This window comes from Triticum aestivum, chromosome 4B, assembly GCF_018294505.1.
Source record: "Triticum aestivum cultivar Chinese Spring chromosome 4B, IWGSC CS RefSeq v2.1, whole genome shotgun sequence".
Lineage (NCBI taxonomy): Eukaryota > Viridiplantae > Streptophyta > Magnoliopsida > Poales > Poaceae > Triticum > Triticum aestivum.
Genome location: NC_057804.1, coordinates 642,092,158 through 642,164,246, shown reverse-complemented (window position 1 = coordinate 642,164,246; position 72,089 = coordinate 642,092,158).

Genomic DNA, 72,089 nt, shown 5'->3' with positions numbered 1-72,089 from the left:
AGAATTGTCAACTTGGTGCTAGATGATGGGATAATTGCAGGTCAGGAAAATTTGAAAAAATACATTACAAATTTGTACGAAAACTTATTTAGTGAGCCAGAGATTAAATCTCTAGAGATGGAGTCTAGTGGAGTGGAAACACTCACTGAGGAAGAATGAAAGTTTATCACTAAAAATTTCACACTTGAGGAGTTGAAAAAGCTGTGTTTGGGATGGAGAAAAATAAAGTTGTTGGTCCTGATGGTTTTAATATTGAATTTTATCAGCATTTCCAGGAGCTTGTTAAAATGATTCTATTTGCATTGTTAGAGGATTTTTATGATCGTAGTTTAGACCTAGACATGTTAAAATATGGAGTAATATCCCTCTTGCCTAAACTAAGTGATCCTGACAGAATTTAAAAATACAGACCAATTTGCCTTTTGAATGTTATCTTTAAGATTTTTACTAAGATCCAAATCAATAGACTAATCCTAATAATTTCTAGAGTGATTAGGACCTGTCAGTCTGCTTTATAAAAGAGAGGTATATTTTGGAGGGTGTGTTGGTGTTGCATGAAACTTTGAACTCCATGCATAGAAAAAATAAATCAGGTGGGCCAGCGGCCCACGCTACTGCTAAGCTCCTTAGCAGTATAGTGTGTTCTCCTGGCCCGCGCTACTGCTATGGCCAGCCTGGGCCCGACTGCCCGTCCCCACTAAGTAGTGCATTGGGCCATGACACGCGCTACAGCTAATGTGGTTTGCATTAGCGTTGGACCATGACTTGCGCTACTGCTAAGTTAAACATTATCTGCCCGCCCGTACGTCACTCTCCTCTGTGCCACTCTCCGCCCGCGCCCAACCGTCCTCCTCCTCCTCCCTCGTCACCGCCATTGCCGCATTGCGCCGCTCTCTCCGTCCCGTCCTCAGTAAGCCTCGTCCTCCTCCCTCCTCCTCCTCCAGCCACCGCCCACCTTCCTCCACCACTGCCCCTCCAGTCGTTGCCCCTGCTCCCTCCTCCTCCTCCTGCAGTCGCCGCCCCACCTCCATCCGCCGCCCCTCCCCCATCCTCCTCCTTCCTCCTTGCTCCCCCGCCATCTGCCGCCATCTCGGTCTCCTCCCTCTCTCCTCCCTCCCTCCTGCCTCCCTCCCTCCCTTCCCTGCTCCTCCCTTCCTCCCTCCCCCATCTATGTTATTTTGAATAAAATAAAACATATAAGCTATATGAATAGAATGTAGGTATTTTGAATAGAATAAAATAGGAAATATAGGTAGAATGGAGGTTTTATGAATAGAATAGATATGTAGAATTTTGTTGTAGAATGTAGGTATGTACGTAGAATGGTCTTTTGAGTAGAATAGAAAACTAGTGAATAGGTTTTTTGGATATAAAAAAGTTTTAGTAATAGAAAATTTAGTAATATAAATTTTTAGGTATAGAAAATTTTCAATTATAGAACTGTATCGGAATGCTATATGAGAAATTTTTGGATGTAGCTAGTGCCTAGTGAATTTTGTTCATAGGTTTGGATGTAGATGATGCCTAGTGAATTTTGAGAGAGAGAGAAAGAGATACCTAATGAAATGAAGTGGTTTCACAAAAAAAAAGAAATGTTATGCTTGCTGTCAAAATTAAACGACGGAAATGCATGAGCATACCAAGTTTGAAATTTTCTATATAAATGCTCATGTGTTTATGCTCATGTGTGGCTCAGGGTATATCACCGACGAGCCGGTCGACGACAACCAAAATATCACAGACGACACCCGCATCCTCGACAGCCATCGTCTATAGTGAGTAATAAACATGTATATCTAGTGTCGTGTACTAGTGTTGCTCAAATATGATGAAGATTTAGACATGTCATATGTAGTGTTGTGTACTACTAGTGCTGCCACACATGAACATTTGGAAAATGAAGGATATCAACTTGCCCAAGTGGCCTATGTTTGCAGGGAACACCTCCGAGTGGCCTATGTTTTGTTGGAGTGTTGATTCATTTCCATTTTGGCAAATTTTAGGCGCTCAATATGTCCTATTTTAGCAAAGGTCATGCCCGATTTTTCCGTGAATTTTAGCATGGCTTGTGCTAGAATGTAGGAAATATCGAGTGCCTTGGATTTTCCGTAATTAAATGACATTTTGGGTTGAATTTAAGTCTATCGGGGCTCCATACATGACATTTGAAAAAACAGTGAGGGAGAGTGTCCACCATATATGAGAGAAGAAGAAACCTGACTATTGTCATGAGGGGAGCTTCTTCATTTGAAGGTGCTAGACAAGTTGGTGTAATGCACTTCCAAATGAACATATGATCTTCCATCACCGACGGTCGCAAATGTTAGAGAGGAAGAATCCCGAATGTTGTCATGGGGGTCGCTTCCTCTTCCTTCTGCTCGTGATATACCTTGCTAATGCAGGAGAGAAGGAGGGGAAGCGACCATCATCGACGGTCGAAATAAATGTGAGGGAGTGTCCACCATATACACTACATGAGATGAGATTTTTCAAGAAAAAGACTCGACAGATCGACAGTCAACCCATGATGAATAATAACGATCTAATTTAGTTTTTGTAGTACATATATTGAATTTCATAAGTTTAATGTTTGAATTATGAACATAGGAAATTTCTCACGATGATAGGACCCCTGAGTGCGACTACTTTGACGACGACCGGGGTTTGTGTGACATGCCTCACCTGCAAGACGGTCGACGCTTCAGTATTAAGCTCCACGAGACATTTGATGTCTCTATGGTACGCAACAACGACAAGTCTTTTTTCGTAATTAAGCATGACCCCCGCTTGTTCAACGTGTAATTTCTGCTTTCTATAATTCGACTAGTGCATCCCCTGCCATGCAAGACGTTATGTCTTGGAGAAGCTGCATTTCAAAGATCATGAGAATATGAAGATAAAGAGAGTTCACCTCAGGACCCATCATGGTTATGGTTTTGACGTAAATCTATACAGTGCGGGGACCTACTCTCTTTTGGTTGCTCGAATTGGGCAGCACTATGCAATGCGTATGGTTTTCAGGAGGGTATGCATGTCACCTTTGATCTTGGTGATCCTGAAGATGACATCGACGAAGATAATAATGACGATTATAATATCAAAATTTGGGTCAATGCTGATACGCTTCCACTTCTACCTCTATGTGAGTTTCTCAAACATATTTATTAAGTAATTTATATTGCTTAGTTAAAAAAAGTTGACAACTTATTTCCATTATTCAAAAAATGTACGGAAAGTAGTGGAGAAAACCTACTACACTGATGGCTCTGAACTAACTTTTGAGGAGAAAGATCATCTGGTCTCATTTATTATTGATGCTGAGACTTTCAAAGAATTATGAAATTCCTCGACATCATGGTCAATACGTGCCACAAGTCCACGTGTTGAACTACAACAACATCCATGGAGATGGCATGGTAAGATTTTTTACTATTATGACACCAGTGCATCTTTTACATACATTCTTATAATTAAAGTTAAACTACATTGCTTACTATGTCAACAGAAAATCCTGAAGGATTGTGTGCCTCGTCTGATGCATACAAAAGGTGACATTGATATGATGAGCTTACGACCAAGTCTGCCTACGGTTGTCCACTGTGCATACACTATTTATAAAGGAGATGATCACCTCACAATCAAAGGATGGAAAAAAGTTATGAATAATCGCAAGGAGCTACTTGGAGGCAACATGGTGCGAAGCCCATGAATTGGAGACATGATAATCTCCATTCTCCATAATGGGGAGTCAAGGGCTATGTTGTTTTATGCTATTTTACCTTAGAGAGGGTAGCAGGTCCTAGCTAATGCTCATGATCATGATCATGTGCTAAGAACAATTAACTAGGGTTGGTTAGATGACTATGATGATGATGAGTATGACTTGTTATTATGATAATTAGTAGAAGTTGTTAGATGACTATGATGATGATGAGTATGACTTGTTATTATGATAATGATGATGATTTATTATTATGATGATGATACTAAGTTGTTATATCATATGAGCATGATGAGTTATTATATGTATCAGTGCGTGAAATAAACGTGGATTAGATTCAAGTGGAGGCAACATGGTGCAGATCGAAAGTACTAATATGGATTAGTACTTTCGATCTGCACCATGTTGCCTCCACTTGAATCTAATCCATGTCCCTTTCACCCACTGATATTAGAACTCATCATGATCATAAAATCATATGATGAGACTACTGTATAAAACCTGTACAAATACAACGACAATATGCTGCAGAAAAAAGCAGGAAATATTAGTAGTACCGCCCACTATAAAAAAATACACTTCTGTGATGATATCTGTTTGTCACAGTAGGTCATGTTTTCTATCATGCATGTACATCCATGATGATTTTATGACAGAATCAAGATAGTCATACCTGTGTTGTCGTAGAAGTGTTCCATGACATTACCAAAATTATATCATGAAAGTGTCCACTTCCATGACGATAAATCGCGCATCATAGAAGTGCTTTCATCAAGGGTGACCGACATGTGGCATCCACCATAACGGCACGCCGTTAAGCTACCGGGTCTGGTTTTGGATCTGATAACCTGCTAACATCCACGACCAATGCCGATTTTCCGCGTGTAAAATTCTCCAACGGAATCACGTGTCAGCTATATGTTGGCACAAGTGTCACTCATCCAATGGTCGAGATGTGCCTATGATATGTTGACACATGGACTGGCCCAAAAGTGGCCCATAAAGTTTAAATGGGCTGGCTCAACCAAAGGCCCACATGATTTAGCGGACCATAATGGGCCGGTCTAGCTAAAGGCCCAACATTTTTAGTTAAGGCCCATATAGCTAGTGTCAAATTGGCCCGTCAATGGCCCGTCCTAAACTTGTCATCATCGTGGTCCATGGTCACTTCTGGCCCGTTAGTAGTCCGCTAAGTATTTGGGCTGAATTACGGCCCGGTGTATTTCTGGCCTGTTAAAGGTCCTGGTTCATTTTGGCCCATTTACAGGCCATTGAAACTTTCAGCCCATAAACGACCGTGAAGGATTTGGGTCATATTCGGCCATGTCTGACATTCGGCCTATTAGAGGCTCACTATAGATTTGGACCACTTTCAGCCTGTTGTGATTTTCGGCCTTTTAATGTCGGACGAAATCCATGGGCCATATGTGGCCCAACGTCACATCGGGCTCATTAATGTACCATATAAAAATGACACTAATCAAGCCCGACCGAACTTTCGGCCTGTTAAAGGCCCGTGTAGTAGGTCAGCGCATTTACAGCCCGTCCGAATTTCGGCCCGTGAACGATCCGCATTGTAAATGGGCCACCATTTTCGGCCTGCTAAGACCAGTGGGTTATTTGACACAATCAGGGCCCAATCTCACTTTCGTCCTATTAAAGGCCCATGTTTTTATGGGCTCGAGATATTTACACCTATAAACGGCCTATTATTACCGAGGGCCCAAATTATGTTTAGGCCTGTTAAATGCCCACTATGGGCAGAGGCCTACTAGAAAAATATAAAAGCTTATGCTAATTCAGGCCCAAATATTTTTAGTGGGCTACATGCAAATTTCGGCCCATAATTGTTTTTAGCCCAACTGGAATGGGCCCGACGAATATTGGCATGTTGGGCTCCTACAAAGCTTTCGGCCGAATACATTACTAAGATAAACCTACACTATACAAAAATAGCGTCATAATTACTGCAGCCTTTGGTAGCATCATAAATGTTGTATGACAACAAAATAAATTCCAACCATACAACAAAAGGCCTATTGGCATAAAGTTTACACTCCTTACAAATAAAAGCACAATCAGATGTATAAAAGCACAGATCATTTGACCTGAGTGCTAATGTTTCAGGCTGTAGAATCTGATGGAGCAGCATGATCCTCACCTTTTTTCCGCCATTGCTGTTGAACAACGAAGCGAATGTCTGATAGTCTGGTTTCAAAACCATTCATCTCTTGACGACATTTGTTAACCACTATTCTTGTTTCTAAAACAACGTCCATTAGGGATTGGACTTGTGTCTGGAGCACAGATATATCACTCTGTCTAGCCGGAAGATTTTGTTCAGTAGGCGATTTGGACGAGGTTACCTTGACAACCAAACCAGAATTACGTAGGAAGGTGCCTTTTGCACTGTTAGTGGAGAGATAATGACGCACTGCAACAAGAGGTGACGTTGTGCCTGTGGTAGCCTCGTCACCTTCAGGTGGTTGTGGCTGTTCAATCATTTGTTCCATAGCTTGCTGAAAGTTTGAACTTGTAGATTAGTGTACCAGATAAGTTACTAATGAGATAAAAATAAACAAAGTAGGTTACACATTTATACATAACTTATTTTTGTGAAGTACTGTAATACATTAGCATGTATTGTAGTGCCAACTACATAATAAAATCACTTTTAGAACATATGTCCATGTAGCATGCCTACTATATTGTCTATTTCCTCACATTCAATGACATCTAAGGATAAAGAGACATGGTTTAAAGTAGGATGAACATAGTATGACATCATTCATATCATGGGCAAATAGATATAAAACAAACATGCTATTTTATCATTGTGTGCGCACGTGAACATCACAACTAGATTACAGATCAAGACCAAAAGAATATCCCTCTATCTCTTTTAGACCATGTAAGGTGAAATGATACGTTAAGACAACTGTGTATAAAAGTGAACAGAGTAACTGACATTGGCTGTAAACCAAGCAGTTAAATGAACACATCACAGTACCAATTAGTTCAAAGGCAGGAGGAGTAAGGACTTACAACAACAGCTTGAACTGGTGTGCTCATGCCCTTCATCTTGCTGGTGTGGCAATCCTTGAAGATTTGCACTGCATTTGGTTCAGGTTCTTTTTGGTCCGCACGGGCTTTCCTCTTTATTTGGAACAAGTCAATATAGATATGATAATATGACATAGAAAAAAGAAGGAAGTAGCAGCTATTTACAAGAGCCACGCAGTGTGCAATATAGCTACGAGATCTTGTTTTCTGTTGGAATTTCACTTTAGAACGGGTGGTCTTGTTCTTCAAACAGTTAGCCTAGAAGAAGATACACTTGTAAGGCACATACATAAATACAAGTTCAATATGTGGTCTGATCAAATACATATAGCCTACCTGATACTTTGGATCAGACCAGTGTTTAACAAGGGATGTCCAGTCTTCATCTATAATATATTCCACTGCAGATGTTTGGGCACGGGATGCCGCCGCCGCTTGGGTCCCATGAAGGCCACCACGAAGGTGATGCCGGCGTACACAACAGGTGTCTTGCCGGATCCTTTTGTTGCGAGGACCTTCGTCGACCCCGCATGGGCTCCACGGAAGCGGAGAAGCCCCCTTCCACCATCATCTTGGGCATCAGCCAATGATATCAGTTGGGCAGTGGGGAAGCGAGCCATCCTTTGGCTGAAGCATATACCTCCGGGGCTCCCGACAGTCTGGTGATCGTGCTGCCGGACATGAGGAACACAAATGGATCATCAGGCGACCATTTAGGCAGGTATTATATACCTGTGCTGTCTAGAACTAGCACCGCGTAGTTCATTTGAATGTAATGAAATCCGTCATGTTTGTATGAAAATCCGGTATTTTATATGATTTCCGTCATTGTTTATATGAAATATCACCGTGTTTGAATGAATTTTGTTCGGTTGGTTGAGTTGTTGTCATAATGTGTGCGGCTACGGTTGGATGGCATAATTTACGGGTCGTCGGTCGGTCTGTGGCCGGCGTGGTGGGACAAAAAAAGCACAGTTCATGAGAGCTCGTCTCCAACGTATGCGCTAGAGGATGCATGAGCACTCGAGCCATTCCTCGTTCATCGGTGGCAAAGGCATCACTGGACAAAAGGGTCGCCAATATTTTGGCTACCCCGGGCAAGATCCAAACAACCCCTCCCAGTAGATTCAAATCCCTCGTCACCGTGAAATTTTGCCATGTGTTGTTTTCATGGACTAGCAAGATGCCCGTGCATTGCATGGAACATCAAGATGCATTTTTTACAAAACACCTGTTGTGATTGACCCATGCGAGAGTAATCCCATGTGTGAAAACTAATGATATCTCAATAATTTTATTGGAAAATTGGTATCTCAAGAATTTTATCAGACTCCATTTTTGTATACAAGGCCACAAACCCACATTACAGGTACGAAGGCAAAAATTAATGTCTTCTAAGTCAATGTTGCAAGCTACCTTGTTTCCTTTTTGCCGTGTAAATTAATGTGTATTCTTCTCTTTCATGCACATCAAGCCAATGCTCACAATCCCGCATGCATGCAAGGGACAATTAATGTCCTCCTTTGCTAGTACTACGAGGCAAACACCATTAATATTGCATCGATTAGTGTTAGTGTCCTTGTATATCTGCAAATTGTAATTTTTATAGTGGTCTTGTATATAAAAATGGAGGGAGAAAGATGAGAGATAAGGTGAGGAGGAGTGGGGCGTGGTGGTGAATGGTGGTCGGACTGTGCGGAGGCATGGGGATGGACGATGCATTATGTCTAGGTTTGTATCTCTCTCACACACACCCACGTAGGTGGGTGATGTGCACGAAGAGAAGTGGTGCATGCACGGCGCACGTACTCCCATATCTTTCCCAACCACACTCGCGCAAGTACACGGTGGAGCTAATTTCTGTACGAAAAGGCAGCCCATGTGGTAATTTGACACATGCACTGGTTGTCCACTTGATGGAGGGAGGATCGTCTACCACGGGTGAACAAATAAATTGCGACTTGACGTGTTATGTTAAAAAAGAGGCAAACCATGTGGGGCCTACCTTAGAGGCAAGGCTCTACATACTGGAGTAATTTTGATGTGTCCCGTCAACTCGCAGAACAAGGAGAAGCTTACTTAGTATGCCGTATCCCCCACCCACGCGTGTGGTGGCTCGCAGGATGAGGTGAAGCTTGCTTACTACTACGCCTTACGCCCGCTCCCTCTCCCACGCGCGCGGTGGCTCACAGGACGAGGAGAAAATTTTACTACTCCCTCCGTTTACTCCTCGTCCCTACCTTGGTTAGAGAGATTATCATATTGTTTGCAATGTATGTCCTTTAGTACTCCCTCCATTTACTTATACAAGGGCACTATAAAAATACATTTTGCATCTATACAAGGCCACAAATAGTAATCGAGATAAAAGTTACTACTCCATCCTTTCCAGTTTATGGCTCAATTTCAAAATCTCTCCAAGCAAGGTAGACGGTGAGTGGTGGAATTAATTTCATAGTTTGCACAAGTAATTAGTACACTCATTTTTCTCAAGAAGTTATGTTTACCAAGGCATTAATTAGAACGAATGCATGCATGACCACTAAATTTCCATGAACTTCTACATGCATTGGTGAGTTTTCTCTTGACACTGCTTGCATCGGGTGATTTAACGCACCTCGAAATCCAACATGTGATGGTACTACTACTACTAGTAGAACTGAGACTTATAAAACGGAAAAACGGATTTTTTTAGATGAGCCCTGATACGTCTCCATCGTATCTATATTTTTTGATTGTTCCATGCCAATATTCTTCAACTTTCATATACTTTTGGCAACTTTTTATACTATTTTTGGGACTAACATATTGATCCAGTGCCCAGTGCCAGTTCCTGTTTGTTGCATGTTTTATGTTTCGCAGAAACCCAATATCAAACGGAATCCAAACGGGATAAAAATAGATGGAGAATTATTTTGGAATATTTGGGATTTTCTGGAGGAAGAATCAACGCGAAACGGTGTCTGAGGTGGCCACGAGACAGGGGGGCACGCCCACTGTCGGTGTCAAAACTGGCGGATCTTGGGTAGGGGGTCCCGATCTGTGCGTCTTAGGCTGATGGTAATAGGAAGCAAGGGACACAATGTTTACCCAGGTTCGGGACCTCTCGATGGAGGTAAAACCCTACTTCCTGCTTGATTAATATTGAAGATATGAGTAGTACAAGAGTAGATCTACCACGAGATGGTAGAGGCTAAACCCTAAGAGCTAGCCTATGATGGTATGATTGTAATTGTGATCAGCCTTCTAAGGACCATCCTCTCCGGTTTATATAGACACCGGAGAGGGCTAGGGTTTACATGGAGTCGGTTACAAGGAAGGAAATATAATATCCGGATCGCCAAGCTTGTCTTCCACACAAAGGAGAGTCCCATCCAGACACGGGCCAGAGTCTTGTGTCTTGTATCTTCACGCTTCAATAGTTCGAATGATGTATATAGTCCGACTGTCCAGATACCCCCTAATCCAGGACTCCCTCAGTAGCCCCTGAACCAGGCTTCAATGACGATGAGTCCGGCGCGCAGTCTTGTCTTCGGCATTGCAAGGCGGGTTCCTCCTTCCGAATACTCCAAGGTTATTATCGAACACGTAGACCGTGTCCGGATCTGCAAAATGATCTTCACATACCACCGTAGAGAGAATGATACTTCAGCTGACAACTTCTTAGAGGACGCGATATGTCATTACGGTCGGGTCATTATCCGAACCGTTTTCCCACAACCAGCCACAACGTGTATTGCGAGGCGGTTTCCTTGGCGCGTCGTGTCGAAGCAAAGATCGTGTCCCCTAATCACGGGATTCTCATCAATACGGGTACGGGTAATCCAACTGCACCGCTAATCACGGCGAGTGGGAGGTGAGCGGGTTCCACCAGGCAAGTGGGGAGGCGCAAAAAGCTTTTACCACCTCTTATAAAGAGATAAGGTCCCTTCCTCTTTACCCACGCCTTCTCCTTCCGCTAACTCATTCCCCTCTGCTCGAGCCTTAACGCCCAAGCACTCTTCTCTTCCATCGAAGAGAGGTTTTCCAAAGATGTCCAGATCCGGAGCAGGAGGCAGATGGATGGCCTCTACCGTCCGGGAGAAGGATATCAAGAAGCTCCGGGAAGCCGGGTACCTGTCCAAGAAGATCGGCCACCGTCTCCCACCGGCGGGACATGTTGTCCCTACTCCAGAGCCTTACGAGAGAGTTGTGTTCCTTCCCCATTTTGTCCGCGGGCTCGGGTTTCCCCTCCACCCATTTGTTCGTGGAGTCATGTATTACTATGGGATTGATTTTCATGATCTTTCCCCCTACTCTTTTCTCAATATCTCGACGTTCATTGTCGTGTGCGAGGCCTTTCTTCGGATTCCGCCTCACTTCGGCCTGTGGCTGAAGATTTTCAATGTGAAGCCCAAGGTGGTGAGTGGCGAACACGCCGAGTGCGGCAGCGCCATGGTGAGCAAGATGCCCAAGGTCGTTTGGACGAAGGGCACTTTCAACGACTCCGTCAAGGAGTGGCAACAGTAGTGGTTTTATATCACCGAACCACGCGGCAAAAAGTGGGCTGCCGCTCCTGAGTTCAGATCCGGAGCTCCACTGCGGCTCACGTCTTGGCCCAAGAAGGGCCCGAACTGGTCCTTGTCTGATGAGCTGTCACTGCTCCGGACGCGCGTTCAGAGCGTGGTTGACAAGGACGTCAAACTCGTCAACGTAGTCCAGGTGATGCTAGTTCGCATGGTTCTCCCTTGCTAGCGTCGAGCCTGCACTTTGTGGGAGTTCGACCAAACCGAGCACCAAACCCTTCGGGAGCTCTATGATTCCCCCCACAAGGATATCTGGAAGGTGCTCTTCAAGTCCAGCAAATCGTGGCCGGACTCCGCCGAGGACCGGGGGTATCAATTATCCTATTCTGCATGCCCGGTAAGTTACAACCACGATCTGTCCATCCATGCTTCAGCTGGCATGTCATGAGGGATACATTCTAATCATGTTTCATCGTGACCTCAGGGATGGATAAAGAAGGTGGAGCATATGCATTGTCAGGTCCCGCTGCCGGAGGAGCCGGCCGGACCTCTTCTAACCAAGATGCTGGTCCCTGCGCCTTACGAGGCGCCAAAGAAGGAGGCCTCCAAGAAGGTCAAGAAGACCTGGAGTGGCCTCCGTTGCCGCGAAGCTTCGGACGCCAAATCCGAAGGCTCCAACGACGCTCCTTCTTCCGAAGACGAAGAGGAGGGAGCAGAGGAGGACGGGCCTCTATCTGAAGGGGGGAAGAAGCGTGCGGCTTCCCCGTCCCTGGAGGCCGAATCGCCCAAGAGGAGGAGAGGTTCCCATCCAGAGGCATCCACCCCGGCTGCCGATAACAGCCCGGAGTGGGATCCCAAGGCCCAGCCCCTGGAAAAATCGTAAGTAACCAAAATCCGAATGCGCCTATGCATCCAGGGTCGTCTGGGTACAGTAGTTTTAACTATTGCCACATATCGTACAGGCCAGCGAGGTCTCCTGCCGGACAGTCCTCATCGGAGGATTCCTTGAGCTTGGATGCTGTGGCGAGCGAGACGCCGCCGGAGGTTCCTTTTCCGAAGTCCAGGCGCGGCACCGAGGTGTCGTCTCAAAGAGACCCAGAGCAAGGGGGCATGTCGCTGGAGCCGGACACATGGGGGCAGTGGCCCCACGACATGTCGACAATGGGGGCAATCTCGGGTTCGGACAACAGCCGGATAAAGTCCTGGAGGCCTCTAAGGCTCCAGGATCAGGCGAGCGACCATCCTCAATGAAGGGAGGTTTGCCTACTCCGCCGGTAACCTCTGTCTATGCAGAGCTGCCAGGCGGTCTATCGACAGCGTTAAAGAACGCGTCTATCATCGGTGAACATCGGACCCTCATGGGTGCGGTGGTTGGAAAGATTCAGTCTGCCGAAAGCGGGCTGAATGAGTCCTGCCTTGGCCTTATAAAGGCTTTTGAGGTATGGTTTCTAAGAAACCTCATCATAATATGGTGTAGTAGCCCCTGATACACTGGCCGGCAAAAGAGAGCCGGGCAGGGGATCAAACCCTTTTTTTGCAGTGGGAACCTTTGTTAATGATGTATACCTCCTTGTTGGAAAACAGGCGTCTGCGGAGAAGACGACCGATCATGATGCGGAAGTGTCCGAACTGAAGCGAAGCCTGGAACGGGCAGAGGAAGAATTTGACCGTGTGAAGAAGCAATTAGAGGAGACGCAAGGTATGTTTAAACATTGTCTTGCATTGGGCACGAATGAATAATTGTGCCTATTGAAAAGCATTTGTGTTGTACGCCCTAGGAGCGAGTGCCAAATATAAGGCGCTGAAGAAGGCTGTGGCTGATGCCAACGAGAAGGCTGCCGCCGAACAGGCGCTTTGTGACAAATACGAGGCCAGGGTCATCACAACTGAATGGAAGCTCCAGGAGGCTGTGACAAAAAGCGAGAGCTCGGAGCAGAGTCTAGTAGGGAAAGAATCCGAGCTCACCCAAGCTCTCCAAGCCGCGGAAGATGCTCGGGAAGAAGCCCGAGGTGCTGTACGGGACATTCAGGAGGCCCAGAAAGTTGCGGCTGGTAAGGCCTATTGTATCTATGGCCATTATTACGTGATAGTGGGGAGAACTCTAAGCGACAAGCTGAATTCTTGATTTTACAGGGGCGTTTGCAGAACTGCCTCGCAGCATATCAGACGCCGCCCAATTTTACCGGACCGAGGAGAGGAAGTCTGCGGAGAGGAACTTCTGGTCGCAGTATTTGGCGCCGAACTATCCGGTGCCTTTTATCGATCAGCTGAAGCAGCTGGTCAAACTGCACCAGGCGGCCGAATTGGCCATGAAGGACTTGATTGTCCGGCTGTGGCCTGCGTAGCCAATTCCAAGCAGTTACTTCGGACTCGTGAAGAGGATTGTGGGTTCCTGTCCTCGGCTTGATGCTATCAAGCGATCAGTATGTATAGAAGGTGTGCGCATGGCGTTCGCCCGTGCGAAAGTACATTGGGGGAAGCTAGATGCGGAAAAGCTGATGACTGAGGGGCCACCGGAGGGTAAGGAGCACCGCAAGCCCGAACTGTACTATGAAGGTGTACTGAAGGGGGCCCGTCTGGTGGCGGATAAGTGCACCAAAGACATTATATTTCCCTGAGGGCATTCTTGCCAATATTTGTAATATGGGTAATGGCACTTTTATTATATATTGCCTGTTTTGTTTGAACATATGTTCTTCCTGTGCGGCTATTTATCATATGTAAATTCTGAGAGTTGGCCAGTCATCAGCTTCAGCCCGCACGTGAGAAATACGGGGGTGTTCGAGATATATCTGAACACTCTTTATCCCATGGTTGGGTCCTTGTGAGGAGGTGTTTCTCACCACGAACCAGGCAATCGGACTATAGGGCTTTACTACTCTCACTTAGCCATAGGAATTCGAGTATGGTCAGCGCAACCCCTAGTGTTTGGAAGGCCGAACTAGGGGCTCTATTGGCGCCTGAACGGAAGACCGACCCGTCACAGTCTGCATTTATGATGGCGTTATGCGGAATAAATCTTTAAGGACTTTACAACCTCTCGAACAGCTGACCAGCTCTCGCTGCATCATGACAGTCAGTTTTCGGCTTTCTCTACTGAGGTGCTCGTCCGGCAGAACCGGGACACAATCGCAGTAGTTCTCCCAGCGCTACCTTAGCCGACGGAACGGAACGTAAGGTACCAAAACATGGGAGCAGGGCAAACCCAACCAATGACCCAAGACATGATTCGGAGCTGATGCATATAGTGATATAAGTTCGGGGTGTCGAGCGACCAAAAAGGTGGTCAGACTTTGTTGTCGTACTGTGAAGCCCCTGGCATAACCGGGCGTAGCACGAAGGATGGATGCCGTTTAGTGGCAAAGAGGCGTCGATGATAAACGATCGCTGGTACATGTTATTGAAGTCTACGCATTGTAGCAGGATAATATGGCTATGCATATGAGTGTCATTTATGATTATGAAAAGAGATGGTTTTTGGCGAAACCTGTGATGGCCAGACTGTAGGGGGCTGTGAGTGGATCGAAAGCAAATCCAGACTGCCTTCCACCTGCATGGTCCTTTCTTTGTGTGTCTGAGCCAATTCCACACCACCAATCATGTTCTGCATAAAAGTTAGTTTGTGAAGGTAAATGCTCGGAGGCAGCCGAACGTCCTCATGTGGTTGGTCTAAAGGTTCCTGATCGGACCCTGGTGACCCCAGCTGCTATACCGTGAAGCGGCGCGGACTCCTCAGTTGGTGTCCGGATAGTTGGCTGTCATATCAAAATTTTGATAGGCATGCACGACTTGCTACTCCGGCAGCTGTATGATTTCCACTCTAGGGGCGGGGTTCGGGCTTGTACGTAGGCGTGAGTTTATCACCGGTGTTGGCCTAATGGTTTACCACGTGGAATCTAGTCAACGTGGTTCATCCCGTTAGCAGACGGTGGATTACCGTATGAGGGGAATGCGCTGATGACGTGGCATTTTTTGGTTATCTGAAAACAACCGTTAGAGCGGTGGGCCAATGAACTTGGCCCTTGCCCCTGATATCTTGTAGAAGGTGTTATTCGTGGTTTTATACCCGCGAGGGCTTTTCCCGGACTACTAGGTCTAGGGGTACGGCAATTGAATTGATGTGGTTTGTATGATAGGGGGCGATCGGCCGTACTGTTGTGCTCTAGGGGGGGGTCTCTTGACTAGACGCCTCCCTTCATTGTTTCTGGCACACGACCGATCGCTTTGTTTTGCAGATCCGACATTCTCTATTGGTATGCTTTGCCGTCCTTCTAGGAGTACCATGAATTTCACATGGTTGATCAAGTATGTGTGTCGATGTCAAAACCGGCGGATCTCGGGTAGGAGGTCCCGAACTGTGCGTCTAGGCGGATGGTAACAAGAGACAAGGGACACGATGTTTTTACCCAGGTTCGGGCCCTCTCAATGGAGGTAAAACCCTACTGCTACTTGATTGATATTGATGATATGGGTAGTACAAGAGTAGATCTACCACGAGATCAGAGAGGCTAAACCCTAGAAGCTAGCCTATGGTATGATTGTTGTTCGTCCTACGGACTAAAACCCTCCGGTTTATATAGACACCGGAGAGGGCTAGGGTTACATAGAGTTGGTTACAATGGGAGGATATCTACACATCCGTATCGCCAAGCTTGCCTTCCACGCCAAGGAAAGTCCCATCCGGACACGGGACGAAGTCTTCAATCTTGTATCTTCATAGTCTAGGAGTCCGGCCAAAGGTTATAGTCCGGCTATCCGGACACCCCCTAATCCAGGACTCCCTCAGTAGCCCCTGAACCAGGCTTCAATGACGACGAGTCCGGCGCGCAAATTGTCTTCGGCATTGCAAGGCGGGTTCCTCCTTCGAATACTTCATAGAAGATGTTGAACACAAGGATAGTGTCCGGCTCTACAAAATAAGTTCCACATACCACCGTAGAGAGAATAATATTTGTACAAATCTAATCTGCTGACGTATTCCATAGCGCGACATCACGCCGCGGCCAAGCCCTTATTCGAGTCGTTTTACTGTCCCACCTCAGCGCGTTTTAGCGAGGGGGTTTCCTTGGCACGTCTTGTCAAAGCAGAGATCGTGTCCCCTTATTCCGGGATTCTCATCAATACGGGCAATACGGGCATGGGTAACCCAACCATGCTATTAATCACGGCGCTTGGGAGATAAGCGAGTTTTACCAGGCTGGCGGGGGCACACAGTTTCGGCCACCCATATAAGGGGATAAGGATCCACCCTTTCCATCTACGCCTTCCGGCTCCTTCGCTTATCCATTCCCGCGCACTCGAGCTCCAGCGCCCAAGTCCGCACTCCCCACCTCAACCATCTCCAACCATGTCCGGAGCGGGAGGCAGGTGGATGGCCTCCACCGTCACGGAGGGGCACATCAAAAAGTTGAGGAAAGCCGAATATTTGTCCAAAGACATCGCGCACCGGCTCCCAGACGAGGGGCAGCTTATCCCCACCCCCAGGCTCCATGAGAGGGTGGTGTTCCTCCCCCATTTCCTCCGCAGATTGGGCTTCCCACTCCACCCATTTGTCCGGGGGCTCATGTTCTACTACGGCCTGGATTTCCACGATCTAGCCCCGAACTTCACCCTCAACATCTCGGTGTTTATCGTCGTGTGCGAGGTCTTCCTCCGCATCAAGCCCCATTTCGGCCTATGGCTGAAGACCTTCAGTGTCAAGCCGAAGGTTATGGGCGGCCGGCAAGCGGAGTGCGGAGGCGCCATGGTGTGCAATATGCCCAACGTCACATGGCTCGAGGGATCCTTTGTGGAAACCATCAATGGGTGGAAATCGGGGTGGTTCTACATCACCGATCAGCGTGACCCTGAATGGGCAGCGGCCCCCGAATTCCAATCTGGCATCCCCACATGGCTCACCTCCTGGAAAGAGACGGGCCTGTTGTGGGGTAATTCGGAAGAGGTGACCGGACTCCAAACCTGCGTCCAAAACCTGGTGGACAAGAAGGTTAAACTTGTCAACGTAGTCCAGGTCATGCTCTTCCGCCGGATCCTCCCGTGTCAACGACGGGCTTTCAACTTGTGGGAGTTCGACCCAGCCCAGCACCAGACTTTGTCCAGGCTCTTCGACACAACGCACGAGGACGCCTGGAAGGTGCTATTCAAGAGCTCCAAGGTTCCCCCTCCCATCACCGAGGATCGCGGATTCTGCGCAAAGCGCCAAGCCAGCAAAGTAAGCTTGTTTTACCCTTTATAGGGCCCTTGTTTTTCATAGTTTGACTCTATGCGGGATCTAAGCTCCCACTCCTTTGACAGGATTCGAAGAAGAAGTCCGGACAATTTGACTGTCTGGCTCCTTTGCCCGAAGTCCGAGCGGATCCATGCTTGACGAAGCTGCTGGTCCCGGCACCTCACGTGTTGCCGGAGAAGAAGGCCAAGAAGAAGGCCACGGGAACACGAAAGAGTTCTCGGCGCCTGGTGGTGTCGAATTCATCGCCCGACGACCCCGAAGCGCACTCCCCCTATGAAGACGAGGAAGAGGAAGAAGAAGCCTATCCCCCTCCAACGGGGGGAGGAAAGAAAAGGAAGGCCGCCCCAACTGGGGAGGCCGGAGGGTCGAAGAAGGGGAAGACCCTTCTTCCGGACTACGCCTCTGACGCCGACGACGGCGGAGAGGAGTGGCCATCCAGGGCTAAGCCCATAGAAAAATCGTAAGTATCCGGATACCAAAATAACTCATGGCGTTCCTTTATTGCACAGTTGCCGGAGTAATTGACCACGGGTACCCCGAAGACGGCAAGACCATATTTCAAGACATCGGGGCTAGCAAAGCCCCTTAGTCCGACTGCCCGGCCGCTCCTGCCGGCTCCCCGTCTGACTGCTCTGCCGGGCCGGCTGCCGGCTGCTGACTGCGCCAACCAGCCGGCTGCCGACTGCGCCAACCAGCCGGCTGCCGACTATAGCCCGAAGCGACATCGACAAGACACCGACGAGACGATCGTATCCGAGCACTATTTACATGTCATCTTAGCCATCATGTATACTGTCACTTGTCCCCTGGCACTATTTATGAAGTGACCCAAGGGACAAGCATGACACCCACCATGCCTTGCTCCCATACCACCACATAGCTTAGATAGTAAGCTAGCCATGCCTATATAAAGGCACACATCCATCCATCCAAGGGATGGACTCCCACGGCCACATTCATTTGGCCACAAGGCCACTCACGACCACAAGCCATGGCCATACATGGCCACTAGAGCCGGCCATACGCATGCATATACCAGATCAGATGCACTTGGCACTGATCCCAGATACAGCTCCAGGAGCACTTTGTACTGCCTGATGTACACCCCAGATAGATACACTCAGACATGCAGCAGTAGGAGTATTATCTCTCCGGAGAGCTCCGGAGCTGGGTAAACCACCGCGTGTTACTCGCATACCCGCTCCTGGGCCTATCAGCAGCAGTCTTACCCTCACACTAAGCCCTTGTGGCATATGTCGTCTTGCAACACCCCCCGTGAGAATACCACGACATTTGGCGCCCACCGTGGTGTGGTACTACTACTATGCTACCACGTTGCTGCTGGTTTCGCTGTCCGGGCAGGACCCTTTTTGCGCCATCCTCATCAGCTCCGCTGCGACGTCGCCGCCGTCTTTCCGGCCGCGCACGAGGGCTCGACATCAACTCGCCCCCGGGGCGGCCTCACGGGACGGCGCGTCCGCATCGTCGGCCTCGACGCCACTGAGCCTGCTCACGCTCGTCCCCCCCAATTGCATCTGCTTGCAAGCTTGTCAGATGCAAGTCATGCATGGGTCAAACGATTGGCCATACACTTCCCAGACAAAGGAAATACGCCAGCATTATGTGCTTTTCTCCGACTGCGTAGGCATGTCGTGCTCGCCTCCACTCCGCTCGTGTGTGCACGCAGCCGATCCGGCTCGCCTCTGCTCTGCTCCACGCGCGCCCAGCCGTCTGGCTCGCCTCCCACCCGCCGCGCTGGCCCTCCACCTCGTGTGCACCGGTATCTGACCGTGCTGTCACGTGTCGCGTTGGCCATCCGCCTCCTGCGTCGACCCGGACGAGCCAGCCTCCGGTCCGGCTTCTTGGTGATCCGCCTCCCCGACCGCTGGCTTGCGGCTCCACGCATCTGCCGACTCCACGCGCCGCATCGGGCTTCGCCTGCAACTGGCTGCCGGATCACCGCTGCCGGCCTCACCTCGCGCGCTGCGTCCGCGCCGGTCGAGTCGCCGCCGTCTCCCCCGTCTGCACCGTCCCCGCGCTCGTCCACCAGGTCGCCACGAGCCGGCCTCCCCAGCCGCCGTCTCTCGCGCTCGGCCTTCTCCGACCCAGCCGCTGGCTCCCACGCCCCGTGTGGCCCCGCGCCCTGCTCATTAACACCCGGCCCCGACCGGCTCGCGCTCCGCCTGAGCCGCCCCGACCCCTCTGCTCGCAAGGCCGCGGCCGCCTGCACCCCTGCCTGGCCTCGTCCGGCCTCATCCCGCGCGCGGGTCGGCTCCACGCGTCCGCCCCCGGCCGGCTTCCCCGCCGTCCCGGCCGGCCTCTACAGCCTCTCCCCTGGCCGGCCCCGCCTTTGCGCCCAATCTCCACCTGCAGCGCCGGGTTCGGCCCCGTCCGCTGGAGTCCTCCGACCCGGCCGTGGCTCCTGCAGATACCCCGCCTCCGGCTCCTCCCCGCCACCCAGCGACCTGGCCGCTTGCCGGCTCTGCCCGCAACCCGGTGACCGGGCTGCGCCGGCTTCATCCCGGGCCGGTCTCTCCGTGACTCGGCACGCCGGCTCTGCCCGCACCGGCTACCGGGTCGGTCCTTCTTCCTGCCGGCTTACCCACAACCCGCATGCCGGCTTCCGCCGCGTCCCGGCTGCCGGGGCACCCGGCTCCCGCTCCCCTACCGATGTGGCCGGCTACCCACGCGGGAACGTGCAAAGAGAAAGTAGGAGAAAAGAAAAAGGGTCGTCTGCCCGCTGTGGCCAGCTGCTCATGCAAAGGAAAAGAGGTCCGACTGACCAAGTCAACAGCCGGCTTGCTGCCAAAAAAAGGAGAAGCCGGCTGCCGGAGAAAGATAGAAAAAGAAGAAAAGGCAAGGGCCGGCTGAAAAAAAAGGGAGAAGCCGGCTGCACGAGACCGAAAGAAAAAGAAGAAAAGGAGGCCGACTGCCCACAGCCGACTGGCAAAAAAAAGAAGAGAGAGAGAGAGAAAGAGGTCGGCTTGGACAAAGAGAAGAAAAGAAAAATCATCCGTTTGTCCGTCTGCCTGCTCCGCCACTCGGACGGCTAGACGTGACCCGGCTTGCCTGCCCGCTTCATCGTCTGGCCGGCAAGAGCGCCGGCACGACTGCCTGTCCGCCTCGACGTCTGGCAGGTCGAGCCTCGGCCCGAATCTCGGGGGCTACACCCAGTGGGTGCGCTGACGCGCCCCAGCGAAGAAGACAAAGTAGTTGCCGGGAGATCCGGCCCGACTGCTGAGCAGTCGGCCCGAATCTCGGGGGCTAGACCCAGCGGGTGCGCTGACGCGCCCTCGCGAGGAAGAAGACAAAGTAGTTGCCGGAAGATCCGGCCCGACTGCTCAGCAGTCGGCCCGAATCTTGGGAGCTACACCCAGTGGGTGCACTGGCGCGCCCCCACGGAAGATTGCAAGAAGCAAAAACAAGAAGAGTTTTTGTCCGGCTGCAAGCAGTCGACAGAAAGAAAAAGAAAAGGGTGCTGCCAGACACCTCGCCGCCTGGCCGGCTGTGCCAAGCCGGCTCGGCCGCGTTCCGCTCGCCGCCTGGCCGGTCAAGCCCGGCCGGTTGGACCCTCCTCGAGCACCCGGAGGCTCGAGGGCCACACCCGGTGGGTGTGCCGACGCGCTCCGCGAGCGCCGAGTCGCGCCGGCTGTCTTCGACGACCGCGACAACACGAAAATCAATGTGAGCTCCTCACCCGCATATTTTTTGCACTGTGAAAGCACGGATAACCTCGAGCGATGCTCGGGGGCTATCTCTGCATTTTATTATATTTGCACTACTGTTCGCCCCGGCGCCAGCCAGAGTTGGCCCGGGGACTGGCCGCTTGGCATGAGATGTTAGTTCCCGCAGGCGGCTTAATAGCGTGCGTAGTACCAAAGGCCCACTCTCAGTCACAGACCGCAGAGCGGCTGTCCGGCTGGCAAGAGTGAACGCTGGAGGCCACCCACGCGAAAAACGTCCGGGAAGAAAAATGCTTCGGGTGACCCGACCGTTTTCTTTATGAGTATCTACTCGGTTAAATTCGCTCCCAGAGTCTGAGTATTGTACACTCCAATCTGCGGCCCACTCTCAGCCACAGACCACAGAGCGGCTGTCCGGTTAGCGGGAGCACAGGCCAAAGTGTGGAGGGAACACCAAAAAGATTGAAGGGGGCTCGGACGAAACCGACTCGGTACCCTCCGCAGAAAACTTTCAATGCTAAAAGCAATCATTTGATATATCTGCGTGGACTAACTTTGTCTTTTGCATGATCATTTTCATGAACACCCGCCAAAAAACCTCCGACCAACTTTGCCAAGTTGCCCGGAGGCTTGGGGCTACTGTCGGAGTAATTGACCACGGGTACCCCGAAGACGGCAAGACCATATTTCAAGACATCGGGGCTAGCAAAGCCCCTTAGTCCGACTACCCGGCCGCTCCTGCCGGCTCCCTGTCTGACTGCTCTGCCCGGCCGGCTGCCGGCTGCCGACTGCGCCAACCAGCCGGCTGCCGACTGCGCCAACCAGCCGGCTGCCGACTACAGCTCGAAGCGACATCGACAAGACATCGATGAGACGATCATACCCGAGCACTATTTACGTGTCATCTCAGCCATCTTGTATAGTGTCACTTGTCCCCTGGCACTATTTATGAAGTGACCCAGGGGACAAGCATGACACCCACCATGCCTTGCTCCCATACCACCACATAGCTTAGATAGTAAGCTAGCCATGCCTATATAAAGGCACACATCCATCCATCCAAGGGATGGACTCCCACGACCACATTCATTTGGCCACAAGGCCACTCACAGCCACAAGCCATGGCCATACATGGCCACTAGAGCCGGCCATACGCATGCATATACCAGATCAGATGCACTTGGCACTGATCCCACATACAGCTCCAGGAGCACTTTGTACTGCCCGATGTACACCCCAGATAGATACAGTCAGACATGCAGCAGTAGGAGTATTATCTCTCCGGAGAGCTCCGAAGCTGGGTAAACCACCGCGTGCTACTCGCATACCCGCTCCCGGGCCTATGAGCAGCAGTCTTACCCTCACACTAAGCCCTTGTGGCATATGTCGTCTTGCAACACCCCCCGTGAGAATACCACGACAACAGTACCTTCTGACGCCGAATATATTCATGCAGTCCGCCCAAGGCTCAGCTCGACGCTTCGTCGAGCGGCTCCCTGGATTCGTCGGATGTGAATAGTATTTCACTCCCGACTGCTACCTCCCCTCGCCCTACGGACGACACCGAGGTGGAGTCCCAAAAGGGGCTACGCCAGGAGGAGGTGGTCCTGGAGGCGCCGCAAGGCGACCTCCCGGACTCCAGGCCCAAAGGGGATGAAACCCCAGAGGGATCTAAGTCCGGCCCTGGGCCGGACATCGCACCGGAACCCTCAGTGGTTCCGGAATCTGGCAGTTGGCCCCGTAGTAAGAAGGGCACGCCTACGACACCGGTGACCCCTGTCCAACCGGAGGCACCGGATAACTTGCTGGAGGTGCTTAACGGCGCATCCATGGACGAGGAGCACCGCACTATTATGAGTGCGGTGATCCAAAAGGTTCAGTCTGCCAAGAGTGGGCTGACAGAAGCCTGTGCCAGCCTTCTAACAGGCTTTGAGGTACGTATTTAAGGTATGTAAAAATATTACCGCATAGACAGTAGCCCCTGATGCTCAGTTTGGTGTTTGAAAAGAAAAGCCGGACTGAGGATCTAAAAAGATATACGCAGGAGTCTAACATAAGTATGTCAATATGGGAATGCAGGCTGCCCTGCTGACCTCTGCCGCACTGACTGCGGAGGTCGATGCATTGAAGCAGAGCCTCGAGCGGTCCGAGAATGAGCTCGGCCTTGCCAAGAAGCAGCTCGAGGACAAGGAAGGTAAGTAATACCTTATTTAAGTATATAAAAATACCTGGTTGCAAATAATGACAGGACCAACGTGAGTGTTTACAGGGGCCACAACCGAGGTGGCGACCCTGAAGGAAGCGATGTCCAAGGCCAAAGACAGTGCGGCCGTGGAGCGCACCGAGCAAGAGAAACAAGAGGCGCGGGTGGCGGAGGTGCGGCAAGAGCTTAGTGCTCTTGTGAAAAAACACGAGAGTTTAGAGCTTGAATCAAAGACTCGAGAGTCCAAGCTTGCCTCGACACATGAAAGCGCCAAATCTGCCAAGGCCAAAGCCCAAAAAGCCCTCCAGGAAATTGAGGCGATGAAAAAGATAGCGGCGGGTAAGGCATTCTTTATGCAAAGCAAGCACATGAAAGTAAATTAATTGTAACTTACCCGAGTCCGAAGCTCTCCAGGAGCATTCGCAGATCTGCCCTGCAGTGTGTCCGACGCTGCCGCCTTCTACCGAGCCGAGGAAGGGAGCTCGACGGAGAAGGTGTTCTGGTCCCAGTATGCTGAGGCCGGACACCTGGTGCCCCTGAGCGACCAGCTGAAGCAGCTGGTCGAGCTCCATAAGGCCGCCGAACAGGCCATGAAGGGCCTTATAGGCCGGCTATGGCCTGGGGAGGCCATGCCTGGGAGCTACTTTGGGCTGGTGAGGCGGCTGGTGGATGCCTGTCCACGGCTTGAAGTCATCAAGCGCTCCGTATACATCGAAGGCGCCCGTAGGGCCCTTGCCCGTGCTAAAGTGCACTGGGGCAAGCTGGATGCTGACAAGCTGGTGAAAGATGGGCCACCGGAGGGGAAGGAGCATCGCAGGCCCGATATGTATTATGAGGGTGTCCTGAAGGGTGCCCGCCTTGTGGTGAATGAATGTTCCAAGGATTTAATTTTTGAATAAACTCGCTCGTGTTTATCTTGTGCGCTGAAAACTTGTTCATATGCGCTAAGCAATGCTTTTTGAATTTAAAATATTACCTTCTATGCGGCCGTTTATTAAATCTGAGAGATGCAAGTCGTCGGCTTCTACCCCCATGCCACGAGTGCTGGGGTGTTCGGGATAAACCTGAGCGCTCTTGTTCCCATTCTTGGGTCCTTCGAGGGAGGCGCTCAGCACAATGAACAAGGCAATCGGACTATAGTGCTTTATCACTCTCACTTAGCCATAGAATTCTATAATTTTAAATTTCTGCGAAGCCCCTAGTATTCGGAAGACCGAGTTCGGGGCGCTATCCACGCCTAGGCCGGACAAAGCCAGCTCCTCGCTCTAAGTGGCATAAGTCTTTAGGGACTCAAAAAACCTCTCGAACAGCGACCGGCTCTCGCCCTATCATGACGGTCAGTTTTAGCTTTCTCTACTGAGGTGCTCAACCTAGCTCAACTGGGGCACAATCGCAGTAGTTCTCCCAGCGCTACCTTAGCCGATATAGCGGAACGTAAGGTACCAAAACATGGGAGCCGGGCAAACGCAACTATTGACCCAAGACATGATTCGGAGCCGATGCATATAATGCTATAAGTTCGGGGTGCCGCACTTGTGAGAGTGTTCGGTCTTCTCACACCATATTCTGGGGTACTTAAGCCCCTGGTGTATTGGCCGTACCAAAGTGTACGGTTGCATAATGTCATAACTGAACATATAAAAAATGAATGCAATAATAGACAGGAGCTATTTATTGTTTATTACAAGGCTGTTGTGAAAGCAGAACGATACAAATAGTGCGATAAGCAAGAGATGGGATTATTTGACATGTCCCCCTCCAGGGGCAAGCTGCGGGACTTTATGTAAGACAAGTATTTAGCTCGTTAAAGAGACCACCTGGACTTTCGATGTAGCTTGTTGCCTCCCTGGTTTTTGCATCGTATGTTCGGCGAGTGTACTGCCGGACAGGCCTTCCAGAGAATGGAGTCCTGAAAGTAAGAAAAAGAAACGAAAAAATCAGGAGCCCCTAGTGCGGTTGAACCATGTTCTGGGCGTGCCGTGGTTGTGCCCCTCCCCTTATGCCCATGTTATTTCCAGAGCGTAATTATGTACGTGTGGTACTGGTTTCACAATCTCGCGAGGGCTGGGGTTGGGGCCGCACTGCTATGCTTGCTCGGAATGTGCCAGACGGTCTTGTTGTAGGTTACTCCACGCGCACTTGACGGTGTCCGGACGTTTAACAACCGGACTGGAGAATTGCCTTGAGAGGCTACTTTGTACTTCCTCCGCGAGGGCCGCCATGTGCTCCTCTGTTCGGAGAGAGCATTCGGTGTTTCCATTGACCGTAATGACTCCTCGAGGGCCTGGCATCTTGAGCTTGAGGTATGCGTAGTGCGGCACCGCATTGAACTTTGCAAATGCGGTTCGCCCGAGCAGGGCGTGATAGACACTGCGGAACGGGACTATGTCGAAGATTAACTCCTTGCTTCGGAAATTATCCGGGGATCCGAAGACTACTTTTGAGTGTAACTGAGCCTGTACTGCTGGCCTCTACACCTGGTATGACACCTTTAAAGGTCGTCTTTGTGGGTTTAATCCTTGAGGGATTATGCCCATTTTTCGCACTATATCCTGATAAAGTAGGTTTAGGCTGCTGCCGCCGTCCATGAGGACTCTAGTGAGGTGAAATCCGTCAATGATTGGGTCTAGAACCAATGCGGCGAATCCACCATGACGGATGCTAGTGGGGTGGTCCCTTCGATCAAAAGTGATCGGGCAGGAGGACCATGGGTTGAACTTTGGGGCGACTGGCTCCAACGCATATACGTCCCTGAGTGCACGCTTCCGCTCCCTTTTGGGGATGTGGGTTGTGTATATCATGTTGACCGTCCGTACTTGTGGGGGAAAACCCTTATGTCCCCTAATGTTCGGCGGCCGTGGCTCCTCCTCGTCATCGCTATGCAGCCCCTTGTCTCTATTTTCGGCACTTAACTTGCCCGCCTGCTTGAACACCCAACAATCCCTTTTGGTGTGATTGGCTGGTTGTTCGGGGGTGCCGTGTATCTGGCACAAGCGATCGAGTATCCGGTCCAAACTGGATGGGCCCAGAGTATTTCTTTTGAATGGCTTTTTCCGCTAACCGGGTTTAGAGCCTCTGAGTCCGGCATTAACTGATGTATCCTCAGTATTGTCGCCGTTAATGCGGCACTTGTGCTTGTTGCGACGTGACCTGCCACTGTTGTCCTTAGTATCCGAATTACCAGGGCTCTTGGTCATGTTGTTACTACGAGCTAGCCAGCTGTCTTCTCCCGTGCAAAAGCGGGTCATGAGTGTTGTAAGGGCTACCATGGATTTCGAATTTTCCTGTCCTAGGTGCCGGGCAAGCCATTCGTCGCGGATGTTATGTTTGAAGGCTGCAAGGGCCTCTGCATCCGGACAATCGACTATTTGATTTTTCTTGGTTAGGAACCGTGTCCAGAATTGTCTGGCCGATTCATCTGGCTGTTGAATGATGTGGCTTACGTCATCGGCGTCTGGTGGTCGCACATAGGTGCCCTGGAAATTGTCGAGGAATGCGGATTCCAGGTCCTCCCAGCAACCAATTGACTCTGCTGGCAAGCTGTTAAGCCAATGTCAAGCTGGTCCTTTAAGCTTGAGTGGGAGGTATTTGATAGCGTGTATGTCATCACCGCAGGCCATGTCGATATGAAGGAGATAATCCTCGATCCATACCGCAGGATCTGTTGTGCCATCGAATGATTCGATGTTTACGGGTTTAAAACCCTCGGGGATTTGATGATCCATTACTTCGTCTGTGAAGCATAGTGGGTGTGCGGCGCCTCTGTACTGGGCTATATCACGACGTAGCTCATATGAGCTTTGCCTGCCGTGTTCGGCCTGGCCATATTTGCCATATCCGGCGTGACGGTTATCATCATGTGTCATGGGGCGCCCACGCGATCTGTAGATCGATCTTGTTTGCCTTGCCATGTCCTCCAATATGTCTCGCAGGTCTGGCGCGTTTCCCCGTGCCTTGGTATTTTTTGAGCGGCGCCGGGGTGCGGCTTGAATGGATGGCCGAGAGGCCTCTCTATAGCGGCCATGGGGTGGCTAGTCGGCCGCGTCATATGCTGGTGATGTAAGTTTAGGTGCTACCTCCACTAATTGGGGTAGCAGCCTGCGCTTTGGATAGCTCTTGGAGGGGCGTTCGAGTTTGTACTCTTCGGCCGCAAGGACTTCAATCCATCTGTCGGCTAGCAAATCTTGGTCAGCTCTAAGCTGCTGCTGTTTTTTCTTGAGGCTACTCGCCGTGGCCATAAGCCTGCGTTGGAAACGCTCTTATTCGACGGGATCCTCAGGCATGACGAATTCATCATCGGCGAGGCTTGCCTCGTCTTCGGAGGGAGGCATGTAATTATCGTCCGCTCTATCTACCTCTCTATCTTCCGCTCTCTTATGTGGGCTGGCTTCTCCATCCTCCTGCGCTGAATCCTGCTGGAGGGGGTTGTCTTCGGCACTGTCCGGGGTGTTATTGTCTCCAGTGCCAGAAACACTGTTTTTGCTTTGGCGGGATTTAGAGCAGCGCCGCTGACGCCGGCGCTTAGGCTGCTTCTTGGAGGGGTCATCCTCCGTTGTTCCGTCGGCATTCCCTTCTTTTGGGGTGTCCACCATGTATATGTCATATGACGAGGTGGCTTTCCAGTGCCCTATAGGCGCTGGTTCTTGGTCGTCTCCTGCATCGTCGTCCATACCGTCGATGTCTTCGGAGTTGAAGTTGAGCATGTCGGTTAAATCATCGACAGTGGCTATGAAGTGGGTGGTGGGCGGGCTTCGAATTTCTTTGTCGTCCGCATCCCAAACTTGTTGACCGTAGTCCGGCCAGGGCTCTCCTGATAAAGAGAGAGACTTTAGTGAATTCAGGATGTCGCCAAAGGGCGAGTGCTGAAAGATGTCCGTGGCGGTGAACTCCATGATCGGCGCCCAATTGGGTTCGATCGGCAGGGGTGCGGAAGGTTCGGAGTCCGGAAAGGAGTCCGGCACCTAGGAGTCACGAGCTTCGCAAAGGACAGGGCAGGTATTTGGCTCGATCGCCGTAGAGATTGCAGCCCCCGAGGCGGTGTCCAACCATCCGTCCTCGATTGGCGCAGTCGGCTCTGAGCTAAAGGTCGGAGCGGACACTGGGACGGCCTCCGGAGCATTGTTCGGTGGCAGAGCTAGATCATGCCCGTCGTGACAGTGCGGCGCGCTCGGTTGTGGCTCGAATCCGTCGAAGATCAAGTCCCCGCGGATGTCGGTCGTGTAGTTCAAACTCCCAAATCTGACCTGATGGCCAGGGGCGTAGCTTTCAAGCTGCTCCAGATGGCCAAGCGAATTGGCCCGCAGTGCAAAGCCGCCGAATACGAAGATATGTCCGGGGAGAAAAGTCTCACCCTGGACCGCCTCGTTGTTGATGATCGAAGGAGCCATCGGGCCTAAAAGGTGACAACACAGAGGAACTCTCAATGAAAGCACCAATGTCGGTGTCAAAAACGGTGGATCTCGGGTAGGTGGTCCCGAACTGTGCATCTAGGCGGATGGTAACAGGAGACAAGGGACACGATGTTTTTACCCAGGTTTGGGCCCTCTCGATGGAGGTAAAACCCTACTCCTGCTTGATTGATATTGATGATATGGGTAGCACAAGAGTAGATCTACCACGACATCAGAGAGGCTAAACCCTAGAAGCTAGCCTATGGTATGATTGTTGTTCGTCCTACGGACTAAAACCCTCCGGTTTATATAGACACCGGAGAGGGCTAGGGTTACACAGAGTCGGTTACAATGGGAGGAGATCTACACATCCGTATCGCCAAGCTTGCCTTCCACGCCAAGGAAAGTCCCATCCGGACACGGGACGAAGTCTTCAATCTTGTATCTTCATAGTCCAGGAGTCCGGCCAAAGGTTATAGTCCGGCTATCCGGACACCCCCTAATCCGGGACTCCCTCAATGTGACTCGGGACGGATAGGCTTGAGCTTCTCTTTGTCCGTTGACCGGACTGGGAGTTGCTGGGCTTGGCACCAGCTTCCTTGGCTTGACGTTTATGACCGCTGCGCCGAGGCTTTAGGATGCCTCTTCGTGTATCCTTTTTACTGTCTTGGACCATAGTGGTGTGTGGACATCGGGTTGTGTGCCTTTGGTTCTCCTTCTTAGGTTGAGGTAGCCGGTTGTGCTGCGTATGCCTTCTGTTAGGGCGGTCGAGTCCGTACTTTACGGTGGCCAGGATCTTGGTCCACCTATCCACTAGCAAATCTTGGTCAGCTTTAAGCTGCTCTTGCTTCCTTTGCAGGCTCCTTGCTGTGGCCATGAGCCGTCGCTTGAAGCGGACTTGTTCCACTGGATCTTCAGGCATGCCGAATTCGTCATTGCCGAGGCTTACCTCATCTTCGGAGGGGGGTGTATAGCTGTCCCTCTCCAAGTATCCCACCGTGGCCGGTCCGGGCTGCTTGAAGGTGGGCTGATCAGGGCTGTATTCCTCTTCGGCACCATCCGGATTGCTTTCATCTCTGGGGCCGGTATTGTTGTGGCAGGGCTTGGAGCGGCGCCGAAGACGCCCATGCTTTGCTTTTCCCCCTGAGGGGTTATCCTCTGTTGCCTCGTCGCCATTGGTTTCCTTCGGAGTGTCCACCATATATATATCGTATGAGGAGGTGTTCCGTCCACCGCCCTATGAGCGGTGGCTCCTGTACGTCTCCTGCATCGTCGTCCATACCGTCGATATCTTTGGAGTCGAAGTTAAGCACGTCGGTTAAATCATCGACCATGGCAATGAAGTGGGTGGTGGGTGGGCAGCGAATTCCTTCGTCACCCGCTTCCCGCTCAAGCCGGACATAGTTCGGCCCAGAGCCTCCTGACAGAGAGAGATACTTTAATTAGTTCAGCATGTCTCCAAAGGGCGAGTGCTAAAAGATGCCCACAACGGTAAACTCCATTACCGGAGCCCAACCTCTAGCTCGGCTGGCTCAGGGGTATGCGGACCGGGACCAACAACCGGATACGAGTCCGGGGGCCCGAGGTTACAAGCCTCAATAGAGGTGAGACTTGTGTTCGGCTCCACCGCTGATGAGTATGCGGCCCGTGGGGCGGGGTCCACCCCTCCGTCCTTAGGCAAAGCAACCTGCTCCGGATTTAGATCCGGGGCTACTACAGGGATGATATCCCGAGCATTGTCCGACAGCAGGTCTAGTCCATGCTCGTCGTGAATGTCCGGCGCTCCTGGCACAGGCCCGAATCCGTCGAAGATCGAGTCCCCACGAATATCCGCCGTGTCGTTCAACTTTCTGAACCTGACCTGATGGCCAGGGGTGCGGCTGTCGACCTGCTCCAGATGGCCAAGAGAATTGGCCCGCAACGCGAAGCCGCCGGACATAAAGATCTGTCCGGGGAGAAAAGTCTCCCCCCGGACTGTGTTGTTGTTGATTGAAGACGCCATCAAGCCTCGAAGCGACGACACAGAGGAACTCTCAATGAAAGCACCAATGTCGGTGTCAAAACCGGCGGATCTCGGGTAGGGGGTCCCGATCTGTAACAGGAAGCAAGGGACACATTGTTTACCCAGGTTCGGGCTCTCTCGATGGAGGTAAAACCCTACTTCGTGCTTGACTAATATTGAAGATATGAATAGTACAAGAGTAGATCTACCACGAGATCATAGAGGCTAAACCCTAAGAGCTAGCCTATGATGGTATGATTGTAATTGTGATCGGCCTTCTAAGGACCATCCTCTCCGGTTTATATAGACACTGGAGAGGGCTAGAGTTTACATGTTGTCGGTTACAAGGAAGGAAATATAATATGCGGATCGCCAAGCTTGTCTTCCACACAAACGAGAGTTCCATCCGGACTCAGGCCAGAGTCTTGTGTCTTGTATCTCACTAGTAGAAAAAGGGTCAAATGTGAAGCACAATAGTGCCGGTTTGAATTTCAGCCGACACTAATGTGTACATTAGTGCCGGTTCGTGGCGGCGATCAATAGCACCGGTTCATGGCGAACCTTTAGTACCGGTTCATGCCACGAACCGGTACTAAAGAGGCTATGTCAGCCTGCGGTCAGGATATGGCCCCACCATCACCATTTAGTGCCGGTTCGTACCACGAACAGGTACTAATGAGGTTATGGCAAGTTGTTTTTAGTCCCACCTCGCTCCCCTAACAAGCCTTTTACCACCTTAAATATGTTATTTCTCAAACTATCACAAGCACTTGGTCTTCATTGAACTCTATGTGTAGAATTTGGGGCCGCAATATGAGTCTTCATCGGTTTATAAATCGTTGATGACTCATATTGACAATTCAGATTGTACACACAAAGATCATTGATGATCAAAGTATTTTTGATGTTATAAGATCATATTGACAATTTAGACTGTAAAGAAATATAAGATCATGATCTAAATGCTCTTATATTTTTTGCGTTCAGTATGCACCAACTGCTAGGCGGGAGGAGCTGTTTAGTACCGGTTCGTGGCGAACCTTTAGCACCGGTTCGTGCCACGAACTAGTACTAATGAGGTTGTGTTAGGTAAGGCTAGCTGGGGCCGCACGAGCACCTTTAGTACCGGTTCATGGATGAACCAGTACTACAGTTTCTTAGTAAGCTGTTTTTTAGTCCCACCTCGCGAAGAGAGAGGGACTAGGAGCGGTTTATAAGCCCTGAGTGCAGAGACGATGAAGAAGAGGCTCAATGCTCACGTTGCTTAGCTTCAAGCCTTCAGGAATATGGTAGACTGCACGGAGCTATGCGCAGTGCAGTTTACACTATTCCGAAAGGCTTGAAGCAAATTAACGAGCATTGCACCTCTTTTTTATTTTTAATAACTTATTACAACTCCGGACTTCTTCTGTTATGGCAAAAACTAATTGCATGTCGGCATTTCTTTTTTTTAAACTTTGGTTATAACTCCAGACTTTGACCATCAAGTTTTGCAGAAAAGAAAAAATAGCAGGAAAAAAAACTATAGCTGAAAAGAAAAAAACTATATAAAATGACCGTGAAATTGAAAATCACTACAAAATGAACTCTGAAAATGTTGAATTTTGGCAAACTAGATGAAAAAAATACTCAGAAATAAATAGAAGAAAATAAATATAACAGAAAAGAAAAAACTATACAAAAAACTACGCAGAAATAAATAGAAGAAAATAAAGCAGAAAAGAAAAAAATACAAAAAATTGGGGCGCTGCCCTGTGGGCCTGCTAGGCCACGGGCGTGCAATTACAGGCCTTAAAGGCCCAGAAGACTCACAGGGCAGCGCGCAGAATTTAGGCCCACAAGCCTGCTATATAGAGGAGTTCAAAGAGGTAGCCGCGGCTGGGTTTATAAACCAGTGCGGCTGCCCTTTGCCCGGCGAGGTGGGACTAAACTTTCGGGTGGCAGCGCGAGGCCTTTAGTACCGATTGGTGGCTCCATCCGGTACTACAGATCACCCTTTAGTACCGATTGGAGCCACCAACCGGTACTAAAGGCCTGCTCTTCCCGCCTCTTGGCCTAGCCAAAGTTGGCCTTTAGTACCGGTTGGTGGCTCCAACCGGTACTAAAGGCCCATCCTATATATATAGCACTTACGAAAATTTCAGTTACATCTCCCCACTTTAGTCTCCAACCTCTCGACATTGCCGCGCGCCGCTCGATCCCGTCGTCGCCGCCCGTCGCCCGTCGTCCGTCGTCGTCGTCGCTGTCCCCGCCGCCGCCTGTCGTCGTCGTCGTCTCGCGCCGCCGCCCCGAATGCCGCCGCCGTCCGTCGTCGTCGCCGCGGTCCCGTACGTTGTCTCTCGCACCCGCGCGCTGGCGCCCCCGCCCCGTACGCCGCCGCCCTCGCCCCGTACGCCAGCGCCCCCGCTCGTACGTATGGGGCGGCGGCGTACGGGGCGGCGTACACACACATACACACATATACACACACTACACACATATAACACACACACACACACACACACACACATTTTTTACTTATTTTCTGTTTTCTGTTTTCTGTTTTTTAGAAAATTTAATTAGATATTAATTAGCTAGGTATGTGAGATTTGAACTAGTTGAATAGTTAATATAACTAGTTTATTTTTAGTAAGAAAATTGTCGAACTAGTTTATTTAGGTATATGAGATTTGAACTAGTTGAATAATTAATATAACTAGTTTATTTTTAGTAAGAAAATTGTCGTATCTGAGATTTGATTATATAATTAAAATATTATAGTTAGATATATATTTGAACTAGTTTATTTTTAGTAAATGCTTAGTTGAACTAGTTGAATTAATATATAGAACTAGTTTATTTTTAGTAAATGCTTAGTTGAACTAGTTGAATTAATATATAGAACTAGTTTATTTTTAGTAAATGCTTAGTTGAACTAATTGAATTAATATAACTAGTTTATTTTTAGTAAATGCTTAGTTGAACTAACTGAATTAATATAACTAGTTTATTTTTAGTGAATGCTTAGTTGAATTAATAGAATTAGTAAGTAGCTGAATTAATAGAATTAGTAAGTGTTTAATGTTTCGCCTAATATGAATATAGGAAATGTCGTCCGACGACGGAAAAAATTTCGGTATGTGCACATACTGTGAAGACGAGCGCGGCCAGTGCGACAGAAATTTCCTTGTTGATGGTAGGCGATTCAGCATCAAGCTGGATGAGACTTTTGAATTCGATACAGTAAGTCACAACGACAAGTCTGTTTTCGTAATTAAGCATGACTTATATATGCTTCATTTGCCTGACTTACAAATTTTAATTTTCACTATTCTACTAGTGCATCCCATGCCATGCAAGAAGTTTTGTCTTGGATAAGATAGGTTTCAAAGATATGGAAACTATGGAGATAAAGAGAGCTTACCTGAAAACTGAGCATGATGGTTATACTTTCAATGTCAAAGTATACAATGCACACACGTACACCTATTTTGAATGCAAAACTTGGCAAGCACTATGCAAGGCTTATGCATTTGAGCCTGGTATGGTTATCACCGTTGATATTCGTCCGGAAGATGATATTGAAGGTAATAGAGACATATGGGTCGATGTGCAGACGCCTCCAGTTCTACCATTATGTGAGTTCTTCTCAAATATATTTTTGTCTTTGATATTGCTTATTTCAAAAATAACTGACAACTAATTTCTATTGACAGCTTATCTCCATTCAACCAAACATGTCCGGCGCTTGGTAGACAGGACCTTCTACTGTCCCGGAGCTGAACTAAACTGCGAGGAGATAAGTCATTATGTTTCATGGCTTGAGGATCTTCATACTGTCAAGACAATTTTTTTCCTGCACTTGGAAATGTTAGTACTCAAAACGTGCGACCAATAGTGATGGTATTGAACTACGGTCACATCTATTTAGGAATGATGGTAAGATATTTACTATTTGTCCTCAGTGCATATTTTGCATACATATTTTTTTAAACTTTCATTGCTGAGTATATTAATTAAGTACTATACGATGTTCTTCAACAGGGACTCCCGATGACAGTTGTGCCTCAGGGGATCGAGACTAAAGGTCAGATGTCAATTGTTAGCTTAAGGCCAAGATATCCTGCATTGCACATGAATGCATTCAGGATTTCTAGAAGCGATGAATGCTTAATAGTGAAAGATTGGAGGAAAATTGTTAATGATCGCAGAGAAGTACTAGGGGGCAGCAATGAGAAGCGCAGCCCACGATTAGGAGACAGGTTCATCGGCATGCTCCAGTATGATCAATCAGGAGAGCTATACATGTTCTATGCTATTTTACCAGAGAGAGAGTAGCTAGCAGGAGTGATTTAGCTAGTTCTTCATGCTGCTCTTAATTAGTACTTGGCCTTTCATGTCCGTGTTCTTCGTTCTGAACTTAAGTGATTTGCTTTTGTGGTGTTATATATGAACGCTTATAATATCATGACAATCATGTTGAACTCGATGATTGGTTCTACTAGAAATTCTATTTATATATATATATATATGCATAACGTTTACAATGTGTAGTATCGTAAAATACCAGCAAACGAAAAAGAATTAAAATGGAAACAGAAAATTAAATGAAAAAGAAATCATAAAACTAAAAACCCCCAAACCTTATAGTACCGGTTGGTGTTACCAACCGGTACTAAAGGGCTCCAGGCCCCTGGAGCTGGCTCGTGCCACGTGGTTTCCCTTTAGCACCGGTTCGTGCAGAACCGGTACTAAAGGGGGGGCCTTTAGTGACCACACTTTAGTGCCGGTTATGGAACCGGCACTAAAGGGCCTTACGAACTGGTGCTATTGCCCGGTTCTGCACTAGTGTCTTCACGCTTCAATAGTCCGGATGATGTATATAGTCTGGCTGTCCGGATGCCCCCTAATCCAGGACTCCCTCACCCAACCCCCTGGGCGCTCCTGGCACTCTCCTGGGCCACTCATAAGGCGGCTGATGCTCTTCTTTGGCTGCAAGAAAGCTAATTTTATGAGAAAAATCTGGGTGAAAGATTCACCCCAATCGGAGTTACGGATCTCCAGATATAAAAGAAACGATGAAGGGGAAGGATCTGGGAGCGCAGAAACAGAGAGATAGATCCAATCTCGGAGGGGCTCTCGCCCCTCTGACGCCATGGGAGCCCAGGACCAGAGGAGAAACCCTTCTCCCATCTAGGGAGGAGGTCAAGGAAGAAGAAGAAGAAGGGGGTCCTCTCCCCCTTGCTTCCGGTGGCGCCGGAGCGCTGCCGGGGGCCATCATCATCGCCGCGATCTTCACCAACACCGCCGTCATCTTCACCAACATCTGCATCACCTTCCCCCTTCTATATTCAGTGGTCCACTCTCCCGCATCCCGCTGTACCCTCTACTTGAACATGGTGCTTTGTGCTTCATATTATTTTCCAATGATGTGTTGCCATCCTATGATGTCTGAGTAGATTTTCGTTGTCCTATCGGTGATTGATGAATTGCTATGATTTGTTTGAGTTGCATGTTTTATTATTGGTGCTGTCCTATGGTGCCCTCCGTGTCGCGCAACCGTAAGGGATCCCCGCTGCAGGGTTTGCAATATGTTTATGATTTGCTTATGGTGGGTGGCGTGAGTGAGAGAAGCACAACCCCGAGTAAGTAGATTGTTTGCGTATGGGATAAAGGGGACTTGATGCTTTAATGCTATGGTTGGGTTTTACCTTAATGAATCTTTAGTAGTTGCGGATGCTTGCTAGAGTTCCAATCATAAGTGCATATGATCCAAGTAGAGAAAGTATGTTAGCTTATGCCTCTCCCTCAAATAGAATTGCAATAGTGATTACCGGTCTAGTAACATAGTCAATTGCTTAGGGACAATTCCACAACTCTTACCACCACTTTTCCACACTCGCTATATTTACTTTATTGCATCTTTACTTAAACAGCCCCTATCTTTTATTTACGTGCTCTTTATTATCTTGCAAACCTATCCTATCACACCTACAAAGTACTTCTAGTTTCATACTTGTTCTAGGTAAAGCGAACGTCAAGCGTGCGTAGAGTTGTATCGGTGGTTGATAGAACTTGAGGGAATATTTATTCTACCTTTAGCTCCTCGTTGGGTTCGACACTCTTACTTATCGAAAACTGTTGCGATCCCCTACACTTCTGGGTTATCAACACCTTTTTCTGGCACCATTACCAGGGAGTCATAGCGTGGGGTGAATATTCTTGTGTGTGCTTGTTTGCTTTATCACTAAGTAATTTTTATTTGCTGTTCTTAGTTGTCCTCTATCTTTAGTTATGGATATGGAACACTAAATACCAAAAAAATTAGGAGTACTTGCTACTCATGGAGATGGGGAACCTCCTAAAACCCTCGATGATCATCATGTGAGAAATATTTTGTACTACTTTGATAATCCTGAGAAAACCCCATTCAACTTTATAATGGGAGTAACGTTGGATCAACATGAATACTTTAGGGATTATCGCTTGACACAAAAAGGGAAACTATTATGGGATCAAATTCAAATGTTGAAGTGGTATGCTAGGCAACTATGCCTGATACATGATTATACTTGCTGCTCTAGGATGAAGGCTCCACACCTTCCCTTTTCATGCAAATTTAATGATAATGAAACCTTAGCTTCTTATGCTAATGGTATCTATGATTACTATGATGTGGAACAAATAGAAGAATTTGTTGCTTTTATGGGTGCTTATGAGATTGAATCTATGTTTAAAGCGTTTGGCGATTTTGATGATTCAGTTTATAGACCAGAAAATTTTGCTATACTTAGATATTGCTATGCAAATTATGAATACAATTACAATATTAATGCATTTATTGAGAAAGTCTCCGCTGTCCAAGAAGAGACTAATATTTTGCAGGAAGCTATGGAAGAAGAAATTTATGAAAATGTGAGCTCATTGGATGAAAAAGATAATGAGGAGAGCGAAGAACAAAAGGAGGAAGAGCAGATTGATCACCCGTGCCCACCTTCCAATGAGAGTAACTCTTCAACTCATACATTGTTTAATTCCCCTTTGTGCTTACCGAAGGATGATTGCTATGATGATTGCTATGGTCCCTTTAATTCTATTGAAATATCCCTTTTTAATGATGCTTGGTATGCTTGTGGCCAAGATGCCAATATGAATTATGCTTATGGAGATGAACTAGCTATAGTTCCTTATGTTAAACATGAAATTGTTGCTATTGCACCCACACATGGTAGTCATATTATCTTTTTGAATTCTCCCGACTACACTATATCGGAGAAGTTTGTGCTTATTAAGGATTATATTGATGGGTTGCCTTTTACCGTTGCACATGATGATTTTGATAGGTATAATATGCATGTGCTTGCTGCTCCTACTTGCAATTATTATGAGAGAGGAACTACATCTCCGCCTCTCCATGTTTCCAATATGATAAAATTGCAAGAAACTACTTATACTATGCATTGGCCTTTACTTGGTGTGCATGAATTGTTCTTTTATTACATGCCGATGCATAGAAAGAGAGTTAGACTTCGTTGTTGCTTGATATATGTTACTTTGTGCTCACTACTAAATTACAAATCATTTTAATTAAAATTCTCTTTGATATACCTTGGGATCCGGGTGGATTCATTACTTGAGCACTATATGCCTAGCTTAATGGCTTTAAAGAAAGCGCTGCCAGGGAGACAACCCGGAAGTTTTAGAGAGTCATTTATTTCTGTTGAGTGCTTTTATATAGTATAAAAAACAAAAAAAATAAAGAGGGGTACCTAAAACTTTTCAAAAAGGAAAGTGAAAGTAAGAAACACAAGCATTGTTGAAGTGGGAGAGCTCCTTGAACTTTGTTCATGCTCACGGAAACTTTGTGAATCTTGATTATAGAAACTTTTCATAAAAAATAATTATCCCCTTGTAAAATTGCATTGTATTATAAAAATAATGTGCCAAGGTTTGCCTTTAGGATGTTTACAATGCTTGTTGGTTTGTACGGTGCAGGACAGAAACTTTGGCTGTAGTGCTCGATTTTACATTTCTTGCTGGAACGTCAAATGGTTCTGATTTCTTTTGCACTGTCTTCCTGAACAAATTTTTTATTTTTACTAATTTTGGTAGAAGTTTTGGGGTACCAGAGGTATGGTGGATGTTAAGATTGCTACAGACTGTTCTGTTTTTGACAGATTCTGTTTTTGATGCATAGTTTGCTTGTTTTGATGAAACTATCAATTTATATCAGTGGATTAAGCCATGGAAAAGCTATATTAAAGTATACACAATGCAAAAACAAAATATGAATTGGTTTTCAACAGTACTTAGAGTGGTGATTTGCTTTATTGTACTAACGGATCTTACCGAGTTTTTTGTTGAAGTTTTGTGTGGATGAAGTGTCTAATAGAGGAAGTCTCGATATGAGGAAAAGGAAGAGAGGCAAGAGCTAAAGATTGGGGATGCCCGAGCCACCCCAAGTAAATATTCAAGGAGACTCAAGCATCTAAGCTTGGGGATGCCCCGGAAGGCATCCCCTCTTTATTCAACAAGTATCGGTATGTCTTCGTATTCGTTTCGTTCATGTGATATGTGCAACCTTGGAGCGTCTTTTGCATTTAGTTTTCATTTTTCTTTTATGCACCATGCTGGTATGAGATAGTCCTTGGTTGATTTATATAAGGCTCATTGCACCTCACTTATATCTTTTGAGTATGGCTTTATAGAATGCTTCATGTGCTTCACTTATATTATTTGAAGTCTGGATTGCCTGTTTCTCTTCACATAGAAAACCGCCATTTGTAGAATGCTCTTTTGCTTCACTTATATTTGTTAGAGCATGGGCATATATTTTGTAGAAAGAATTAAACTCTCTTGCTTCACTTATATCTATTTAGAGAGATGACAGGAATTGGTCATTCACATGGTTAGTCATAAAATCCTACATAAACTTGTAGATCGCTGAATATGATATGTTTGATTCCTTGCAATAGTTTTGTGATATAAAGATGGTGATATTAGAGTCATGCTAGTGGGTGTACGTGGATTGTAGAGACACTTGTGTTGAGGTTTGCAAGTCCTGTAGCATGCACGTATGGTAACCGTTGTGTGACAAATTTGAAGCATGGGGTGTTTCTTTGATTGTCTTCCTTATGAGTGGTGGCCGGGAACGAGCTATGGTCTTTTCCTACCAATCTATCCTCCTAGGGGCATGCGTAGTAGTACTTTGCTTCATGGGCTAATAAACTTTTGCAATAAGTATATGAGTTCTTTATGACTAATGTGAGTCCATGGATTATACGCACTTCTACCTTTCCATCATTGCTAGCCTCTTCGGTACCGTGCATTGCCCTTTCTCACCTTGAGAGTTGGTGCAAACTTCGCCGGTGTATCCAAACCCTGTGATACGATACACTCTATCACACATAAGCCTCCTTATATCTTCCTCAAAACAACCACCATACCTACCTATCATGGCATTTCCATAGCTATTCCGAGATATATGGCCATGCAACTTCCATCATCATCATATACATGACTTGAGCATTCATTGTCATATTGCCTTGCATGATCATAAGATAGCTAGCATGATGTTTTCATGGCCTGTCCGTTTTTTGATTTCATTGCTATGCTAGATCATTGCACATTCCGGTACACCACTGGAAGCATTCATATAAAGTCATATCTTTGTTCTAGTATCGAGTTGTAATATCGAGTTGTAAGTAAATAAAAGTGTGATGATCATCATTATATAGCATTGCCCCATAAAAAAGGAAAAATAAAAAAAATAAAAAGGAAGGAAAGGCCAAAGAAGCCTAAATAAAAAAGGGGGCCAAAGAAGCCCACCCAAAAAGAAAAAAAATTAAAAAATAAAAAAAAGAGAGAAAAGAAGAGGGGCAATGTTACTATCCTTTTTCACACTTGTGCTTCAAAGTAGCACCATGTTCTTCCTATAGATTGTCTCCTATGTTGTCACTTTCATATACTAGTGGGAATTCTCATTATAGAACTTGGCTTGTGTATTCCACCGATGGGCTTCCTCAAATGCCCTAGGTCTTCATGAGCAAGCAAGTTGGATACACATCCACTTAGTTTTCAGTTTGAGCTTTCATACACTTATAGCTATAGTGCATCCGTTGCATGGCAATCCCTACTCCTCGCATTGACATCAATTGATGGGCATCTCCATAGCCCGTTGATTAGCCGCGTCCATGTGAGACTTTCTCCTTTTTGTCTTCTCCACATAACCTCCATCATTATATTCTATTCCACCTATAGTGCTATATCCATGGCTTGCTCTCATGTATTGCATGAGGGTTGAAAAGGCTGAAGCGCGTTAAAAAGTATGAACCAATTGCTCGACTTGTCATCGGGGTTGTGCATGATGGGAGCATTTTGTGTGATGAAAATGAAGCATGGACAAACTATATGATTTTGTAGAGATAAGCTTGCTTTGGCCTTGTTGTTTTGAAAAGACATGATTGCTTTATTAGTACGCTCGAAGTATTATTGTTTTTTAGTCAATTGATATACTATTGCTTTGAATCACTCGTGTCTTAATATTCATGCCATTATTAGACATGTGATCAAGATTATGCTAGGTAGCATTCCACATCAAAAATTATCTTTTTTATCATTTACCTACTCGAGGACGAGCAGGAATTAAGCTTGGGGATGCTGATACCTCTCCGTCGTATCTATAAATTTTGATTGTTCCATGCCAATATTCTTCAACTTTCATATACTTTTGGCAACTTTTTATACTATTTTTGGGACTAACATATTGATCAAGTGCCCAGTGCCAGTTCCTGTTTGTTGCATGTTTTATGTTTTGCAGAAACCCAATATCAAACGGAATCCAAACGGGATAAAAATGGACGGAGAATTATTTTGGAATATTTGGGATTTTCCGGAGGAAGAATCAACGCGAAACGGTGTCCGAGGTGGCCACAAGACAGGGGTGCGCGCCCACCCCCCTGGGCGCGCCTGGCACTCCCCCGGGCCACCCGTAAGGCAGTTGAAGCTCTTCTTTTGCCACAAGAAAGCTAATTTTATGAGAAAAATCTGGGCGAAAGATTCACCCCAATCGGAGTTACAGATATCCAGATATAAAAGAAACGGTGAAGGGGAAGGATCTGGGACCGCAGAAACAGAGAGATAGATCCAATATCGGAGGGGCTCTCGCCCCTCCCACGGCATGGGAGCCAATGACTAGAGAGGAAACCCTTCTCCCATCTAGGGAGGAGTCCAAGGAAGAAGAAGAAGAAGGGGGGCCCTCTCCCCCTTGCTTCCGGTGGCACCGGAGCGCTGCCGGGGGCCATCATCATCACCGCGATCTTCACCAACACCGCCGTCATATTCACCAACATCTCCATCACCTTCCCCCTTCTATATTCAGTGGTCCACTCTCCCGCATCCTGCTGTACCCTCTACTTGAACATGGTGCTTTATGCTCCATATTATTTTCCAATGATGTCTTGCCATCCTATGATGTTTGAGTAGATTTTTGTTGTCCTATCGGTGATTGATGAATTTCTATGATTGGTTTGAGTTGCATGTTTTATTATTGGTGCTGTCCTATGGTGCCCTCCATGTCGCGCAAGCGTGAGGGATCCCTAAGTTTATGATTTTCTTATGGTGGGTGGCGTGAGTGACAGAAGCACAGAACCGAGTAAGTAGATTGTTTGCGTATGGGATAAAGGGGACTTGATGCTTTAATGCTATGGTTGGATTTTACCTTAATGAATCTTTAGTAGTTGCGGATGCTTGTTAGAGTTCCAATCATAAGTGCATATGATCCAAGTAGAGAAAGTATGTTAGCTTATGCCTCTCCCTCAAATAGAATTGCAATAGTGATTACCGGTCTAGTAACATAGTTAATTGCTTAGGGACAATTCCACAACTATTACCACCACTTTTCCACACTCGCTATATTTACTTTATTGCATCTTTACTTAAACAGCCCCTAGCTTTTATTTACGTGCTCTTTATTATCTTGCAAACCTATCCTATCACACCTACAAAGTACTTCTAGTTTCATACTTGTTCTAGGTAAAGCGAACGTCAAGCGTGCGTAGAGTTGTATCGGTGGTCGATAGAACTTGAGGGAATATTTATTCTACCTTTAGCTCCTCGTTGGGTTCGACACTCTTACTTATCGAAAACTGTTGCGATCCCCTACACTTGTGGGTTATCAAGCCCTATAAATCGGAACGAAAGTGCTACATACTCCATAGTGGTGGGAGTAGTAAGTAGTACTACCTCCATAGTGGGTACATACTCCGTGAAATTAGATTTTCCCAAAACTAAGTTGCTCAACCTTTATTTGCCTGTTTCCCTTCCTGCCTCCTTGCCTCGAACAGACTATGCCAAACTCCCCTGCCCGCCGCGTGGGAAAATACCCGCCCTCGCCTTTTTTAGTCCGGGTTTGTGTCGATGGATCGACGAAGCAGCAAAAACCAAGCCGTGTCTTGTACTCCTCCGTCAAAGCTCACTTTCATGAATTATGTAATTCCTCTCGCTGACACATGGGATATATATCAACCGGGTCGACCTGTCATGCACCAAATAATAGTGCATAACAGGAGGGGGCACACAACCCAGTCACACCGCCCCAATAGTAGTAACGAGCAATGAGACGTCAAATTACAATGTCGCACCTTCCCAGACGGACGAAGCAACCATTATTTCACACTTTGGTTCGCCATGATCTCCTTCAAGAAAACCACGTAGTATTTCTTCTGCCATTGTTCTGCCTCAAGAGGGGCACACACATTGCCTTGGTACATCATGACCCATGGGACCGCATGACAGGCCATGCTCCCCCGCCCATCGCTCGGTAAAATCACCTCATTTTTACTACTTCCTCCGTATCAGTTTACATGGCATGCACGTCGTTCTAGGTTGAGAATTTAACTGGCTATATATGTGATGAACATTATATGTTTAGAAACTACGTCCGCTTAAGAATCCAATGATATACTTTTTGTGACATAGTAACTCATATTTAGTTAGTCAAATGGGTGACCTAGAACTACGTGCATGCCCTATAAACCGAGACGGAGAGGGTAGTACAATATGTATCTTTTCAGATCAATATAGTCGGGATTCACCAAGGAGAAAAACCAAGTGGTAGGATGCTCCTGTCGTGTTGGCGTAGCAACTCAAGGAGGGTCAGTCTGCACACGAAATAGTGACACACTTAACAGGACCCCATTGGCTGACATGTGGCTCATCCACCGTCTTGTTCCACGTGCGATGCACCAAATTATAGTTCGGATCAGCGGCTGGAATTGGAGGCACCCCGGTCATAGTGCCGCAGTAGTAGTAAATGAGCGATGAGGGGTCAAATCACAAAGCCCACCTTTCCTGCATTAAGCTCGATGGACGAAGCAACCATCATTTCACTCTAGGGCACAAGAGCATAAAGAGAAGAGAAAACCAATGATGCGTGCGGTAGCTACCTAGGGCACCCTAGGGTAGGGGCCTCCACTACAAATCCTTTTTTTGAAAGCGCCTCCACTACAAGTCCGCTTCTCCCTCGTCCTCTTGAAGAAAACCGATGATGCGTGCGGCGGTAGGGTTTGTAGGAGTACTACAGCGTGCGGGGCCACGCCGTAGTAAACGGGAGAGGGATTGAGTTCAAGTCGACGCCTTAAGATGTGTGGGCTGCTTGGTTTTATGGGAACGAGGCAACATTTTGGGTTCGGGGACCAGTGGAGATATACGTACAAAAATTGTGGACGTAGGTTCGACCAAAAGGCAATGATGCATGGGCCCTGCATTTTGATATACGCGCGACCGCGTGAAATTTTCTACTCTACTCAAAACTAGTAAGGTACACATGTATTGAACGCATGAGATTTGGAAACCAAATTATGAATAAATACACACTATAGCATGTAAATCTTTGAGTCATATATGCATGATGTTGATGTTCGATTAGTTCTTATAGTTCATCTCATTCAAAATCAGTTAGTTTTATAAAAATGCTAAGATTCATGGGGTTGTGCATTGTAAATCATAAAGTAAAAAACAAATAATGGCAATTCATTTAGGAAAAAAAATGGGCAATTATGATACCGAAGATTCTAGAACAAAGGAGAAGTGCTTGTGTTTTGAGGCTTGTGCATTATGCTTAAGTTCAACCATGGAGTCTTCTAAATTATGCTTAAGTTCAACCATGGTGGAATGTTGATGATATCCAACGACCAGTAGTGCTCGGGTTTGCCATCTCTGCGCTGTCGGATTAGCTTCATCCAACGACCATCTTTCAAAGTTATTCGCACACTATATAGTTCTTGTGCCATAGTTGCATGTCTTGGAAAAAGCTACTAGTGGGTTGTACTAGATATTTAGGAATAGAAGATGTATACATGGAAGTTGTAGGGAAAGAGATGGAGTATCTCAATTCCTATGAGTAGGGATTGGAAAAAGAGATGTCAGTTGGTTCACATCATAGGAACTTTTCTATTCAATCTAGAGATGACTTGTATCTCAATTCCTATGAGGAGAGGGATTAGAAAAGATATGTTATTTGGTTCACATCATAGGAACTTTTCTATTGAATATATGCTAATGTTTATTTTCCTTTGAAATTATGGGAGTATAGGAATCCATTCATATGAACCAAGTGGCTCTAAAGCTATAAAAATGATATCATGTTTATTTCCTTTGAAATGTGGATTATATGAATCTATTCCTATGAACCAATTGGCTCTAAAGGAAAAAATCCTATAAAATCATATCATATAGAGTTCGTATGATATTCCTCCACACCAAAGTATGGTTGAAATTGCTGCAGGTGATACGATGGTCTTTGTTTGTATACTCCTCCCCAATCTTTGTAGTTACCTCTCGAAGATGAATGAAATGATATATACTGGGTATTATATATGTGCATTTTGGTACACGAAAACTTGATAAAAGTTTGTGAGGTTCGAATTTTCAAGTTTTCATGGGAGCATATGGCAGTTGCTAACACTCACGTGGAAGATTTGTGTGTAGGAGGAGTGGCTGTTCTATTAAATGACATGCAAAAACTGACACTATCGGATGCTGATCTAACGGTTCTTACGTTGTTCGTCAGGAAAAGCCTTGTGGCGAATGTTTGTCTGATAATAATTTACGGACACATGCATTGCATTGATACGTGCCCCCTCTCTCTCACGCACACACGCACCCTCATGAGTCACAACTCTCCCGAGTCCTCTCACACCCACCGTCTATCTGTAGGTAGACATCACACACATATGTGCTCTTCACACCCTACCCTCAGAACTTCTAAAAAACAAAAGACGCCGTGCACATTTTATTGTAGCTCACACGTCACACACTTATACTATTACTCTTGTGGCGAACATTCTTTGGTCATAGTATATTGTACTTTCACGAAGAGAAGCGGTGCACACACACACTACTTCTCTCACACCCACTCGCGGGTACACGTAGGAGCGCATTTTTTTAAAGCTGGTACAACAAAATCACTCCACTATATATATAAGCAGGAGTCTTAGCGCTTGCTTTACTAGGGTTCCTCTCATTCACGCTCTCGTGCTCTCTAGATCTAAGCAAGACATAGGTGGCCACAATCTCTCTCTGCTCACGGCTAGTCACAAATCCGGCCGGACCACCTCGACCGAGGCAGGGGTGTAGGTGCATCGTTCACACTGTCGTCGGCGGTGACACTACAAAAAAAAGACACATCCGTGACATTTTGGGCCGAACGAATTTTTTTTCTATCACACATATGACACTTCTATGATGATAATTGTGACAAAACCCGGTATCATCATAGATGTGGTGGGCTCCTACTTCTATGAAAAAAAATCATGACAGAAAATGGGCTTTTCGTCCTGGGCGGGCCGGAGACGCAGCTGCATGACATTCTTTGGGCCGTCCATGACAGAAAAAACCGTGGTAGAAGCGAGGGGGAGGAAAATTTCGGGGAGTTGCCGGTTATGGTGGGAGGTTGGGGGCGGAGCGATGCGCGTTTCTCTCGTACGTACGCGCGTGTGTGCGAGGCGTTGGCTCTAACTGAAGCTGAGCGAGGCGTTGGGCTCTAACTGAACCCGAGCGATTGCACGGTAGGCTACACGTTACTGAACCCGAGGGATCGATCGATGGCTGTTAACTGAACCCGATGGAGCGATTCCTTCGCTACTGCTACTAACTGAAGACGATCGATTGGATGAACAGTGAGCATTGCGGGGGGGGGGGGGGGGTTTGGATGAACAGTGAGCGGTGGCATTGCCTCTGGATGAACAAGAACCCGTGGTGTGGAGGGTTGGATGAACAGTAGATGGTGGAGGGGTGGCCGTGGAGGGGTGGTTGAACAGGACCCCGTGGTGTGGAGGGCTGGATGAACAGTAGACGGTGGAGGGGTGCCCGTGGAGGGGTGGTTGAATAGTAGCCGGTGGAGTAGCGCACGGTGGAGGCTGGATGAACATGAGACCGTGGAGGCTGGAGGAGGTCGACGGTAGCCCGTGGAGGCTGGAGGAGGTCGATGGTGGAGATGAACAGTATCCCGTGGAGTCCCGTTTTGCGGGTACGCCACACCCCTCCCCCCCCCCCGTTTCGACCGTAGCGCTCCAACACAAGTCCGTTTCGTCCATTTTGCGGTACGCCACACCCCTCCCGATGAACAGGACCCCCGTTTAGACCGTAGCGCTCCAACACAAGTCCGTTTCGTCTGTTTTGTGGTACGCCACACCCCTCCCGATCAACAGGACCCCCGTTTTGACCGTAGGAGGTCCGTTTCCTCCGTTTTGCGGTACGCCAGGCCCCTCCCGATCAACAGGACCCCGTTTCGAACATGGCCGATTGAACACAAGGCCGTTTCCTCCGTTGTGCGGTACGCCAGGCCTCGTTTCCATCGCCTGTTCCATCCAAGCCCTCCCGATGAACACGACCACGCATTCCGTTCCGACCCAGCCGGTTGGCTCCCCATGAACACGACGATGACGTTGTTTCTCCGTTCCGACCCAGCCATGTATGTATGCGCGATAGGCGTTAGAGACCCTGCCCGTATGTACGTACGTGGCCGTATTTTCTTTCTTGCACCCTCGCCGTTGTATGTACGTGTACATGCTACGTGCGCGCCTCTACTACGACACGTGTGCGCCTCTACATCCACCAGTATATATGTACGTACACATTCGTGACCAGAATGACAACGCTACGTACGCTTTGACCAGGTGGGTCTTGACTGTCAGGCACTTCCTTACGTGCCGCGATGTAGCTGGTGGGTCCCAGCAGTCAGGGGGCGAATCGTTTTTTTTCCAGACCCACTTCCTTGCATGCGAAGATGTAATTGGTGGGTCCGAGCAGACAGGGGGAAACGTTTTTTCACTAAATATGGTGGCCCGTCCGGTGGGACCCGCTGTCAGGTGGAGGAATAATTATTTTGCGTGTAATAAGGAGGCACTTCCTTGCTGCGGTCGTGGACCCATCTGTCAGCCTCTCCACGTACACTCCACATCCGATGAAAGCCATTCCTTGACCCCGTTAACCACACCGCGCCGAGAGCACCAGGGCGGTGGACGACGGCGAGGCCTAGGAAGGGGACGACGCGGAGCCGGGGAAGACGCGGCAGTGGATGCCCACACGTAGAGGAGTATGAGGGTTCACTCGTTCGGCTGCGGTGTGAGGCTGCCGTCGCTGCAGAATAACAGGGGGTGTGGGTGCGTAGAGGGATGGCCTGGCCAGCGGTGGGAGTAATAGGGGGCGGTGAGGCCTCTGCGGCATCACAGCCGGCCACGGGCGGCAGGAGCAGGCGGCACGATCGGTGCTGCTTTGGGCGGCTGGAGCAAGAAGACTAGATGTTGAAGAAGCACTACGGCTGTTGGATGGACATCGTACGGTCACTGGAGCTAGAATCGTTCATATATTGACTAAAGTTGACAAAGGCCTCCATCCCAGTCAACTTAGTAGGCCCACAAGTCAGCCTCCCACCAAGGTTGGTCCCAGCTAGCAGGGGGTATTCTTTTTTTTGTGCGTAATAAGGAGGCACTTCCGGTGGGTCCGAGCTGACAGTGGGGGGGAACGTTTTTTTCGCGAAATATGGTGGCCCGTCCTATGGGTCCCAGCAGTCAGGGGGAAACGTTTTTTTCGCAAAATACTGGTGACCCGTCCGGTGGGTCCCTCCTGTTAGGTGGAGGAATAATTATTTTCCGCGTAATATGGAGGCACTTCCTTGCGGCTGCCGTGGACCCAACTGTCAGCCTCTCCACGTACAGTACTCTTCCGATGGAAGTCGGTCGTTGACCACAATGACCACGCCGCGCGGAGAGCACCACGGCGGTGGACGACGGAGAGGCCTAGGAAGGGGATGATAGGGAGCCGGGGAAGACACGACAGTGGAAGCCTGCGCGGAGAGGAGTACGAGGGTTCACTAGTTTGGCTGCGGTGTGAGGCTGCCGTCGCTGCAGGGCCTGGCCAGCGGTGGGAATAGTAGGGGGTGGTGAGGCCTCCGCGGCAGCACAGCCGGCCACGGGAGGCAGGAGCATGCGGCATGACCGGCGCTGCTTTGGGCGGCTGGAGCAAGAACACCAGAGGTTGAAGAAGCACTACGGCCATTGGATGGCCATCGTACGGTCACTGGAGCTAGAATCATTCATATTGACTAAAGTTGACAAAGGCCCCCGTCCCAGTCAACTTAGTAGGCCCACAAGTCAGCCTCCCACCATGGTGGGTCCCAGCTAGCAGGGGGAGTATTCATTTTTTTTGTGCGTAATAATGCGGCACTTCCGGTTGGTCTGAGCTGACAGCGCGGGGAATGTTTTTTTCGCAAAATACGCTGGCCCGTCCGGTGAGTCCTAGCAGTCAGGGGGGAAACGTTTTTTCGCGAAATAAGGTGGCCCGTCCGGTGGGTCCCTGCTGTCAGGTGGAGGAATAATTATTTTGTGCGTAATAAGGAGGCACTTCCTTGCGGCCGTCTGGACCCAGCTGTCAGCCTCTCCACGTACAATACTCTTCCGATGGAAGTCGGTCGTTGACCATGTTGACCACGCCGCGCCGAGAGCACTAGGGCGATGGTCTGGACGGCGGCGAGGCCTAGGAAGGGGACGACGCGGAGTCGGGGAAGACGCAGCAGCGGTAGCCCGCGCGGAGAGGAGTACGAGGGTTCACTGGTTCTGCTGCCATCACCGCAGAATAACACGGGGTGTGGGTGAGTAGACAGATGGCCTGGCCAGCGGTGGGAGTAGTACGAGGCGGTGAGGCCTCCGCGGCATCACAGCCGGCCACGGGAGGCAGGAGCACGCGACACGACCGGCGCTGCTTTAGGCGGCTGGAGCAAGAAGATCAGAGGTTAAAGAAGCACTACGGCCGTTGGATGGACATCGTACGATCACTGCAGCTAGAATCGTTTATATTGACTAAGTTGACAAAGCCCTTGGTACGCGTCAACTTAGTAGGCCCACAGCTCGGATTTCGCAGAGAACATATAGCCCATTTGCGATTTGTAAGAATGTACAACCCATTTTTCAATTCTAATGGAATTTACTACAGCCCATTTACGGGTTTGTTAAAAGTACAACCCAACTTCTAGGTAGGACAACGATTAATAATTTCAAACAACCGCTCAAAACAGAATTCAAAAAAAAATTCCCAAATTTTGATGGGATCCGAAATATTTTTATCCGAAATTTCTAGTCAGGTTAAATATAATTTCAAAATAAAGTTGTATCACGTTAAAATCCAACGAAATATTGCGCGCGCAACAAGTAATGAAATTAAAATTTCCAAATTCCAAAAATAATATATTTTTCAAACTAATTACGTGTTTGGTGCATAGTAATTGCCCAGTTATTATAATTACATCCCATTTATTATTTCTTAAAGTCCATTTTCTTGTTAAGCCTAATGCATACCTCCTAGGAAACTTTGCAGCCCAGCGGGGCGGATAACAAGTTGACCCGGATATTGTGTACAACTGTCGGCCCAGTTGCATTGCTGATGTTGAAAAAAAGGCCTGTGTAGTACAGTACAACCTAACATGGTTACTCAGCCCACATTCAGGGACGCCGGAAAGGCCCAAACAAGGCTTCTGTACAACTTTTTGAAGTCACTTAGCTCAATTAATAACTTAAGAAAAAAGTTAGATTACAGTGGAACCTAATTAAAAGTTGTCATGAGCAAATAAATAATTTAACGGGTCCCACTTGTGCGTGTGCGCGTGTGTGTGCGTGTGTGTGTGTGAGAGAGAGAGATAGAGAGAAAGACCCATCAGTCGATGCTCGTAAATACATATTTCAGCCATATGCATTGCTGATGCTCAGTAAAAACTTATATAGTTGACACAATCATATAGAACATCATAGCACGTTGAACTTGCATACAAAAATTTCACGCAGGCGGCACAATCAGGATGGAAGAAGTGGATCGCTATGGGAAGGGCTATGTTGAAACCAACAAAGTCGTACATAATGGTTCATCATCTTTATAAATGACGGGGAAATATCTTGAATGTTGTGCAAAGAAAACAGACAGACAACACAATAAGTTCTGCTAGCACATTAAGTTGACGTACAACCCTTTCTAAAAAAGTTCAAGTACAAAATTAGAACAGGTCACAATCAAATGTACTGGCATATCAGTGCTTCAGACCCATAGCTCGGATTTAACTAGTACTATCTGACAAGATTCAGTTGTTACCTCAAATTAGAGCACATCCAGGCAGCCAGCCCTGCCTCTTCTCCCAAAGAAGCAGTGGCCTCCGCCGCGCGATGGAGTAGGCCCTGTGCCATCCATCGTTCCGAGCAACACGGGGAAAGTCTGACGTTGACTCCTGTAATGGACGTCGTCGACGGACCCTGGCACCAGCGGGGGCGGCAGGACTTCGATTGATGGATTGACCACTTCTTCGACATGCACGAACACTCGATACAGGTACATCCCTAACGTGGTCCGCGGCGGCCTTGGTGGCGACGAATAGTACAACCCCGGTTCCTGCACCGGTATCTCAACACCAATCACCTTCGGTATGGTGGACGGCTTCTTCATCCATGCCATAACCGTCAGAGCCCAGCTGTCTGGAGGAACAAACATACTTACGAGCTCACCTCCAAGGTCGTTGATAAGCTCGTTCATGGACTCGCTGTTCCAAGCACGTCGAGGCATGCCGTGGAAGGTAAGCTTTGTTAAAAACTCAAGCTCAGAGGGCACCGAGCCCCATCCTGGGTGCCACCGATCAAAGCTCACCAGCGCGCCATCGCAGAACAAACGCCGGGAAGATTCGAACACACGACTGCAGTCGAAAGTTGTTCGGAACCTGACGAAGAAATCAGCCGGTGGCGGACAGACTTCGACGAGCAAGTCACTTATTTGGATGCCGTGCGCAATGCCAAGAGCTTTGACAAGGTCGTCCGGCGAGACGGGAGGCCGGTCGCCATTGATGGTTACCATCAGCACTTTGCCGGCAAACTGGTCGTCAAGCGCCGCCATGCCACTGTTGAGCGACAGCACGCAGCGACCGAAGGCAGGACGGACCTCAGGATCTCCGGCTCGGAGATCCGCGTTGACCGGCGACATGATAGTGCGCTTGAGTACAGGGAGTACAGGAGGGGGATTTGGGGGAACTGGAGTAGGAATCGAGATTCCAGAGGTGGGGGAGGGGCGGGAGACTGGGGATGAAAAGGTAGCATGAATTTCGAGCACGCGCCAATATGCTCTCGGCGCGCAAGCGCACGAAAACACCGGTGGCGCCCACATGTCGGCCTAAGAGTCCTTATTCTTTCTTTTTTGGAGAGCCCGGCCTTTTTTTCAGGATCTTTTGAGAGCCCGGCCCGAGAGTCATAATTGACCTGTTTGGCATTGCGTTACTACTCGGCCCATATTCAACGACACCTCACTGGCCCAAACAAGTGTACATCATCGAAAAGACAGTGAGCTCAAATTATATAACTTGAAAAAAGGAGATATACTCTGAACACTGGAGAATGGTGATGCCCTCATTTAGCCCACCAGTAGTTCGAGACAATAAACAGTTCGAAACAACGATATATACAACATTCAAACACTGACTAGTGACTACTACTGACATAAACAGCAAGACATGATAGTTCATAAGAAGTCTTGCTACACCACCAAAACGTACCCATCTGCAGCGCTCAGACTCTCGTGATCCAGACGAGAATGACATTCTAAACAGAAGCAACTATTACATAGAAAGAGTGACATAGACGAGGATGACCAAATGACAAGGAATATGCATAACAAAAGAAAGAACTACCCATCCAGAACCAGCAGCAAAGACAACAAAGTCATTCGAAGAGATGATCCAACACCATCATAATTTGCAGCCCCGCTTCAGCGACCAGTGATCCGGAGACACCAGTACTCCACCCTTTCGATGCAACAGCCCAATTACCTATCAACCTGAAGGCTTGAACCACATCACTGCCTGTCGTAATTGAGACATCCAAGGATCAAAGTTAATCCGGATGCCTTTGTCATTCTCACCTTCTTTTGGCTGCAGGCTGTATCGTTGACAATCAGGGGAGTATGCTCCCGAACTCCTAGGGCTCGCCGTGTAGACACAGTTTTCCATAGCAAACAGAGCCTCTCTGCCATCAAGGTCCTTGCCAACGGTGATCTCCTGGTTAATCGGATAATTGAGTCCGAGAAACAGAGAGTGTGAACCAAGGCTGTTTACCCGCCTCCAACTAAAAAATCCTAAAGGCCCCAACAAGCTGGTATCCTGCTCATAGACGTAACAGCCACTGTCCGGATACTCACGTATTACACGGTGCTTGTATACAGTGGGGTTTTTGCAATATAACTTTTCCGGCTCATGTGTCCGAATGATCATCAGTCTTTTGTCGTCGTCTGATCGAGCGAGGAACCAGTTGTGCTTCCCTGTTTTTGGCAAAGGTGGTGTAATTACAAAGGGCAGTAACTGTAGGGACACTGCATCATATCAAAAAGGACAGGCATTGTTAATGTAAGATCAGCATTGTTCAGAGTATGAGTAGGATAATGCAAGAAACAACATTGATATGTCCCTGTTGGAACTGGGAGGAAAATACAGGGAAATGTATACTGGGTTCGAAAATATAGAAGTGCCATGCATGGTTATACTCATGTTATCTCGCAATCGATTCTTCACAGGAAACTACCATGTCATGCATGTTATGTAATCATGTTCTGTCCTCACAAACAAATTCTTCAAGGTAACTAACAGACCATGCATTGTTATATACTCGTGTTCTGTGGGCAAAATTTTTGTGAGGATATTATTCTAGTCATTGATTGCTGAAGGGCGAATATAGGTATGTACACATGGTAAGCATTGCAGGATTTCACTACTTCCAAATATAGAGTTCTCCATATGCACATTTACTTCCCTAATGTATGGTTAGATGAAACCAACAGTGTGGTGCATGTTTCTACATCATGAAAATGAGGAAACTAACATGGCCATTGATACACACTCATATTTAGTAGTAGTATATAGATTACTGTAAAATAAGGATAATATCCATATATTCCTAACCGTTTGATTATTCAGGGTACAAATTGGCTGTAATGACATGGTCACAATCGCATGAATTAACTCATTCCAAATATAGCTGATTTACGGCGTCTCTAATATATTGCCATAGTTCTACTCAAATTCTGCTCAAACAGGGATATGCCAATCATCAAAAAAAGTTCAAACAGTGTCATGGCGTCATCATTAACATGAGACGGAAACAACTTACACGCGCCGTCCCAGCAATACGTGGTGCCATCTGCTTTGTCGATCGCGTAGATGATGCCATTGTGTTCAATAGCATCACAGAAGTGTGTATCAGCTTTGACGATGATCCACTGCGAGCCGAGTTGTCTCCAGCTAAAAAAGGCACCGGCGTAAAGATAGGCGAGTCCGCGGTCGAACAAGGCAATTAGCTTGAAGTCTGCGTAATTCGCATGTCGTGTGGGTACTTGGCAGATTACAATCTTCTGCAAAACAAGGTCCGTCCAACTGACGTAGTAATCTAGATGACTTGGACCGCGATGGTAATACTCTATATAATCCAACGGAGGAAGGATAATCTCATGGGAGGTCTGGAAGTTCACGAGCACCAACTTTTTACCGTCTTCTCTGAAGGCAGCCATCCAGTGGGAGTTCATGCCGACCCAGTACATACCTGCCAAGAAGTTTCGGGCGATGGTGATCGGATCGATGTCGAGGGAAATGATGTACGGCGACACACTACATACCTGCAAAGAAGTTTCGGCTAATGGAGATCGGATTGAAGTCGAGGGGCATCATGCACGCCTCCGTATCATGGTGAGCCAATCTCGCAAGACCAGATAGCAGCAAGCAGGGTGTCTTGAAAAGCTTAGGCCTCGCTTCGACGATGGCCGTGTGCATGTCCCTCGAGCATGCAGCCAGCCGCAGGGCGGTCAACATATCCATACACGAACAACAGAGGTCGAGGATGTCACTGGGGAGATTGCTCCAATCGCGGCTCATATGGATGCTGCGCGGTTCGCGTTCGGCCATGGTGGAGTTTGGAAGGGGGCTTGATTTACGGGGGAGAAGGATGTCGGTGCTGGAGCGGCTAGCGAGGGAATAGTGGTACTGGGGGAGGCGAGTGAGGCGACGGTACACGGGGGCACAGTGAGATGGAGACGGAGACGGAGACGGAGAAGGAGATGGAGATGGAGTGGTGCTATGGGAGCGGAGAGGGAGACGAGGCGAGGCGCCAATGTGCTGTACAGCGGCGGTGACAGACTGCACAGTGCACAGGGTGAGGCTGACTTTGGTAACCCGAACACGCCGCCTCGCCTGGACTAGTGTCAGGCGCAGGGTGTTGTCACTTCACTGTGAGGACCGGATGAATAGTATTTTGACCATCAAGTGTACCACAGTTGTACTACTACTACTACTAGTAGGAACATGAGTACTCCAGTATTGTATAGCGGAAATAGGTCTCCCGTGCTAGCATGCCTGTTCACTTCATCGTTCAGGTATCATCCATATTGCGAGCAGAACCAAATTCTCGTGCATGCCCAATCAACGCCCTGCCGCGATGCATGCAGTGGTCGTTCTGGTGCATCAAGGACGGCATGCAGATCGTTCCACACTTGAGAAGAGGAAAAATGGAAAGGTAGAACGCGGCAGCAGAGGAAGAGAACGCTGGCTAACGAGGCTGGGAGGGGATCGAGCAGGAAGTTAATGCTCCACGCCTAAAGGTTTTGGGAAAACCTGATTTTCATAAGGTGACTTATACTCACCTAAACGGAGGGAGTATTCCTTAACCAGAGAATGTTGTGTCTCCCACTCACGGGCTCAAAAAAAAGCTACGACACATTTTTTTATCTGTTTGCATAGGTCCCACCTATCAGGAAGGATGGGCACGTACACGAACAGGTACGACTCCTCAGTCTACCCGCATAGCCTTTTCGTTTAGTCTACCTAGCCGTCTAATCAACTGCCTGCACGCCACTTCTCCCATTTACTTCTCCATCGGGAACCGATTCGCCTCGGCTTCTTCACCTCCCCTTCGTCTTCATTTGCATCCAAACCCCACTGCGTTCACATTGTTTTAACCTCTTTAAATAATCATCTACTACTTCAGTTAGACTAGCCATCTAATCCTAATTCTCCAAACCATAGCCCTCCGTTCCAGCGGTTCCAAATGGCGAAAGAGATCGAGATGCAGGTTTTTAGCGTCCAACATGTCCTCGTCGAAGGCTCGATGCGCATAGTTGCCACCGTCACCGTCCACCCAAGGGTTGTTCGGCAGTGGATCAACAATGTATCCAACTCCCTCAAAAAGGTAGAGACGAGGGTCATCGGTCTCGACGCAGAGTACACGGAGCGTGCCCCTGGGAAGATCCAGCGCGCCGCCGTCCTTCAGCTGTGCCTCGAAGATGATGTTTTGGTGTACCACATCATACACTCGCCCTCCATACCAGGTGAGCTTCACGATTTCTTGTCTCGGGAGGACGTATACTTCTGTGGGGCAGCCATCGAAGGGGACAAACAGAAGCTGGAGCCGTACAACCTTGATTTGAAAAGCATCGCTGACCTACAAACCAGAATCAAAATTCCTGTAGAAGATTGTGCTAAACAGACACCATCCCTATTCGACGTAGCAAATTTTGTGCTCGGTACAAATCTTCAGAAGGGTGACGAGACGGTGGCATTAAGGTCGTCTGGATGGGAGAATTATCCCTTGACGTACGAGCGGATAAAATATGCTGCCCTCGATGCCCGTGTGAGTTTCGAGATAGCTGCAAGGTCCAAAGAGCTTGTTGCGAAGCCGTCTCCCACAGAGAATGAGAACAAGAAGAAGAAGAAGAAGAAGAAGAAGAAGAAGAAGAAGAAGAAGAAGAAGAAGAAGAAGAAGAAGAAGAAGAAGAAGAAGAAGAAGAAGAAGAAGAAAACGCTGCACCAGCAGGAGGGCATTATGGATGGATGAACTATTTCCTCTCTTGTAAAAAAATTATTCCCTCTCGGTGTATATTGATATAGATGGACTATTTCGATGGTGTACATGTCTTTGGAACAGAGTAGTAGCGTGGGTCCGCTTGACTATAAGGAATTATTTATCCGCATATATAGATTTCTCTGCTACTCCTTCCAGTGATCGGTATACAGTGCATGTGTCCGTAGACATGACAGCTTGTCCATGGAAGTTCAACTACGGCGACCATCACGTTTCATCTCGCGATTCCCACGACGCCTCTCCAACCCACGGCACCACGCCCCCCGACGTGCGCCTCACCCCTCTCGGCCGCACCGCCCCTCTGCCTTTGTGTGCATGACATGTGGGCCACCTAAAATGCGGCGAGCATCAAGTTTCTACCACAGCCACCCGCGATTCCCACGACGCCGCTCGAATCCATGAAACCACACGTCCCCCGACCTGCGGCTCACCCCTCTTGGCCCCACTGCCCCTCTGCCTTCGGGAGCATTACATGTGGACCAGTCACCTATCGGGTCCACATGTTATTGACTCAAAGGTAGGTGTAGTAAGGCGCTGAAGCTCAGTCCCGACGGCCCTGAGAGGGAAATGTAACTCCTGCGCCAGGGCTTGTGGTGCTCCCGCAGCACGAACTCGTGCCAAACTCGAGATTTGTTTCTTTACTATACATGCACGCAACGATTTAATGGACATTGTAATCTCAACATGTGATGGGGAGCTCTAAATTTGAATTTGAAACTTATAAAACGAAAAGATTCAAAACAAATAAACTGGGAGAGAGGGAGTATATCGTAGGATGTGTCCCATACAAAATAAGTCCCCTGGTTTGTCACCGCGAAGATGCGGTTAGAAAGGAGCACAACGTCTTCCTACTCGTACGGCAACAAATCGGCCGCAGACAGCATGGTCCGCCTTTGACCGCCATGTGCAAGGTTCGTGCTATCTTTTATTCAATCTCACCGTGGTTCCATCGTACCAATTCATGCGGTGGCCCGTTGCATGGCTGATCCCAATGTTGGACAAAGGTTCTACGGGAACGGTGTCACCGTTGTAAATGTTGTGCAAATTGATGTTGGTACCCTCCCGTACATATGCAAGCCAATCTCCACTCGCACCGAGCCTAGCCTGTGAAACAGTGGGCAGGGGGAGAATTAGGAAATGGACACGGAAGTAGTCTTTAGAATGCATTTACTACGTGATCAAACTCATCTTACCTGCTCATCGGAGGAAATCCGAGTGCCCCTCGACGTCGGCATCTCAAGGGGCGTCAACTTGCAACTACGGCCACGCCGCGCTGGAGAGACCCCCAAGGAAACATCCTCGTGCGTTCCACGGAACATCAAGATGCATTTGTATGAGTAGTTTATCTTGTGAGAGAAAAGGATGAACGAGGGAAGGCCTCTAGAGATAGAGATGGACACTACTACTACCAATGTGCTGGCCCGTGCGTTGCAATGGATCCAAACTAGTAGAATAATACTTGTTCACGTGCTTGAAATATAAACACTCTAGTTTTGATATACATGTGTCAGCAGACACGACAGCTTGTCCATGGAAGTTGAACCACGGCGACCATCACGTTTCTTGTTTCTACCACTGCCACACCCACACGCGATTCCCACGACGCCGCTCCAACCCACGGCACGACGTCCCCCGACGTGGACATGGATCCTCTGACGTGGCTATCACTGCCTTGCCCTGCCTTTCCTTCGCTGACAGGTGGGACCCACGCTTATGGGTCCCACATGTCAGTGACAGAATGGTAGGATTGTTCGTGCCCCTCATCCCTCTCGGCCCCACCGCTCCTCTGCCTTTGTGTGCATGACATGCGGGCCAGCTGAACTGCGGCGACCATCAACTTTCTACCACAGACACACCCGATTGGACGCGGTTTGCCTGCTCCGCTGCTGTGCTCCGATCCGTACTCCCGCACCATCGAATTTTCATCCAGCGGCTGTGACACATTTCGTCCCGGGCATCAATCCTCAGCTGGAGTACTTATGTACTACAGGTAGTACCCGCCGGTGTGGCCATCTACGCCTCGTAACGCCCCGACGCCCAGCTGTGGTACCCTCGCCACGGCCACGCCACCACCGGCCGGTTCATCTCGAACGAGTGAGTCGCGAACCACGCCACCACCATGAGAATGACATGTGGGCCAGCCGCATTTAAGGCCCACATGTCATTGACTCATAGGCCGGGCACTAAGCCACTGAAGTTCGGTCCCGTGGGCCCCGAGAGGAAAATGTAACTCCTGCGGCAGGCCTTGTGGTGCTCCCGCAGTACGAGCTCGTGCCAAAACTGGAATTTGTTTCTTACTACTACTAGTACTAGTAGGAAGGTACACGTGCATTGCACGCATGAGATTCTGGTGGTTTGTGCATTATGCTTCTACATGTGGAGTTTTCTGGATTCTAACATGTGGCAAAATTTGGTGGAATGTAAGGTTAGGCAAGTTTGATTAACTTAGGTGAGTGTTTGGTTCAAGCCACACCTTAGGCAAGCCACACTGGCCCCACATGACATACACACAAAAAATGTGGCAAGATTCCCTTAGGCTTGCCAACTTGTGGCAAAATTTGGTGGAATGTAAGGTTAGGCAAGTTTGATTAACTTAGGTGAGTGTTTGGTTCAAGCCACACCTTAGGCAAGCCACACTGGCCCCACATGACATACACACAAAAATGTGGCAAGATTACCTTAGGCTTGCCAACTTGTGGCAAAATTTGGTGGAATGTAAGGTTAGGCAAGTTTGATTAACTTAGGTGAGTGTTTGGTTCAAGCCACACCTTAGGCAAGCCACACTGGCCCCACATGACATACACACAAAAAATGTGGCAAGATTCCCTTAGGCTTGCCAACTTGTGGCAAAATTTGGTGGAATGTAAGGTTAGGCAAGTTTGATTAACTTAGGTGAGTGTTTGGTTCAAGCCACACCTTAGGCAAGCCACACTGGCCCCACATGACATACACACAAAAAATGTGGCAAGATTCCCTTAGGCTTGCCAACTTGTGGCTCTCATTTTGAAGAACTTATTAATAACTTTGCCTGAGCTTAGTTGTGGCAAAGTTAGTCATGAATTAAGTTCAACCATGGAGTCTTCTAGATTATACATGTGGCAGAATCTGGTGGATGATATCCAATGGCCAGTAGTGCTCGGATTTGCCATCTTTGTACCGTCGGATTGGCTTCATCCAACGACCAACTTTCAAAGTTTTTCACACACTATATAGGGGGTATAGATATAGATGTGCCGGTCCGTTGCAATGGATCCAAAGTATATCTATTTAGTGGAGTGCACTCTAAACACATTATCTATTTATTTTTCTCTAACCTTCCGTAGCCATGCAACCAAGCCACATAAGCTTCATGGGTGCCCCCCACATCATATTATTCATACTACGTTGATTGAAAAAAAGATAAATCACCCAAAACAAGATCTTCCCGTTTTTTGTTCCTACGATGTTGTGCCGTGCACGTATCTACTAGTTGTATAGTGGTAGTACTAGTAATATAATAGTATTAGGAGTACAAACTTGGTAGGAGTGGTACTAATACGGAATGCTCCTACTCTATCAACGAGCCCCGTCTGACACAAAATTTCTTGGCTTCCGTGCTACAGCTAGATCTTCCCCTTGTTTCTGTTTTCCAACCCGGCGGCGGGCGGGGTGTCGGTTTGCTCAACGGGCGGTCCCACATGAAAGTGAAAATGCTAGCAGGCAACACGCCTTCCCTAAGCTATGTGTCGTGCCGGACGGGCCGTGTTGTACTCCCGATTCCCGGGCGTGTGGGGGTGCGACGCGAACGTGGCAGGCCTTTTCCTTTTACTAGCAATGTGCCCGTGCGTTGCGACGGATCCAAAGTAGTAGAATAGTAGTATTTGTTCACAAACTTGAAAGAAATCACTATTGTTTTGATATACTCCTAATATATTACTCCCTCCGTACCTAAATATTTGTCTTTTTTGAGATTTCAAATGGACTATCACATACGGATTATATAGACATATTCTAGTGTTTCTAGCAAGATGCCCGCGCGTTGCACGAAGTTGATGGAAAAGGTAAGCACAACTTACAAATTGACGGATGGAGTACTAGTTACAGTGATGCATATAATTAAGCAAAGGGATCGCACATGTCGGTATTGACTGGAACGAGAATGCAACATCACAATAAGAATTAAGGCCACGATGATGCGATCGCAGTGGTGGTTACAGAAGGCAAGAAGAAAGATGGATCCACGAACGCATGACCTCCTCCTCCTCAACTTAGTTCGCCGGGCCGCCGTCCGGCGGCTAAGGAGCGGCGGCTTTTGTGGCGAGGTCGAGGTGCTTCTCAACAAAGGCATCCAAGGCTTCCAGCCGGTTGAGGAAGGCCAACGTCATAGCGTCCTCACTGGCCATGTAGATACCTATGTACACGATTTGCTCGTACGCGTGGATGTGTAGGTCGACGAATTCTTGCAGGGCGAGGCGCCTCGCGGCGAGCGTGACCTTCAGGTGGACATTCTTCATGGCGTCGGCGGGCAGTCGCAGGGCCACCAGTGCTTGAAAGAGGTTCCGGCCATGGAGGCCGATTAGGGTGGCAGGCAATGAGGAGCCCGGGCGTGCGGGCTGGAGGAGTATGGCGATGTCGTCCGCGAGCTTCTTGAGGACGGTGAAATTGTTGCTGGTGGCAACGATCATCTGGTCCAACTGAGAGTCGTAGTTGGCATCGACGGCGGCCATCCACCAGCCTGTCTCCAACACCGTCTGGAGACGATCCTCGGCGCCATGCCTTAGGCCGGCGTCGTGGATCATCTGGCGCAGCCGCTGGCCGCTCGCGCGCATCGCCGCCATGGGTCTAGAGCGAGATCTTTTGCGCTTTGTGTAGGTGCTTAGGCAAGTGCTTAGGTGCGTACGATGTTGTAGATGCATTGGAATGGAGGAGGGGCACCTTTATATGAGGGCAATGAGGGCAAACTGCGTTGCATTTACATCGTGCAGCCTCTTTTCCCGGACCTCCTCCCATTACTTCCCTCATGCATTAATTGAAGGAGGATGCATTGGCCGTTCAACATATCGGGAACCGCTACTCCCTCCCTCGTCTGCATTAAAGGCGTATCGGGAACTGCACCGCCCGCTGTCAAATCGAATACTCCCTCCGTCTAGGTGAGTACTATAAGTCATCTTACGAAAACCAAATACTAGTAAGACTAGCCACCGTGGGAGTAACTACAGCAGTAACATCGAGCCCAACTCAGCAAATTTGCTTATGTGGCAGTGAGTTAATGAGGAGAGAGGTAGTTATAAGGCTGGTCATAATAGTAGTATCATAGGTAGTATCATGCATGCCAACTAGGCAAATTTGATGAGGTGGCATAGAATTGAATGAAGAAAGAGAGAGTTGAATATCATATCATGATACCGTATTATATTAAATGGTGTGCTACTATGTGTCATGCATGGCAATAAATGAAGTTAGCTATGATACTAAGTTATGATACCATGCACTACGGATGTAGTATCATACACTAGTATCATATGCATGATACTAGTATATGATACTCGCCATTACGACTAGCCTAATAACTTAGCTAGTTACTGTAACATCACATGTCCTGATGCAATATGAGTCTATAACCTAATAAATGAAGCTTTGCATGTTACCACACTTATGTTACTACTACCTCCGTCCGGGTTTATTGGTCCCCATTGTATTTCGTGCCAAATTTTGACCATAGGCTAAACTAAGAAAATGTTCACGCATGTCACCAAACATTATATTTTTCAAAACTATGTTCAAAGACGAACCCAATGAGATAATTTTTCTTGACATGCATTAACATTTTGTTAGTTAAATCTTTAGTCAAAATTTGGCACAAACTATAAAAGGGACCTATAAACCAGGACGGAGGTAGTACCCACTATGAAGGTAGTAACATAGTCTAGGGATATGTGTATGTTACTAGTGTATGTTACTCACCATTGTGGCTAGTCTAACATATAGGCGTGGTGCATTAACTCTCACGTTGTTTCTTCTTTTTTGACATAAATAGAGGAATCAACCAAGAAGAGATGTGGGGCTTGTATGCTTTTAATGACTTGAGACTATCAAACATGACATGTAGTGGTCAGTTTGTTGCACAAGAACAAATACAACCCACGTCAGCACACACACATCTTATATCATCACATCCAATGGCTATAAAAGATGAATGAGACCAAATTATATCTCATCTAGATGAGTTCTAGCAAAACTGTATTAATAATACTTAGTACTCCTGCGCCATGTATCATATAAGTATCATGTAGTACTTTATTTATTGCCATGTATGACACATAGTTCACGAGCGCTCTCTATATATACCACCTTTTTTTTCAATTTCAAGTTTTGCTCCGTGGCGCAATCCATCGATACTACTACTGTACAAAAGTGGAGTATATACATTTTTTTAAAAGGCTAGAGGGCGGGGCAGTCTAGCTCGGTCGATTTCACGACAGGCGAGGGCCTTTGTGATTTGACGGCTCATTAATGTTGTCAAATCAAATAGTACTGTGCCGCCTACTGCACGCCCGGCGCCTCCATTAAACCCCTCCGTTAAACCTGCATGCAAACCGAGAATCCTACTCCAGCCACACGTTCGTTCATGAGCGGGCCGGAATTAAACGCAACAACGGCCGAGCTCCTCCCATCCGCCCTCAGTTTAAACGAGGCCAGACGCCGGCCAAGCTCCTACCGTCCTCCCTCTATTTACACGAGGCCAGACAGACAGCAGGCAAGAATCGCACCCCTCCGCCGCTCCGCCATCTCCTTCTTCACCATTTTCTCCACCCTTCCGATGGCTTCCGGTGAGCCGTTCTCCGGCATATTACCCGGTTGGGTGGCCCGTCGAGCCCTTTGGATACGGGCGAGGCCGCTTGGTGCTTCACCAACCTCGCTTGGCCCGACGGAGCCAGTTGCCGCCCCAAGCAGGCGCGTGGTTCAGCAACTCACCGCTCCAGTTCATCTCGATGAGGAGTGGCGAGTTGCTCAACGCCAGCACGGCGGCGAGCATGCCGGTACGGGCGCCGTCGCTGCCGCATCGTATTGTGCTACCAGTGTCTGCGGTGGCCGCGCCTCCCGTGTCTGTGGGCGCGCCTCCCATGCCTGCGGCAGTGCCATGCAGGCAGAGACAGAAGCCGGGTGCATGGAGAGCGACCAGTTGGTGGCCAGCTTCTCCCTGTCCGCCGCCATCATCGAGGAGAAGTAGAACACGGGAGACCGCCGCCACTTGGGACCCATGAAGGCCACCGCCGAGGCGACGACCGCGGATTTAGGTGGTTTCTTTGCTGCTTCGTCTCTTCCGAGGACCTTTGTCGACCCCGCAAGTGTCTGATGGACATGAGGAAGACAAAGGGATCCGCGGGCGGCCATTTAGAACTAAAATAAGTCTAGATATATCCATTTCTAGGACAAGTATTTCCGGACGGAGGGAATATTAATTATACAAGAGAGCCGGATTGGCACCTCTTAGTTCATGTAAATGTAATGAAATCCATCATGTTTATATGAAGATCCGGCTTTTTATACGAAATCCTTCATGCTTATATGAAATCAGTCCGTGTTTGCACGAGTTTCATCTGGTTGGTTAGAGTGGTAAAAATGTATGCCGCTGGCGTTTGATGTCGTCCTCCACGGAAGGAAGCGGGAGGAAATTTGTTGGCTGCCGTTGGAGATGCTCTTTATGCTGGAAATAATAGAGTGACATCCAATCCATTTGAGTTAATTTCCTGTATTATTGTCCCGCTATAAAAATTTAATTGCACGTATAGTGTACACGTGACTTGCAGGGTGGCTACAGCTTCGTACAGAAAGTTAAAAATAAACAAGTCCATCCTTAATATTCTAAGTACTCTGTGGGTTCCACTGTCAGTACAGTAGCGAAAGAAGTATATATTAAATAAGTAGAGTAATATATAATATACAAATCTAAAGTTAAAAGACAGAATTCGAACTCATGTCATCGCGTTGCGAGCATCCAGCGCTAACCAGCCAGCACATTTTTGTTGTAGACCATGCTGGAGATATATCTCCATGTCTACTCTTATATATACTCCATTCGTTCCTAAATAATTGTCTTTTTCAGATTTCAAATGGACTACCACATACGAATGTGTATGTAGACATATTTTAGAGTGTAGATTCACTCATTTTTCTACGTATGTCTTTTCAGGAAGGGGTCAGATTTATCCTTGATTTATTTATGAGGTATCCAGATGGCACTGCACCGCCAAGAAAAGAGTGTAACATGAAAATTATGGACTACTTTTTTGAGTATGTTGGTAAGGTCCGGTCATAGTCACTTGTTGAAATCTCTGAAAAGACAAATACTCCCTCCGTCCGGAAATACTTGTCATCAAAATGGATAAAAGGAAATGTATCTAGAAGTATTTTAGTTTTAGATACATCTATTTTTATCCATTTTGATGATAAGTATTTTCGAACGGAGGGAGTAGAAAACAGAGTTGGTGATGATAGTGTGCGTGCCATCCTGCAATATAGGCCGTCGGATTTATATCTAACGGATAGGAAAGAAACTATGACAATTTTGCAAAAATATACCCACACGTCTCTCCACGTTCGCAAATAAGGTCTTCCCTCGTTTAGCCTTTTATCTCACAAGATAAACTACTCATACAAATGCATCTTGATGTTCCGTGCAACGCACAGCAGCTAGCTAATTTCTTTTAAAGTAGTTGCTGTGATAATTGGGTTGAAGTGATATGTTTTATGTCTGCCCCGAATGATTTCAGATTCACTAGTACTCCCTCCGTTCCAAAATAGATTACCCAACTTTATACTAAAGTTAGTACAAAGTTGAGTCATCTATTTTGGAACGGAGGGAGTAGTAACAAAGAAAAGGTTGCCTTGTTAATTAACAAAAAACAGGGTGAAAACTATCAAATGAGGCCGGTAAAAACAAGGCACACTGGGTTCAGCGTCATCTTCACTACAGTTGTGCGCGCGCGAGAAGTCTACATATCGAGGGGGCTACCGAGCGAGGAAATGAGACACAATGTTTGAGAGAGAAACCAATTGACAGATTATGATTAGATCGAGTTGTCACCCTTCTACTGTCATTGTTGGGGGTGCAGGGAGAGAAAGACGTATCGAGAGTGTGCACGGTAGGCACAGAGGCACAACTAGCGAGTGTGTGTGTGTGTGTTTGAAAGAGGAGTCGATAGATTATTATCAAGATCGATGTGCCACCCTACTCCTTCAGTGCCGGGTAGTGTGTCTTTGTGTATGTTTGAGAGAGAATCCAGTCGATAGATTAGTATCAAGATCGAGGTGTCACCCTACTCCTTCGGTGTTGGGTAGTGTGTGTGTGTATGTTTGAGAGAGAAGCCAGTCGATAGATTAGTATCAAGATCGAGGTGTCACCCTACTCCTTTGGTGTTGGGAACTGTGTGTGTGGGGGGGGGGAGGGGGCAGTGACACTCACATATCTCTACTCTTAAAAAAACAGAGTTGCTGATGATGGTGTTCCTGCCATCCTGCAATATAGGCCATCCGATTTATATCCGACGGACATGAAGGAAAATATGGCAATTTTGCAAAAAGATACCCACACCCCTCTCCGCATTTGCAAATAAGGCATTCCCTCCTTCATCCTTTTCCTCCACAAGATAAACTTCTCATACAAATGCATCTTGATGTTCCGTGCAACGCACATGGGCATCTTGCTAGTAGGGAGAAGGAGTTTATGTGACACATATCTAGCTATATTAAGGGATAGGTAGATAGCATATGTGTGAGAGACATTATTATACTTTGAGACATTAGTGGCTGTGGGTGGGCGGAATTAAAGGGGTGGGCGTGTTAGACATAGAGAGCGTGTGTGTTTCTGTGTGAGAGACTTGTAGGACGGGGTAGAAAGACGAATTTAACCCTGATGGAGGGAGAGAAATACACGAAGTGCGCGTGTGTGATTCCGATGCCCATAGGGAAATGAGATAGGTATGCGTGTGAGAGTGATTGCACAATTCATTCACGTATCACTATCTAGCGACCATGGACATGCATCGCTTGAACATAAGGTCCTTGGTGCACGGAGACCAACAGTTACAATACCGCCCTCATCTACATGATAGGTCAGGGCTGCTTTGGTAACTTCCGGTTCCCCCCACTACACGCCACCCACATTTCCTCTCCCCTCCTCCCGCAAAAACGACTAAATCCACAGCACCAGAGCATCTTACATGACGCCGTCCGTACTTCATCGCCCTTTCTCCCCTCCCCTCTCGAAACCCTAGACTGCTCATCCACCGGCGTACCATAGCCCATTCACTGCCAGTGGCGTCCACCTCGCCGGATCTGCTTCTGCGGCCGCATCTACCCCTCCCACCTCCCCTAGAAACAAGTAGACTGCTCATCCACCACTATACCACAGCCCATTCAGTGTCGGCCTTGTCGACAGCGCCGGATCTGCTTCGTCGGTACTGTCGTCAACCGCCGCGCATCTGCAGCGGCTCATTCGTACTCCCCACCGGAGACACTTCGTCCACACCCCCCGGAGCCGCCCCATCGACTCCCCCGTCGACAGCCTCTGATCCTCTTCGCCGACACCTTCCTCAACCCTACCGGAGGCGCTTCGCCGACACCTTCCTCAACCCTATCGGAGCCGCTTCGCCGACACCAGCGTCAACCCTACCGGAGTAGCTTCGCCTATACCATTCTCAATCCTACCGGGGCCGCTTTGCCAACTCACAAGTCCACGGCCTCAGATCTGCTTCCACGGACCCTCATCCAACCTACCGGAGCAGCTTCTGACGCCCCGTCCATGGCCGCAGATCCGCATCATTGACACCACCCTTAACCCAACCATCGGAGCAGCTTCTGACACCCCGTCCATGGCCGTAGATCCGCATGGTCGACACCATCCTTAACCCAACCACCGGAGCAGCTTCTGACGCCCCGTCCACGGCCGCAGATCTGCATCGTCGACACCATCCTTAACCCAACCACCAAAGCAGCTTCACCTACGCCCTCGTCCATGGCCACAGATCCGCTTCGCCCACACCGTAGTCCACCCTACCGGAGCCACTCCACAAACACCCTACTCGACAGTTCTAGATCTCCTTACCGGACCCCGATAGCCTGCGCAGTGTCATCACCCTCGATGTTTCTAACCTGATTCCCACCGTCTGGAGAGATGCCAAGCACCCGCCACGGCCTAGGTACTTGTCACCTTTAAACCCGTCCAGCATCACCTGCCCGATGTACTTCAAATATACTAACCGGCCGCTGTTACCTGTTATGTAGCTGGCAAAAACTACAAGGACAATGTTTCTTCTGGATCTAACAGCTTGGCCAACCAAGATCCTGGACTGAGGCATTTCTATGACCTTGTAAGCGCGTCTCTCTCTCTTGTATTGTTCTGTGCCTGCTAGCGTGCTTTGCTAGGATTTTCGACCAGTAATCCCTTTGTGCAGACAATGATTTCTACTACTGGCTGCTAAATTAAATATGTAGATGTCATACATGATAGTACCTCGTACCTCCGTTCCTAAATATAAGTCTTTCTAGAGATTCCACTATAGGCTACATACGGAGCAAAATGAGTGAATCTACACTCGAAAATGCATCTATATACATCTGTATGTGGTCCATACTGGAATCTCTACAAAGACATATATTTAGGAACAGGGGCAGTACATTACACAAAATCGTAGGTGGCATGTAGGAATTCCAGTGCACTACATTAGGCTCCGTTAGAGTGCCTGCCAGTCCAGCATACAGAGTCATGGCTAGTTTATGGTACGCACACAATCGTTAATTGGTGGTTTAAATATGCGCAAGGGATATGCAATGTAGTATCATGTAGAGATGTCTGAAATTAGCCGTGTCAACTTGCAGATAGGGTTACACAATGAAAAAGTACAAGATGTATGTGGCAATTTCATGGAACATCGCACAAAAAGGAGAGGCAGTGGTCAGCCTATATAGTGTGGTATGGTACGTCACTCCTCCATTGCAATCATCGTGACATGTTATTTGTATGCCAGTTCTATTAGCCAAGTTTCTTAGGGACAGTTATTATGAGTTATCGTAAGAAAATAAGCACCTGTGAATATAAGCTCCATGTAATACGCCAACCAGTTCTTTTCATTGCGTTTTCAGCTTATCTTTGGTATGATCAGTGGAAAGTCTAGATTGCATTATATATATTTTTCATTTTGCTGCACATATGGAAATTAATTTGACTTGCAAACATCACAAATTGAACCCAGTGCAGTAATTAATATGATAGGAAAACAGACCATCACTATTTTCTCAAAATGCAAATACAAAGATACCATCTACTTGGCACAATCTACTTTGGTCAATGTTTTCCACAGAGATCCCATTGCCTAATTTAAACAAAGAACGCATGACCCACATTTAAATGAAGAACAATTATTTGTTGAAATTCGATGGTCCAAGTGGCTGGTTATTATCATATAGCAGCATCACCTGAAAGCATCATATAGCAGCATCACCTGAAAGCATCATATAGCAGCAGCAGCAGCTCATAGCAACTCATCATACAACAGGAGTAGTTTGCAATTCATCATATACCAGCAGCAGCTCATAGCAATTCATCATATTGCAGCAGCAGGAGCAGCTCATAGCAATTCATCATATAGCGGCAGCAGGAGCAACTTGTAGCAACTCATCATATAGCAGCAGCAGCAGCTCATACCAACTCATCATACAGCAGCAGCAGTCTGCAATTCATCATATACCACCAGCAGCTCATACCAATTCATCATATAGCAGCAGCAGGAGCAGCTCATAGCAATTCATCATATAGCAGCAGCAGGAGCAGCTTGTAGCAACTCATCATTCCCCTTCCCTTCAATTTTTAGTGAGGTTCTACCCGAAACAACCCCCCTCCAAAGCGAAATTAGTTAAGCCCAAGCCCATAACTCAAAAATGACTTCTTTACACATTTTATGGCTTATTTTGACAATATACCCTGAAAAGGCGGAATCGAACTGGCCCTTAACCTGCAATTCAATTGTGCGTGCAATGATGAATCACTCCTGCCTGCTATCTGTACATTTAGGCATCATCATACATGGCATAACCTAATACATGTGCATTCCATTGTAGAATCTGGAATATGCAATGTTTATGTTAGTTCATACGTTGCACATGATGTTTAAATGCCCCTTAAATCTGGTCAGTCAAGTGGTGGTCTTTAAGCCTCCTTCTTTGCTTCTTTTCTTGATATGTAAGATTTGCTCACACATCTGTTCAATTGCTTGTTTGCATCAGCCAGCCATACTAGGACTGTTTGCTTTGATTACTTGCTGTTCTTGACCTAACACTCTAACAGAGCTTGTCAACGATTTAAACACTAAGGGCTGCTGTAGTGGGGCCTTGTCTAACTCATAGGTGAATAAAGGTTTGGCTGTACACTACAGTAGGCTCTCCAAGAGTACCTGGAGATCCAGTTCGAAGGTATGCCTAGTTTTTACATAGTGCAGACATAGTAAATGCTCATTTCATTGTGTGCAAGTGCAAGAGATGCAGCATATTTCATTATGTGGTGTTGTTTTATTATAATCTCATCCTTTTGTGTTCACAGACTGGAAAGTATGCATATTTATCTTCCAAGGAGACGAGTAACTAGTTTGTGTCACCTTGCAGAGGGGGTGCAATGAAGATAAGATTGAGGATTTCCAAGTACAAGATGTTAGGAAGGAGCCTATCAAGAGAAGTAGGAGCTGCGCTGAGCCTCTTCAACCTGCTAAGGTAAGTCACTGTATGCAACTCAACAGTTCAATTCCTTGTTTGTTTCAGGCATAGTTAATTTTCTCTTTTCAATTGCTTTATTTGTCCTGACTTAATGAGATGCCCAAATAATTATGCCTGATGTTTGGTACTTGTATCACTATTAGTTGACATAATTAAAGGCCTTACCATTTAATTACTCTGCCGAAGTGTGCCTGAAGCTTTGAAGTCTATTAACCAACTATTATTGCATGAAGCTCACAATCTAGTTTATACTATGCTAATGATTGCATAGTTTTGCCTGCTGTAGTATGTTTGTATGAAACCCTCTGCTGTTCATTATGCTCCTAAGACTTTAATTGAGGTACATAATGGCCAACTACTTGCTTACTTATACGCAACGTGCTGTCTAAATTTGTAACTTGTCTGTGTTTTCGATTGGGCCCCAACATCATGCTCCTCTGGTGAGCTAAGAGGGATTTCTATATGCAGGATGCACAGACTATCTTTTTTATAATTTTTAAAATATCACCTGCTTATGCTTCATGACGTGTAACATTTTTTTGTGAAAGTGACGTGTAACATTATTGTTAGTCCTGTTTTGCCATGTAGTACAAAATAGTGTCTTGTTCGCTTCACTGTTGTAACTATATTTTTGCCCTAGTCATGTGTACTTACAGAAACATTTCAGGATGAAGTGACATCAACACAAAAATCTGCGAGCAGTGTGGCATGGCTGTTACCGAATGATTATGGATTGGAATTGGAATGTGCTGATGTTCTCGAGCATCAACTAGAGTTGGCAAGACAACGTGTACATGATTGTCAATGTATAATCAACAAGTTGAGACTGGACATGCAGGTATTAGATGCAGGAGACAAAAAAATGAAACAAGACACCGAGGTAACCATGAAGGAATTGGAGATTTTGCAGACTGAAATTTGTGCTATCTGAATCCGGCCAATCCTATTTTGTGAAGAGATTATAGTTCAAATGGAGTTAAGTTGATGCGCGTCCATGATGTATGAGCCATATTTGCCCAGTGTATGTAATTTGTTGTTTGTGTATGCTTTATTATTACCTGTGATGTACCATAATGCCTAGTGGGTATAATCGGCTGTAATTTCTTTATTGTATAGTGTAGGATTATTCTACCTTTCTATGCCTT